The sequence below is a fragment of the Oncorhynchus nerka genome, linkage group LG17, assembly GCF_034236695.1.
Source record: "Oncorhynchus nerka isolate Pitt River linkage group LG17, Oner_Uvic_2.0, whole genome shotgun sequence".
In the NCBI taxonomy this organism is placed as follows: domain Eukaryota; kingdom Metazoa; phylum Chordata; class Actinopteri; order Salmoniformes; family Salmonidae; genus Oncorhynchus; species Oncorhynchus nerka.
This window is the reverse complement of record NC_088412.1, coordinates 42,609,053-42,680,454: the sequence shown is the minus strand read 5'-3', so window position 1 is coordinate 42,680,454 and position 71,402 is coordinate 42,609,053. Positions and strand designations below refer to the sequence as shown.

General features: G+C 44.0%; 3 protein-coding genes and 1 long non-coding RNA gene across 6 annotated transcripts in view; 1 reads left to right on the top strand and 3 right to left on the bottom strand.

Moving 5' to 3' along the window:
- LOC115145285 (BLOC-2 complex member HPS3-like) overlaps positions 1-17,953 on the top strand; it is a 20,738-nt gene extending 2,785 nt beyond the window's left edge. The window contains exons 4-18 of the mRNA XM_029686734.2: positions 2,673-2,850; positions 3,328-3,410; positions 3,578-3,767; positions 3,884-3,965; positions 4,903-5,057; positions 10,692-10,800; positions 10,962-11,239; positions 13,010-13,187; positions 13,315-13,548; positions 15,227-15,412; positions 15,546-15,740; positions 16,042-16,149; positions 16,282-16,488; positions 16,675-16,765; positions 17,199-17,953. Coding sequence (XP_029542594.2) covers positions 2,673-2,850; positions 3,328-3,410; positions 3,578-3,767; positions 3,884-3,965; positions 4,903-5,057; positions 10,692-10,800; positions 10,962-11,239; positions 13,010-13,187; positions 13,315-13,548; positions 15,227-15,412; positions 15,546-15,740; positions 16,042-16,149; positions 16,282-16,488; positions 16,675-16,765; positions 17,199-17,326 — 2,402 coding nt within the window. The 3' untranslated portion in view covers positions 17,327-17,953. The remainder of the gene's footprint in view (positions 1-2,672; positions 2,851-3,327; positions 3,411-3,577; positions 3,768-3,883; positions 3,966-4,902; positions 5,058-10,691; positions 10,801-10,961; positions 11,240-13,009; positions 13,188-13,314; positions 13,549-15,226; positions 15,413-15,545; positions 15,741-16,041; positions 16,150-16,281; positions 16,489-16,674; positions 16,766-17,198) is intronic.
- A 5,144-nt stretch (positions 17,954-23,097) lies between these two features.
- Positions 23,098-32,078, bottom strand: LOC115145522 (uncharacterized). Its single transcript, XR_003865978.2, has 4 exons — positions 31,940-32,078; positions 30,566-30,673; positions 30,381-30,466; positions 23,098-24,076 (listed from the first exon to the last, which is right to left on the bottom strand). It is a non-coding gene; the product is annotated as an uncharacterized LOC115145522 (long non-coding RNA).
- A 1,662-nt stretch (positions 32,079-33,740) lies between these two features.
- LOC115145284 (transmembrane 4 L6 family member 1-like) lies at positions 33,741-38,590 on the bottom strand. Of its 2 annotated transcripts, none has more exons than XM_029686732.2 (5): positions 38,405-38,590; positions 38,043-38,224; positions 35,600-35,671; positions 34,905-35,047; positions 33,741-34,596 (listed from the first exon to the last, which is right to left on the bottom strand). In XM_029686732.2, exons 2-5 carry the CDS (start codon positions 38,217-38,219, stop codon positions 34,398-34,400), a joined length of 591 nt encoding a protein of 196 aa, XP_029542592.1. In that variant the 5' UTR covers positions 38,220-38,224; positions 38,405-38,590; the 3' UTR covers positions 33,741-34,397. The 2 variants fall into 2 exon arrangements, with proteins under 2 accessions (XP_029542592.1, XP_029542593.1); XM_029686733.2 differs by having other exon boundaries at positions 38,043-38,219; positions 38,405-38,589.
- Positions 38,591-45,306: 6,716 nt separating this feature from the next.
- LOC115145283 (glutathione hydrolase-like YwrD proenzyme) lies at positions 45,307-70,163 on the bottom strand. 2 transcript variants are annotated; one of them, XM_029686731.2, is made up of 12 exons: positions 69,975-70,163; positions 69,423-69,539; positions 69,067-69,220; positions 68,212-68,365; positions 56,647-56,853; positions 55,396-55,548; positions 55,096-55,183; positions 54,007-54,178; positions 49,381-49,537; positions 48,479-48,649; positions 48,234-48,318; positions 45,307-47,852 (listed from the first exon to the last, which is right to left on the bottom strand). In XM_029686731.2, the coding sequence occupies exons 2-12, from the start codon at positions 69,520-69,522 to the stop codon at positions 47,611-47,613; spliced, it is 1,683 nt and encodes a 560-aa protein (XP_029542591.2). In that variant the 5' UTR covers positions 69,523-69,539; positions 69,975-70,163; the 3' UTR covers positions 45,307-47,610. The 2 variants fall into 2 exon arrangements, with proteins under 2 accessions (XP_029542591.2, XP_064859256.1); XM_065003184.1 differs by lacking the exon at positions 69,975-70,163 and having other exon boundaries at positions 69,423-69,783.
- Between the last annotated feature and the right edge of the window lie 1,239 nt (positions 70,164-71,402).

The following is a 71,402-nucleotide window of genomic DNA, read 5'->3' as shown; positions in this document are numbered from 1 at the left end:
ATGCCTCCATCCTGTCCTCCCTTCTGAAAGGCAGAAACTCAAACAGGAAGTACACGTGGTAAGGGCCGTTCAACACTGATCTGACCAATCGGAATCCATGCTTCAAGATTGTTTTGATCACGCTGACTGGGATATGATGGGTTGCCTCTGAGAATAACATTGACGTACGTATACACTAGAGGTTGACCGATTTATGATTTTTCATAATCATCATACCAATTATTGGAGGACTAAAAAAGTCGATACCGATTAATCGTCAGATTAATTTATTATATATATTTGTAATACAGACAATTACAACAAAACAGAATGAACAATGAACACGTATTTTAACTTAATATAATACATAAATAAAATCTATTTAGTCTCAAATAAGTAATGAAACATGCTCAATTTGGTTAAAATGCAAAAACACAGTGTTGGAGAAGAAAGTAAAAGTGCAATATGTGCCATCTAAAAAAGCTAACTTTTAAGTTCCTTTCTCAGAACATATGAAAGCTGGTGGTTCAATATTCCAAGTTCTTCAATATTCACAGTTAAGAACTTTTAGGTTGTAGTTATTATAGGAAATATGACGCGTCAACTATTTCTCTCTATACCATTTGTATTTCATATACCTTTGACTATTGGATGTTCTAATAGGCACTTTAGTATTGCCAGCCTAATCTCAGGAGTTGATACCCTGATGAAGACAGCTTGGCTGTCGAAACGTTGGTAATTACATTTTTGCATCTGAGCTCCTAGAGTGTGTGGCTCTCTTTTATTTTCAAGGCTTCAAGTCATAAACAGTGCTGTGGTTTAAGCATTGCTAAGAGCTGCTGGCAAACGCAGTAAAGTTTGAATGAATGCTTACGAGCCTGCTGCTGCCTACCATCGCTCAGTCAGACTGCTCTATCAAATCATAAACTTAATTATAATATAATAAACACAGAAATACGAGCCTTTGGTCATTAATATGGTCAAATCCGGAAACTATCATTTTGAAAACAAAACGTTTATTCTTTCAGTGAAATACGGAACCGTTCTGTATTTTATCGAACGGGTGGCAGCCCTAAGTCTAAATATTGCAGCTACATTGCACAACCTTCAATGTTATGTCATAATTATGTAAAATTCTGGCAAATTAGTTCGCAACGAGCCAGGCGGCCCAAACTGTTGCATATACCCTGACTCTGCGTGCAATGAAAGCAAGAGAGGTGACACAATTTCCTGAGTTAATGTTGCCTGCTAACATGAATTTCTTTCTTTTAACTAAATATGAAGTTTAAAAAATATATACTTCTTTGTATTGATTTTAAGAAAGGCATTGACGTTTATGGTTTGTACTGTAACGGCTTTCTAGGTGTGGTGAAGGAGAGTCGGACCAAAACGCAGCGTGTAGATTGCGATCCATGTTTATTCAAACAAACGTAACACGAAATAACACAAACACTACAAAAACAATAAACGTAACGAAAACCGAAACAGCCCTATCTGGTGCAAACACTAAGACAGGAACAATCACCCACAAAATACACAGTGAAACCCAGGCTACCTAAATATGGTTCCCAATCAGAGACAACGAGAATCACCTGACTGATTGAGAACCGCCTCAGGCAGCCAAGCCTACTCTAGACACCCCTACTCAGCCGCAATCCCAATACCTACTAAACCCCAATACAAAAACACACCACAACACAATAAACCCATGTCACACCCTGGCCTGAACAAATAATTAAAGAAAACACAAAATACTAAGACCAAGGCGTGACAGGTACATTCGTGCAACGATTGTGCTTTTTTCGCGAATACCTTATTTACATAAGTATTCAGACCCTTTGCTATGAGATTCAAAATTGAGCTCAGGTGCATCCTGTTTCCATTGATCATCCTTGGAATGTTTCTACAACTTGATTGGAGTCGATTTGTGGTAAATTCTATTGATTGGACATGATTTGGAAAGGCACACAGCTGTCTATATAAGGTCCCACAGTTGACAGTGAATGTCAGAGCAAAAACCAAGCCATGAAGTCGAAGGAATTGTCCGGAGAGGTCAGAGACAGGATTGTGTCGAGGCACAGATCTGTGAAGGGTACCAAAACATTTCTGCATTATTGAAGGTCCACAAGAACACATTGGCCTCCATTATTCTTAAATTTAAGATGTTTGGAACCACCAAGACTCTTCCTAGAGCTGACCACCCTGCCAAACTAAGCAATCAGGGGAGAAGGGCCTTGGTCAGGGAGGTGACCAAGAACCTGATGGTCACTCTGACAGAGCTCTAGAGTTCCTCTGTGGAGAGGTTGTCTTTCTGGAAGGTTCTCCCATCTCTGCATCACTCCACCAATCAGGCCTTTATGGTACAGTGGCCAGACGGAAGCCACTCCTCAGTAAAAGGCACATGATAGACTGCTTGGAGTTTGCCAAAAGGCACCTAAAGACTCTCAGACCATGAGAAACAAGATTTTCTGGTCTAATGAAACCAAGATTGAACTCTTTGGCCTGAATGCCAAGCATCACATCTGGAGGAAACCTGGCACCATCCCTACAGTGGTAGAATAAGGCTGTAACGTATCAAAATGTGGGAAAAGTAAAGGGGTCTGAATACACTGTACTACAAACTGCACCGTAAATGGTGTGGTTGTGTATTCTGTCTGATTGGATTGTGTTTATCTTGTCTTTGTATTCCCCAGAGGTGAGGAAAGAGGGTCTTGCTGGTCACCTTGATCAGGATGACTTCTTCATATTCCCTAAGCACCAGGAGCTGCTGGGGGACAGGGCTAAGGACTGTGGGGTCAAGGTCTCTCTGGAGTGGACAGGCATGGAGAGTGAGGCCAGGGGTATCCTCGCTATCACCTATATCTTATACAGGTGTGTACGTGTGGGAGCTGTTGTCGTATTTTTTATTTTTCATTTAACTAGGCAAGTCCGTTAAGAACAAATTCTTATTTACAATGACTGCCTACCCCGACCAAACCCTGACGATGCTGGACCAATTGAGCACCGCCCTATGGGACTTTTAATCACAGCCGGATGTGATTCAGCCTGGATTCAAACCAGGGACTGAAATGACGCCTCTTGCACTGAGATGCAGTGCCTTAGACCGTTGCGCCACTGGGAGCCCTTGTCTGTCTCTGTCTGTCTCTGTCTGTGTACGTACGTACTAGGGGTTATCCTATTCAGTCTCCCCTCCTTGCACTGAGATGCAGTGCCTTAGACCGTTGCGCCACTGGGAGCCCTTGTCTGTCTGTCTGTCTGTCTGTCTGTCTGTCTGTCTGTCTGTCTGTCTGTCTGTCTGTCTGCGTACGTACTAGGGGTTGGTCTCATTCTATTGGGTCTCCCCTCCAGACGTTTTGCTCCAGACTTCTTCCAAGGCTGCAGTGTGGAGGATACCCGCCTGCACTCCCTGCAGTTCCACCCTGTATTCACCAGTGAGTCATACCTTCCTTACGCTGTCCCTGCCTATGGAACTAACATGTACTGTAAATCCATAGGTAGGTAGGAGGCACACACATTTTAAAGTAGGACCTATTTCTACATTCCCTCCTTCACTCCTCATCCCTTTATTTTCTATTGGTCTTCTCTCCCTGACAACCAGGTAACCAGGAAGTGTGTGCTGAGGGGGGGAGAGGGGTGGAGCCGACGTGTGTGTTCTGTTTCTTCTCGCTGCCCAACACGGGCTACGTGTACAGTGTGAGGGGTGGAGTGGAGATGGTCTCAGTCTATCAGTATCCAGAGAAAGCCCAGCAGGCTGTCCTCACTGACCTCTTCCTCCACATCATCACCAAGTAAGGACAGGAGAAAGAATACGAAGTTCAGGAGACTGATATTACTGATTGATTGATTATTTGAGACTGGTCTCATCTACCTCTTCTAAACGTAATAGTACCTGTGTCTTTGGCAGGAATGCTCTCCAGTGTTTCTCAGTGAGGTGTTCTGCAGTGGCAGCCAGAGCTGAGGACCCTTACATCGATACCACCATGAAGGTGAGTATCACTCCACTGCCCTTCGCTAATGGAAGAGAGATCAATCCCACTTACGCCTACTGCTTACACCTATCTCTATGCATTAGACCTCCTCATTATTGATCTGAAGGACGCTTTGACTGTCTTCCCTTCTTGTGTGTGATTGGCTGTGCCTCGGTTGGCTGTGCTCTGATTGGTCCTGCTACACAATGAGACAGGAAGCCATTTAAGTGGATAAGAACTTCTGCAGAACTACAGATGGATGGCTGCTTGGCTCAAGATCAGTGTGTTAGATTCACAAAGATGGAGGAGCTGGAAAGGGATCAAAATGACAACCACACAGTTGCAGTTTGTGTTTATACATGTGTGCGTGCCAAACAGTTACACAGTGGATTCAGAGCAGCACACTCGCATATGCGCCTAAGAAATTGATGTGTGCGAACTGAAAAAGTGTATGTGCATGTGCGAGTGTGAGCACATGTGCAAAGAATTGCTGCTGCAGCTATTTTCAAAGTATATCTGACGTTTTGTATCATAGCTGGTAGCGAATCACACAAAGAACTACGAAGAGTCTCATATATCCTACAGTTTCGCGCAGCAACTGTGCCTGGGGTGCTGTGCCCGCCGTGAGTGAAGTGCTGAAAGATTCATTGTTGGAAGCGCACAGGTATAGAAGTTGATCGAATTTACCCGAAAGGCTACTAAAGTGTGACTTTGTGTTTCTTGACTATTTACCCTGCCCTGTGACCCATATTCAAACAAAACCATTTAAGCCACCTTCGGTTTCCAGTGTAAGACCATAACATCTGCAAGAAACGGTTGGCATGTAGCAACATTAATGTGATTATTTTAATGAATCCCAAAGATGCAAAAGTGGTAATTGCAATTTCACCGACTAAATGTAAGCAACCACCAGGTAATGAGTCGCTTAAGTGTAACTGGCTGTTGTGTTGTGCAGGCCTGTCCTCCCATCACCATGGAGGTGTGTGCTTTGCGGATCCAGCTGTTCATTGGTCTAAAGGCTCTGTGTCACGATCGCCACCACATCGTCCTGCTAACCGCTGCAGACGTGGAGACCAGGGAGGACACAGAGAGGGCAGCTCGCAGGAACCTGTAGGTCACACACACACAGTCATAGCTAGAGCTGCACTTGATTAGAAAGGAAATATACCTGTGCAATTGACTCAAACCAAACTAAATACTGCTTCAAAATCTGACCAATTCAAATTCTGAGAATGCTATAGATCTACGGTAAGACATCTGATCTAGGGCTGGCCGATATCATATTTTAAGGTAAACCGGTATACATTTTTTCAAGACCATCTAAACTCCGCAAAAAAAGTAACGTCCTCTAACTGTCAACTGCGTTTATTTTCAGCAAGCTTAATATGTGTAAATATTTGTATTAACATAACAAGATTCTACAACTGAGACATAAACTGAACAAGTTCCACAGATATGCGACTAACAGAAATGGAATAATGTGTCCCTGAATAAAAGGGGGGGTCAAAAGTAACAGTCAGTATCTGGTGTGGCCACCAGCTGCTTTAAGTACTGCAGTGCCATCTCCTCCTCATGGCCTACACCAGATTTGTCAGTTCTTGCTGTGAGATGTTTCCCCAGTCTTCCACCAAGGCACCTGCAAGTTCCCGGACATTTCTAGGGAAATGGAACTAGCCCTCACCCGCCGATCCAACAGGTCCCAGATGTGCTCAATGGGATTGAGATGCGGGCTCTTCGCTGGCTATGGCAGAACACTGACATTCCTGTCTTGCAGGAAATCACACACAGAACGAGCAGTATGGCTGGTGGCATTGTCATGCTGGAGGGTCATGTCAGGATGAGACTGCAGGAAGGGTACCACATGAGAGAGGAGGATGTCTTCCCTGTAATGCACAGCGTTGAGATTGCCTGCAATCACAAAAAGCTCAGTCCGATGATGCTGTGACACATCGCCCCAGACCATGACGATCGATCCCGCTCCAGAGTACAGGCCTCAGTGTAACGCTCATTCCCTCGACAATAAACATGAATCCGACCATCACCACTGGTGAGACAAAAACGCGACTCGTCAGTGAAGAGCACTTTTTGCCAGTCCTGTCTGGTTCAGCGACGGTGGGTTAGTGCCCATAGGCAACGTTGTTGCCAGTGATGTCTGGTGAGAACCTGCCTTACAACAGTCCTACAAGCCCTCAGTCCAGCCTCTCTCAGCCTATTGCGGTCAGTCTGAGCACTGATGGAGGGATTGTGCGTTCCTGGTGTAACTCAGGTAGTTGTTGTTGCCATCTTGTACCTGTCACGCAGGTGTGATGTTCAGATGTACCGATCCTGTGCAGATGTTTTACACGTGGTCTGCCACTGCGAGGTCAATCAGCTGTCCATCTTGTCTCCCTGTAGCTGTCTTAGGGGTCTCACAGTACGGACATTGCAATGTATTGCCCTGGCCACATCTGTAGTCCTCATGCCTCCTTGCAGCATGCCTAAGGCACATTCACGCAGATGAGCAGGGACCTTGGGCATCTTTCTTTTGGTGTTTTTCAGATTCAGTAGAAAGGACTCTTTAATGTCTCTTTAAACTCTTTACAAAAGATCTGTGAAGTTATTTAGATTTTTACGAATGACATTTGAAAGACAGGGTCCTGAAAAGGGGACATTTTCTTTTTTTGCTGAGTTTATAATGGTATTTTGATACAGATAAATTAATTTAAAGTTACTTCACTGTCAGTTTTGACCTAGTTTGGTTGAGTATAAAACAATCCGTATGTAGAAAGCCTGTTAAAACCACTTAGAATTCATTTGTTGCCTTCCTAGGTGTCGTGCACTTTTCATAAAACAAATTTAGAGCTTATATTATTCAGAAACATAAAATACTGTCAAAAATGTAGAAATATTGTGATATATTTTGGCCAAAATCTGATCATACCCATATAACAGCTTTCTGTGTAGCACAATTACAGAAACATTGTCACTACACACATTCATCATTTATGAAGCTTTGAAACTACACTCTATTTCTTCACATTGGTATTCAAAAGATTGCATTGTAAGGATATACCGAACCAGTCAAAAGTTTGGACACACCTACTCATCCCAGGGTTTTTCTTTATTTTAGCAATTTTCTACATTGTAGAATAATAGTGAAGACATCAAAAATGATGAAATAACACATATGGCATCATGTCATAACCAAAAAATATAGTAGCCACCCTTTGCCTTGATGACAGCTTTGCACACTCTTGGCATTCTCTCAACCAGCTTCATTAGGTAGTAACCTGGAATGCATTTCAGTTAACAGGTGTGCCTTGTTAAAAGTTAATTTGTGGAATTTCTTTCCTTAATGCATTTAAGCCAGTCAGTTGTGTTGTTACATGGCAGGGGTGGTATACAGAAGATAGCCCTGTTTGGTAAAAGGCCACGTACATATTATGGCAAGAACAGCTCAAATAAGCAAAGAGAAATGACAGTCCATCATTACTTTAAGACAAAAAGGTCAGTCAATGCCTAGCGGGACACCTGTCGACAACTTCCGGTGAAATTGGAGGTAGCAAAATTCAAATAAATAATCATAAAAATTACGGATATTAAACATTTAGGTACATACAAGTGTCTCATATCGGTTAAAAGCTTCAATTCTTGTTCATCTAACTACATTGTCAGATTTACAATATGCTTTACAGCGATAGCATGCCCTGCGATTGTTTGAGGACGGCGCCCCATATCAACATTTTTCCACCGGCACAGGCTTCATAAAATCACAAATAGTGAAATGCAGAAATGTTTTGGTACCCTTCCCCAAATCTGTGCCTCGACACAATTCTGTCTCAGAGCTTTACGGCCAATTCCTTCTACCTCATGGCTTGGTTTTTGCACATGCACTGTGGGACCTTCTACAGACAGGGGTGTCCCTTTTCATGTCCAATCAATAGAATTTACCACAGCTGGACTCCAATCAAGTTGTAGAAACATCTCAAGGATGATCAATGGAAACAGGATGCACCTGAGCTCAATTTTGAGTCTCATAGCAAAGGTTCTGAAAACCTATGTAAATAAGTTATTTCAATGTTTTATTTTTAATACATTTGCAAACATTTCTAAAAACCTGTTTCGCTTTGTCATTATGGGGTATTGTGTGTAGATTGGTGAGTATTTAAAAAAATCAATTTTAGAGTAAGACTAACAAGTCAAAATATTTTCTGAATGCACTGTATGCATAAGCTCTAATATGCATGTGGGTGTTTTGATTTAATAATCCCCTTAGAAGGTGCTGTACATTTTGTTGTTAGGCTTTGAAACAACATCAACAATGGCCGTGTTTTCCACTCAGTTTCAACCTGTTGTTGAACTTCTTTCTACAGATTGATCATCACAGTAAGATGAGCACAATACTATTTTGATGGTAAATGTTTCATGTGATTGTCGATTGCATTGATGTCAGCATGGTTAGAGGGACAATAGAGCGCTGAGTACCAGGCCATTGGCGACCTGATGGTTGTTAGTGAGTTGGGTACTGTCAACGCATGTCCAGAGTGCGTAAGAGTAGATTACCGTGACTCAACGGTCACATGGAATTTTACTGCAGTCCTGACTCATGACCTCCGAAGTGGCGGTAATAGGGTCTCCTCAACAGCCCTAATCATACCCATAACATGATGCAGCAAATTAATAACTTCACAATGCTCAAAGGGATATTCAATGTCTGATTTATTTTTACCCATTTACCAATTGGTGACCTTCTTTTCGAGGCATTAGAAAACCTCTCTGGTCTTTGTGGTTGAATCTGTTTTGAAATTCACTGCTCGACTGAGGAACCTTACAGATAATTGTGTGCAGGGGTGCAACTTTGGTTTTAGAAGTGGGGGGATATAATATAATTGGTTATTTATATATATTAGTACAAGTCAAAAGTTTGGACACGCCTACTCATTCAAAGTTTTTTCTTTATTTTTACTATTTGTACATTGTAGAATAATAGTGAAGACATCAAAACTATGAAATAACACATGGAATGATGTAGTAAACAAAAAATAGTTTTCAACAAACAAAAAATAAAGAGTAGGTCTAAAACTTTTGATCTGTATATTTTCAAATAACTGCCCTTTTTCTATCCACAAATTGGGCGAACAAAACGGTCTAAAAGAAATCTGTGCGGCCCTCTGTTGAATTTTGAAATCTTTTGATGTGGCCCTCAAGCCCAAAACTTTGCCCACCCCTACTCTAGAGTCAGGCGCAGTAGGATTATTAAACGTTAATGTTCACTGTACATGATGTACATGATGTTCCATGTACAGTGCCTTCAGAAAGTATTTCCAACCCTTTACTTTTTCACATTTTGTTGTGTTACAGCCTGAATTAAAAATGGATAAAATGTTGATTTTGTGTCACTGGCCTACAAACAATAACCCATAATGTCAAAGTAGAATTATGTTTTTAGACATTTTTACTAATTCATAAAAAAATGAAAAGCTGAAATGTCTTGAGTCAATAAGTATTCAACCCATTTGTTATGGCAACCCTAAATAAGTTCAGGAGGAAAAATGTGCTTAACAAGTCACATAATAAATGTCAAGGTCTCACTCACTGTGTGCAGTAATAGTGTTTAACATAATTTCTGAATGACTACCTCATATCTGTACCCCACACATACAATCGGGCGCAAATTTAATTTTTGTCCCGTACCAGTCAAAAGTTTGGATACACCTACTCATTCAAGGTTTTTTCTTTATTTTTACTATTTTCTACATTGTAGAATAATGATGAAGACATCAAAACTATGTTCTAAAACTTTTGACCTGTAGTGTAGGTCCATTATAATTTCGACATACTTTCGATTTAGTTCTAAAAGTTCCAGTTTGCCCTGGAATGTCCCGCACGCTGTGGTTTGTCCACCCCTGCTCTAGAGAGCATGAAGGATCCAGAGGTCGGAAGAAACAACTATATCTGATATTTTCATGAGAACTTATTTCTCAACTTTATTTATGTGATCAAGTCATGTGCAACAGGCACCACATGACCACTAGAATTAAGGAGTGAGGCCAGGCATTCACAGAAGCGAAGTAAGGCAACAGTAAGGAAATTCCTATCCTCCACCAAGCTGACCCTGACTCCAAATCACACACAAATCACACTCAGGGGGCCTTCATATCATATGAGAGTGCTTGGCACTGTAGCCGTAAGCTACTTAGGAAGGAGAAGTAGAGGGAGTGTTTAACTGGCTAATAGTGTCCGGTCCGTCATTAGCTCTAACTGCTAGAGGCTATACAGGACATATAGCAGATAGAACACACACGCACAATGGGTTCAGCACATGGTCTGTAGGCCTTGTGCGTTAACTTGTGGAGTCATGAAGAAAAACATGCAACATGTTTGATTCACATCAACTCCAGAAACACTGCCCTCAATAACTTCCACTGGTGATTGTTTTGGATTGGTAGGTAGTCATGCTCGCTAGTTCCTTAAACAAACCTCTCAGTCAAACTGGAACTGAAACTAAATGTTTGGTGGTCTTTTACCGAATAGGTTTGTGCCATTCATGTGAACTCAAATTGAGCTAGAGTTAGTGTTCTGCATGGTCCACACCAGGAGTTTACTGTAACCTCTTTGTGTTTAATGTTATTGGAGCTGAGCTGTAGTTTCTGACCTAGAAGCTGTAATATCAGCCATCTGTGGCCCAGAATGACCGGTATTACAGAAGTGACTGGCGTTATGGAGATGAGCTGACTGTACTTCTTCCCTGACCTCTGATCCCAGGAACAGGAAGTCATCCTCCACCAAGCACCGGGATCCCATTGAGATGAGTCGCGGCTGGAATCTATACGTGGTCAACACCGTCCCCCCACTCCAACTCTACAATGAGATGGTACAGCACCTCAACACCAGAACAACATGTCAACCAAAGCCTTAATGTTTACGAGACATTACTCATTTTTACCATTCATTTTTCTTTGGCTCTGTTGTGCTGAATGATGCGTTTATGCTGTTTAACCTTGTATTCAACAATGAACCTTTTCTCTGGGCTAGGTGGAGTATAGTAAGAAGTATGAGGAGACCAACCCTCTGTCTCAGAGCTGTCTGCACCTGCTCAGTGAGGCCCACCTCCTCCTGAGAGCCACGCTCCTGGACCCCCGGGTGGGAAATCCAGTGGAGCAGCCTCAGAGCAGTGACCAGAACCTAGCCCGGTCCCTGGGATATACAGCAACAGACAAAATAGGCAGCACCACTGACAGAACCACAGACAGACAGGAGCTACAGCAGGCCTTCCAGGAGAGCTGTGCCCATTTAGGAGACTGCTTCAGTAGGTCAGTTGGTTCGGGGTTACATTAAAATCAAGGTTGATTGATATGTTATTTATTTATACATTATGTTAGTTGATTAATATGCTAGTTTACTGATTTATATGTTAGCTAATTGATTGATTGATTTTGTTGATTTGTTTTTGGACTGGTTTGCCCATTTGTCAACAACTATTTTTCAAATGTGTTACTGGACACTTAATGTGAAGTGTGACTGTCTCTTCCACATACATTGGGGCAAAAAAGTATTTAGTCAGCCATCAATTGTGCAAGTTATCCCACTTAAAAAGATGAGAGTGGCCTGTAATTTTCATCATAGGTACATTATGACAGACAAAATTAGAAAAAAAATCCAGAAAATCACATTGTAGGATTTTTAATGAATGTATTTGCAAATTATGGTGGAAAATAAGTATTTGGTCAATAACAAAAGTTTATCTCAATACTTTGTTATATACCCTTTGTTGGTAATGACAGAGGTCAAACGTTTTCTGTAAGTCTTCACAAGGTTTTCACACACTTGCTGGTATTTTGGCCCATTCCATCATGCAGATCTCCTCTAGAGCAGTGATGTTTTGGGGCTGTTGCTGGGCAACACGGACTTTCAACTCCCTCCAAAGATTTTTAATGGGGTTGAGATCTGGAGACTGGCTAGGCCACTCCAGGACCTTGAAATGCTTCTTACGAAGCCACTCCTTCGTTGCCCGGGCGGTGTGTTTGGGATCATTGTCATGCTGAAAGACCCAGCCACGTTTCATCTTCAATGCCCTTGCTGATGGAAGGAGGTTTTCACTCAAAATCTCACGATACATGGCCCCATTCATTCTTTCCTTTACACGGATCAGTCGTCCTGGTCCCTTTGCAGAAAAACAGCCCCAAAGCATGATGTTTCCATTCCCATGCTTCACAGTAGGTTTTTACCAAAAAGTTCTATTTTGGTTTCATCTGACCATATGACATTCTCCCAATCTTCTTCTGGATCATCCAAATGCTCTCTAGCAAACTTCAGACGGGCCTGGACATGTACTGGCTTAAGCAGGGGGACACGTCTGGCACTGCAGGATTTGAGTCCCTGGCGGCGTAGTGTGTTACTGATGGTAGGCTTTGTTACTTTGGTCCCAGCTCTCTGCAGGTCATTCACTAGGTCCCCCCGGTGGTTCTGGGATTTTTGCTCACCGTTCTTGTGATCATTTTGACCCCACGGGGTGAGATCTTGCGTGGAGCCCCAGATCGAGGGAGATGATCAGTGGTCTTGTATGTCTTCCATTTCCTAATAATTGCTCCCACAGTTGATTTCTTCACGCCAAGCTGCTTACCTATTGCAGATTCAGTCTTCCCAGCCTGGTGCAGGTCTACAATTTTGTTTCTGGTGTCCTTTGACAGCTCTTTGGTCTTGGCCATAGTGGAGTTTGGAGTGTGACTGTTTGAGGTTGTGGACAGGTGTCTTTTATACTGATAACAAGTTCAAACAGGTGCCATTAATACAGGTAACGAGTGGAGGACAGAGGAGCCTCTTAAAGAAGAAGTTACAGGTCTGTGAGCGCCAGAAATCTTGCTTGTTTGTAGGTGACCAAATACTTATTTTCCACCATAATTTGCAAATAAATTCATTAAAAATCCTACAATGTGATTTTCTGGATTTTTTTTTCTCTCATTTTGTCTGTCGTAGTTGAAATGATACCTATGATGAAAATTACAGGCCTCATCTTTTTTAAGTGGGAGAACTTACACAATTGGTGGCTGACTAAATACTTTTTTGCCCCACTGTATGTGTAGGTTTGATAAGCGTGACTGCCACCTGGCCCTGCCCTACTATAAGATGTCAGGCCTGTCTGTGACAGAGGTGATCTCCAGGAACAGGTGTCTGTCCAGCAGCCCCTGTGGCTATGGGAAGGGGTTCCTCTTCTTCCTCAAACACTCACTCTATGAGGAGACCATGGAGGAGCTCACTGAGGTAGCTACACCAGTCCTTGGAGACCTCCAGCTATTCCACATTTTTGTTAAATTCCAACACAAGCACATCTGATTCAATAGTGTTGAATGTTGATAGCCAAGGGTTCTTGCCTGTGTGTGTAATGTAGGAGACAGCCAACGAGGTGCTGGATATCTTCGGTGTGGCCGAGCCGTCCCAGCTCCCCCATGTTATATCCAGCCCCTCCATGGTCAGAGCCAGCCCTGACAGTGGCCTGGCCCACCTAGAGCGCCTGGAGTCCATCGGAGCCCCCTCTGTACCCCTCACTCTCTCCAAGGCTGCCCTGGCCCTCCGCATGGGAGACCTGCAGCTCTACAGACAACACATGGACAGACACACAGAGGTTTGTGTATATTGACTGCGTGTGTGTATTGAAATGTAGATTATATTGTACTGTGATGTTTCACTGTGGATCCAAATAAAGTGGTTTAGTATGTAGATGTGGTATACGTACTACTGCGTATTTCCATGGTGTGTGTAATTTAAAGGCGCAATAGGCAGAAATCGCTCCGCCATTTCCTGGTTGCTGAAATTCTAATAGTTGAAATCAAATTTTATTTGTCACATGCGCCGAATACAACAGGTATAGAACATATAGTAGACCTTACAGTGAAATGCTTACTTACACGCCATTAACCAACAATGCAGTTTAAAGAAAACAGGAGAGAAAAAAAGATAAGATAAGAATAACAAATAAAGAAAGAGCAGCAGTACATAAGAATAGTGGGGCTATATACAGGGGGTACCAGTACAGAGTCAATGTCAATGTGTGGTGGCACCAGTATTGAGGTGATATGTACATGTAGGTAGAGTTATTAAAGTGTCTATGCATAGATAATAACAGAGTAGCAACAGTGGAGAAGAGGGGGGGGAGCAATGCAAATAGTGTGGGTAGCCATTTGATTAGCTGTTCAGGAGTCTTATGGCTTGGGGGTAGAAGCTAGTTAGGAGCCTCTTGCCGTGCGGTAGCAGAGGGAACAGTCTATGACTAGGTTGGCTGGAGTCTTTGACTATTTTTAGGGCCTTCCTCTCACACTGGTATAGATGTCCTGGATGGCAGGAAGCTTGGCCCTGGTGATGTACTGGGACGTATGCACTACCCTCTGTAGTGCCTTGTGGTCGGAGGCAGAGCAGTTTCCTTAGATATCGTGCACCAGCTGCTGTTCACATATATGCAGAGGCCCCTGCCCCTTGTCTTACCAGAGGCTGCTGTTCTGTCCTGCCAATGGAGTGGATAACCCTGTATGTTCTTAATGTCGTCCTTCAGCCACAACTCAGTGAAACATAAGAAATAACCATTTTTAATGTCCCATTGGTAGGATATACATGCTTTCCGATCGTCCCATTTATTTTCCAGCAATTGAACATTAGCTAGCAGGAAGGAAGGCAAGGGCAGATTAGCCACTCGTCGCCTGATTCTCAGGCACCCTGATCTTTTTCCACAAAATATAAGTTTCCTTCTCCAGTGAATCACTGGGATCTGGGCATGGTCGGGTGTCTGTAGTAGTATATCCCTCCCAGTCTGACTCATTGAAGGGCTCTTCATCCAGTTTGAGGTGAGCAATCGCAGTTCTGATGTCCAGAAGCTCTTTTCGGTCAAAAGACACAGTAGCAGCAACATTATGTACAAAACAAGTTACGAACAATGTGAAAAAAAGCAAAAAAATAGCATGGTTGGTTAAGAGCCGATAAGACAGCAGCCCTCCCCTCCGGCGACATCGTAAGTTTGCCTAATTCCATTTATGTGACAAAACAAGCAGTCACTATGTAGAGAATCATTGTACCATCTAAACCACTGTGAAATATCTTTTCCATAATCAAAAAAAGTAAAAGATGCAAAAAAATAACTTAAGAACGGGAAGCATAGAAATAGCACACACAAAACAGATCTACCACTTCTTAAACTTGCTTTCAATGAGAAGTACAGATCTATAACTCACATTTCTATGTAAATTTGGCCGGGTTGCCTAAAATGTTACATATTGTAGCTTTAACTGTCTATGTACTATATACCTACCCAGATGCTGCAGGTATATGGGTTCATCGAGGAGCACAAACTGCTGCTGCATGGCAGAGGGCACACGGTGGTGCCCACCCCCCTGGCACGCCACCTCAGGGACAGCCAGGAAGGTCTGCTGGTAGCAGCCATGGTTGCGCTACACGAGAATAACAAGGTCAAACTGGACGAGGCTGACCTCTTCTTCCAGGTTAGGGTTACAGTGTTTGTGTGTAAGTCATTCCTATAGGATTTCTGTAGGATTTCCTGATCCCAAGTATGATCTTTAAAATGTTCATGTGTCATTGTGAATGTATTGAAATGTGTATGTGTGTGTCCTGTAGAAGCTTTGTGGGAACCTGTCAGGGCCCCAGGGAGGCCCTCAGCTGCTGGTGGACTTCTGGGAGGCCCTGCTGATGGCCTCATCACAGGAAGCTGTCATCCAGGAGCTGCTGTTCCGCCTCACCTCTGTCTACATTGACCGCGTCACGCGCCGAGACAGCCAAGGCATGAAACCACTCAAGACCGCAGACGACCTGGTTTGTTTCTGTCTCTGTAGTTTGTTGTGTTCTTGTCACTATGGCATGATGTTCCCCAGGGTTATAGCCTAGCTAGGAGGTAGTAGAGAGGTAGTCCTACAGTAAGACTGTCTATATATCGGTTGTGTATCTGTTGTGTAGATCAGGGGTTTTCAAACCTCTCCTCAGGAGACCCCCAGATGTTTTAACTATTTCGCAGCCAGCATACCTGATTCAAGTTGTCCACTAACCATCAAGCCATTTTATAGGTGCATCAGGTGGGCTAGTTCAGGACCACAACAACATTGTTTCTGTGTTGTAGATCAACTCATGTTCTCACTATGGTGTGCCGTATCCCTGGGTCAGCATCCTGACTCCAGCTCACTTCAGTATCATTCAAGATCACCAGGAGGACCTCCAGAAACTACAGGTCAATCTCTCTACATTGTCTTACCAATTAACCAACCAATCAACATGTAAAATAAAGCTTTGTTAAGCCTCAGTTGTAAATTCACCAATATGGTGAACAAACTATAAACCCTCAATGTTCACTCCTTCCCAGTCCCTGCTGTGCGGACCCACCCTGGATGTGTCGTCCATCCTGCCCCTGTTGGAGCAGCTGCCAGACGGGGACAACGCAGGGCTCAGTGTGCACTTGCTCTGTGCCACCAAGCTGGACCGCCACGAGAGCTCCATCGAGAGGCTTCTAGACCGATGTCCTCAGGCAATCATCCCCTACGCTAACCACGAGCTGCAGAATAACAAAATGGTGGGTACTGCTATGCACTGTAACTCTCACCCTACTGTGAAACGCACTGCCCCAACTCCTCTGACCCTACTGCGGAACTCATAGTATTTGCCCAACCTTAAATCCTCATAACCCCTTACCTTAATCCTAAAGTCTGAACTCTAACATTTGTATAACATTTCTATATATTCATGTGATTTTGTTCAGACTCTGTGGTGGCAGAAACTGTTTCCTGAGCTGTGTGAGAGAACCAGAGCAGCAGGGGGAGAGAACACCATCTTACTGTCTGCACTCAAAGGTACACTTAGACTAGCCTGTGATTCAAGCATAGGGTTTAACTCCATAATGTCACCTCTTTTGCTGTAGTTAAAATGGGAAATCTGCAGTTTTGGTAAACAGCTGAGGGATGGGGCTGGAGAAATGTAACCAGTCCTAAATTAATAGACAGTGTTATGGATGCAAGGATTGACCACCCATGATATCAAAATTATAGTTTTAACTATGTTTTGAGGCTATAGAGTTTTTTTGTTTACACGCATTGTTTACACGCAGTGGACTAAAACAAGCGTATATATATAGTTGAACTAAGATCATGAGGCATGTATAAGTTCTATTCCTCAAGAATCAAATCTGTATATCATTAATAAAAAATATGTATGCAGAACTCGCTGATTGCCCCTTTAATATTCAGAGAGTTTGGGCTGCAACATCTGTATTTTCCCCGACAACAGAAACGCTGGTGGTGGTTGCCATGGAGCTGAATCCACTGGAGTTTCTGGACCTGTTGCCTGATGACGGGACGGCACACTTCTTCCTGCCTCACCTGCTGGAGTGCAGCCAGAGAAATCTCATGACGTAAGGACCGTGTGGAACAGATATACAGTAGCTCAAAAAAACAAAAAAAAACATTCCATGGTCCACCCAATTTCTAGGACAGCTTTTGAATAAGTAGAACACAAGTGTCCATTAAGCAAACATTCCAAATGGTATGCTGGTTTGAATGGGAATTTCCCTAACGATTCTAATGCAATAGAGGGTCCTAAACCTGGACCGTACTGGACAATCAACCACTTAGTGTGGAGTGAGCCTCTCAAACACTACCTACTACTGTAGAGCCTAATGAAAATGGCCCACATACTAAAAACAACCATGTTTGTAGTCATTAGTTAAATGAGGTGCAGAGACACTGATTTTACGACCTCACTTTGTCTTTCTGTTCCCAAGTATTGATGCCGTGTTCCTAGTCATACCCTGCAGTGGTACTAGTCCTCTATGTAGACTCCCCTGATACACTGCGAGACCTTTTCTTTACGACAGAGTATTATGAACTTGATGTTAAGTTACACACTGGACTGTTCTGGCATTTCTTCTGTTTATTGGGTGAAGAGAAAAAGGTGGTTCAATAACATGGAATGAAGGAAGCTATGACCTCACTGTATAATCGTGATGTTTTGCTTGCGGCATTAATAAATGCTCTAAAAAAATATTTAATTTGCATTCTTCTCCTTTCACCATGTGTATATATGCCAATGTTGGACAAACAAAAGGATGTTATATTTTCAAAACTCATTTCAGAGCATTGACATTAGACAAGCATCAACATTTTAGTAATTTAGCAGACGTTCTTATCCAGAGCGACTTAATGCATTCATCTTCTAGGTGGGACAAATACACTTTTCCTCAAAGTATCTATCAGCAAAGTCAGAGCTAGGGGTATGTTTTAAAGACACTCTTTAAAGAGGATACGGTTTCAGGTGTTTTTAGGGGGGGAGTGCTTGGGTTGGGGTGTAGTGGACGCAAGCTTTGACGGTCATCTAGGGTCACGTCAAGATTCTTTGCACTCCAGGAGGGCGATATTGGAGTTGTCAACAGTGATGGAGAGACACACCAAAAGTGAGTGTATGTGGTGCACACGTCACCTGTTAGGAGTGGCCTGCCAGGTAGGACACAATCCAAGAGTTTGCAGAGCCTGAGACACCCAGCCCTGAGAGGGTGGAGAGGATCTGATAGTTCACTGTGTTGAAGGGAGCGGCTATATCTAGAAGGATGAGAACAGAGGAGAGAGAGTGTGCTTTGGCAGTGCGAAGAGTCTCTGTGACAAGAGTAGTAGTCTCAGTTGAGTGACTCGTCTTGAAGCCTGACTGGTTAAGGTCAAGAGATGGTTCTGAGAGAGATGACGAGAGAGTTGAGCAGAGACCGCACGCTCAAGTGTTTTGGAAATAAAAGGGATACAGGTCTATAGGTGACATCAGATGAGTGTTGGTTTCTTGAGTTGAGTGATTCGGGCCGTTTTGAAGTCAGAGGCGACACAGCCAGTGGTCAGGGATGAGGGAAGTGAGGAATGGGAGAAGCTCTCCAGAGATGATCTGGAGGGGATGGGGTCGAGCGGGAAGGTTGTCGGCGGCCAGACCTCCCTAGTCACAGGATTTCATCTGGAGAGCGAGGGGAGAAAGAGGTCAGGGCGTAAGGTAATTCTGCGTGAGTGGGACTAGTGACTCAGTAGGCTGAGTGATTGAGGAGCGGATGTCGTCAACCTTTTCAAAATGCTTGACAATGTCGTCCGCAGATGGGGGGGGGGGATTAAGGGGGGAGGAGAAGGTGGAAAAAGAGTTCCCTCGGGTTAGAAGCAGAAGCTTGAAGTGTAGATTGATAGAAAGTGGCTTTAGCAGCGTATACAGAGGAAGAAGGTGGAGGGCGTGAAAGGATGACAGGTCCTCCGGCAGTTTAGTTTTTCTCCATTTGGCTCAGCTGCCTGCAGCCCGGTTCTGCAAGCTCGCAATGAGTCACTCAGCCACGGAGCAGGAGGTTAAGTCCAAGCCGGGCCAGGATGAAAGGGGACAGTGTGAATCATAGGATGCAGAAAGGGAGGAGTGTAGGGTCGAATCAGGAAACAAAGTAGCGATCAGAGACCCGGAGGGGGTTTGCAGTGAGATTAGTAGGCAAACAGCCTCTAGTAAAGAGGAGTTCAAGCGTATTCCCTGCTTTGTGAGTTGGAGGGGATTGGAAAAGGTTGTGGTCAAAAAGAGGGGAGGGGAAAGAAATTATTTGAAGGCAGACATTGGGAGGTAGAAGTAACCAAGTACAGAGAACGGTGAGCCATCGTCAGGAAATGAGCCTATCAAGGTGTCCAAGCTCATGGAAGAAAACTCCAAAGTCACCAGGTGGGCGATAGATGACAATGTTAAGCTTGAGTGGACAAGTGACAGCATGGAATTCAAATTAGGAGATGGACAGGTGAGGGAGAAAATCTCCAGTCCGGTCTTCTGGTCATGCTCCGTAGACGGGCACATCGCTCACCGCTCCCGAATATGCTACTCGCCAATGTCCAGTCTCTTGACAACAAGGTAGACGAAATTCGAGCAAGGGTTGCCTTCCAGAGAGACATCAGAGACTGTAACATCCTCTGTTTCACGGAGAAATGGCTCCCTCGGGATAAATGATCAGAGTTGGTATAGCCACCGGGTTTCTTCACGCATCGCGCCAACGGGAAACAAACATCTCTCTGGTAAGAAGAAGGGCGGGGGTGTATGCCTTATGATTAACTAATTGGGGTGTGATCATAACAACATACAGGAACTCAAGTCATTTTGTTCACCTGACCTAGAATTCCTTTACAATCAAATGCCGACCACATTATCTACCAAGAGTATTCTCTTCGATTATAATCACAGCCGTGCATATCCCCCCTCCCCCCGCAAGCAGACACCTCGACGGCCCTGAAATAACTTTTTGGGACTCTATGGAAACTGGAAACCACATACGTGAGGCTGCATTTATTGTAGCTGGGGATTTTAACAAGGCTAATCTGAAAACAAGGCTCCCTAAATTTTATCAGCATATCGAATGTGTGACCCGGGCAGGCAAAATTCTGGATCATTGCTACTCTAACTTCCGCGACGCATACAAAAGCCCTCCCTCGCCCTCCTTTCGGCAAATCTGACCACGACTCCATTTGGTTGCTCCCAGCCTATAGACAGAAACTAAAACAGGAAACGCCCGTGCTCATGTCTGTTCAACACTGGTCCGACCAATCTGATTCCACGCTTCAAGATTGCTTCGATCACGTGGACTGGGATATGTTCCGTAAAGCCTCAGACAACAACATTGATGTATATGCTGATTCGGTGGGCGAGTTTATTAGCAAGTGCATCAGTGATGTTGTACCCACGGTGACTTTTAAAACCCTCTCCAACCAGAAACCGTGGATTGATGGTAGCATTTGCGCACACCACTGCTTTTAATCATGGCAAGGCGACCGGAAACATGACCGAATACAAACAGTGTAGCTATTCCCACCGCAAGGCAATCAAACAAGCTAAGCGTCAGTATAGAGAGAGTCACAATTCAACGGCTCAGACACGAGACGTATGTGTCAGGGTCTACAGTCAATCACGGATTACAAAAAGAAAACCAGCCTAGTCGCTGACACTGATGTCTTGCTCCAAGACAAACTAAACAACTTCTCTACTCGCTTTGAGAACAATACAGTGCCACTGACACGGCCCTCGACCAAAACCTGAAGGCACCGCAGCCAACGTGAGTAAAACATTTAAACATGTTAACCCTCGCAAGGCTGCCGGCCCAGACAGCATCCCTAGCCGCGTCCTCAGAGCATGCGCAGACCAGCTGGCTGGTGTTTACGGACATATTCAATCAATCCCTATCCCAGTCTGCTGTTCCCACATGCTTCAAGAGGGCCACCATTGTTCCTGTTCCCAAGAAAGCTAAGGTAACTGAGCTAAATGACTATCGCCCCGTAGCACTCACTTCCGTCATCATGAAGTGCTTTGAGAGACTAGTCAAGGATCATATCACCTCCACCCTACCTGACACCCTAGACCCACTCCAATTTGCTTACCGCCCCAATAGGTCCACAGACGACGCAATCGCAATCACACTGCACACTGCCCTAACCCATCTGGACAAGAGGAATACCTATGTAAGAATGCTGTTCATCAATTACAGCTCAGCATTTAACACCATAGTACCCTCCAAACTCGTCATCGACCCCTCCAAACTCAGGGTCTCGACCCCGCCCTGTGCAACTGGGTCCTGGACTTTCTGATGGGCCGCCCCCTGTTGGTGAGGGTAGGAAACAACATCTCCACCCCGCTGATCCTCAACACTGGGACCCCACAAGGGTGCGTTCTCAGCCCTTTCCTGTACTCCATGTTCACCCATGACTGCGTGGCCATGCATTTCTCCAACTCAATCATCAAGTTTGCAGACGACACTACAGTGGTAGGCTTGATTATCAACAACGACGAGACGGCCTACAAGGAGGAGGTGAGGGCCCTCGGGAGTTTGTTATCAGGAAAATAACCTCACACTCAGCGTCAACAAAACAAAGGAGATAATCGTGGACTTCAGGAAACAGCAGAGGGAGCATTCCCCCATCCACATCATTGGGACATTAGTGGAGAAGGTGGAAAGTTCTAAGTTTCTCAATGTACACATCACGGACAAACTGAAATGGTCCACCCACACAGACAGCGTGGTGAAGATGGCACAATAGCACCTCAGGAGGCTGAAGAAATTTGGCTTGTCACCGAAAACACTCACAAACTTTTACAGATGCACAATCGAGAGCATCCTGTCGGGCTGTATCACCGCCTGGTACGGAAACTGCTCCGCCCACAATCGTAAGGCTCTCCAGAGGGTTGTGAGGTCTGCACAACGCATCACCAGGGGCAAACTACCAGGACACCTACACCACCCGATGTCACAGGAAGGACAAAAAGATCATCAAAGACAACAACCACCCTAGCCACTGCCTGTTCACCCCGCTATCATCCAGAAGGCGAGGTCAGTACAGGTGCATCAAAGCTGGGCCCGTGAGACTGAAAAACAGCTTCTATCTCAAGGCCATCAGACTGTTAAAAAGCCATCACTAATATTGAGTGGCTGCTGCGAACATACTGACTCAAATCTCTAGCCACTTTAATAATTAAAAATTGGATGTAATAAATGTATCACTAGTCACTTTAAACTATGCCACTTTATATAATGTTTACATACCCTACATTACTCATCTAATATGTATATACTGTACTCTATACCATCTACTGCATCTTGCCTATGCCGTTCGGCCATCGCTCATCCATATATTTCTATGTACATATTCTTATTCAATCCTTTACACTTGTGTGTGTATATAAGTTAGTTGTTTAATTGTTAGATTACTTGTTAGATATTACTGCACGGTCGGAACTAGAAGCACAAGCATCTCGCTACACTCGCATAAACATCTGCTAACCATGTGTGTGTGACCAATAAAATTTGATTTGAATTTGAGGTTGCAGTGTTGTGATATAAATTGATATGATATAAAGCCGACCACCAGAGGGAGGCAAATACAAGCTTATTCTACAGAGATCCTTTACATGGTCCTAAAACAGTTTGGATGGCTGTCTTCTTGAAATAAATAAAATAAGTAAAGTAAACATACACTTAAAAAAAAGAAGTTATTCTACTGCTTGATTTATCGGGGACTTTCAGCTTAAGAGGTTTAAAAGTAGATGGTCCTAGCTATTAAAAAGACTACTAGACAACAGATAATGACAAAAGATTATACTTATCACTCCTGTATTAAATCCGTTTAGTGCATTAATGTGTTCAGTTTGTGGTCAGTAGTCACTGTGCTCCTTGTGTGGAATACGAGGTCATTATATAATTACTGAAGAGATGTAAATAGCTTTATTAACTGTTTCTGTGTTTTAATGAAGTTTTGCACCGCGTTCATCCAAAAAATTAACTTTATACTGAAGACACAAAAACACACAGAGAGGTTAGTTGTATGAGCATTCACAAGTAGGAGTAACAGCAAAATGATTAAATAAACAGACACACACACGCTAAGGTAACACCGCTCTTCACATAGTGAACTCACACACACTCCTCACCTTTCTCAATGGTGGTGTAGATGGTCTCCATACCAGCCATGATGTGGAAGTGCAGGAACCAGAAGCCAGGGTACTGAGGCTTCATCTTCACCGTCTGGAAGGTGGCTGAGGATAGGTGAAACATGACTGTCCGGTAGGACCTTCCACTAAGCTGGGGAACACCGGATGAGAGAAAGTCAGATTCAGATGTGTTATTCCTGGGCTAGAATAAAAGTCTGCACACCCTGTGGGTCCCAATGACTAAAAGGTCTCAATGAACAAAAGGTAAGGTCCTATATGTGACCCTAAGTTTTATTTTATTTTATATATTTTAAAAAACAGGTAAGTAACCAGCTTGAAGAAAACGTATATAAGGCATATCATGCATATTTCAGGAAAGGTTTACCTCACCTAATTATTTTTTTTAAACTTGTCACATATAGGACCTTACCTTTTATTCATTGAGACCGTATAGAAATCAGAAGAGTATACAGGCAGGTGGGAGAAACTGTGACTGCAGAGATTGAACCCTGGTCTCCAGTGGGGAGATTTGTATTCGATAAGTGCCGGGAGTGTTACCACTTAATTACTGCCCTGGTCAATGCGTCCATGGAAGTAGGCAGTGTGGATGTCCACCTCATTGCCCATCCCCTTCAGGTACCAGTACACCCTGTCCCCCACCACCATGTTCAGAACCTGCAGGTTCCCAAACAGCTGTCCGCTGATGCCTGCAGCAGAGACAGAGACTTTATCTGATCCCACAGCTCCCGAGATCAGGATCGTCATACAAGGCTATAATGAAGCCTTCATAAACACTTTATAAGGCCTCAGTGGTGTAAAGTTCTTAAGAAGTACTTTAAAGTATTTTTACTTAAGTCGTTTTTTTGGATATCTGTACATTACTATTTATATTTTTGACAACTTACTTTTGCTATACTACATTCCTAAAGAAAATAATGTACTTTTTACTCCATGAATTTTACCCAACAACAAAAAGTACTCGTTATATTTTAAATGCTTAGCAGGACAGGAAAATGGTTGAATTTGTGCACTTATCAAGAGAACATCCCTGGTCATCCCTACTGCCTCTGATCTGGTGGGCTCGCTAGTGTCCCTCGCTACCCGTAAATAAAATAAAACCAAGAAAATGGCCCAATATAAGGAATTTTAAATGTATACTTTTACTTTTGATACTTAAGTATATTTGAACAATTACATTTACTTTTGATACTTAAGTACATTTAAAAGCAATCACTTTTAGACTTTTACTCAATTACTATTTTACTGGGTGACTCACTTTTACTTGAATAATTTTCTATTGAGGTATCTTTACTTTTACGCAAGTATGACAATTGGATACTTTTTCAACCACTTTAAGGCCTATATAAACTCAGAAAAAAAAGAAACGTCCCTTTTTCAGGACCCTGTCTTTCAAAGATAATTCACAGATCTTCATGCTAAAGGGTTTAAACACTGTTTCCCATGCTTGTTCAAATGAACCATTAACAATTCATGAACATGCACCTGTGGAACGGTCGTTAAGATACTAACAGCTCTCAGACGGTAGGCAATTAAGGTCACAGTTATGGAAACATAGGACACTAAAGAGGCCTTTCTACTGACTCTGAAAAACACAAGAAAAGATGCCCAATATCCCTGCTCATCTTCATGAACGTGCCTTAGGCATACTGCAAGGAGGCATGAGGACTGCAGATGTGCCCAGGGCAATGAATTACAATGTCCGTTACTGTGAGACGCCTAAGACAGCGCTACAGGGAGACAGGCCAGACAGCTGATCGTCCTCGCAGTGGCAGACCACGTGTAACAACACCTGCACAGGATCGGTACATCTGAACATCACACCTGCGGGACAGGTACAGGATGGCAACAACAACTGCCCGAGTTACACCAGGAACGCACAATCCCTCCATCAGTGCTCAGACTGTCCGCAATAGGCTGAGAGAGGCTGGACTGAGGGCTTGTAGGCCTGTTGGAAGGCAGGTCCTCACCAGACATCACTGGCAACAACGTTGCCTATGGGCACAAACCCACCGTTGCTGGACCAGACAGGACTGGCACAAAGTGCTCTTCACTGACGAGTTGCGTTTTTGTCTCACCAGGGGTGATGGTTGGATTTGCATTTATCGTCGAAGGAATGAGCGTTACACTGAGGCCTTTACTCTGGAGCGGATCGATTTGGAGGTGAAGGTTCCGTCATGGTCTGGGGCGGTGTGTCACAGCATCATCGGACTGAGCTTGTTGTCATTGCAGGCAATCTCAATTATTTAAATCAAATCAAATTGATTTATTTATATAGACCTTCGTACATCAGCTGATATCTCAAAGTGCTGTACAGAAACCCAGCCTAAAACCTCAAACAGCAAGCAATGCAGGTGTAGAAGCACGGTGGCTAGGAAAAACTCCCTAGAAAGGCCAAAACCTAGGAAGAAACCTAGAGGGGAACCAGGCTATGTGGGGTGGCCAGTCCTCTTCTGGCTGTGCCGGGTGGAGATTATAACAGAACATGGCCAAGATGTTCAAATGTTCATAAATGACCAGCATGGTCGAATAATAATAAGGCAGAACAGTTGAAACTGGAGCAGCAGCACGGTCAGGTGGACTGGGGACAGCAAGGAGTCATCATGTCAGGTAGTCCTGGGGCATGGTCCTAGGGCTCAGCTCTTCCGAGAGAGAGAAAGAAAGAGAGAATTAGAGAGAGCATATGTGGGGTGGCCAGTCCTCTTCTGGCTGTGCCGGGTGGAGATTATAACAGAACATGGCCAAGATGTTCATAAATGACCAGCATGGTCGAATAATAATAAGGCAGAACAGTTGAAACTGGAGCAGCAGCACGGTCAGGTGGACTGGGGACAGCAAGAAGTCATCATGTCAGGTAGTCCTGGGGCATGGTCCTAGGGCTCAGGTCCTCCGAGAGAGAGAAAGAAAGAGAGAAGGAGAGAATTAGAGAATGCACACTTAGATTCACACAGGACACCGAATAGGACAGGAGAAGTACTCCAGATATAACAAACTGACCCTAGCCCCCCGACACATAAACTACTGCAGCATAAATACTGGAGGCTGAGACAGGAGGGGTCAGGAGACACTGTGGCCCCATCCGAGGACACCTCCGGATAGGGCCAAACAGGAAGGATATAACCCCACCCACTTTGCCAAAGCACAGCCCCCACACCACAATGCTATGCGTTACAGGGAAGACATCCTCCTCCCTCATGCGGTACCCTTCCTGTAGGCTCATCCTGACATGACCCTCCAGCATGACAATGCCACCAGCCATACTGCTCGTTCTGTGCATGATTCCCTGCAAGACAGGAATGTCAGTGTTCTGCCATGGCCAGCGAAGAGCCCGGATCTCAATCCCATTGAGCACGTCTGGGACCTGTTGGATCGGAGGGTGAGGGCTAGGGACATTCCCCCCCAGAAATGTCTGGTGCAGTCCATGAGGAGGAGATGCACTGCAGTACTTAATGCAGCTGGTGGCCTCCCCAGAAACTGACTGTTACTTTTGATTTTGCCCCCCCTTTCCTTGTTCAGGGACACATTATTCCATTTCTGTTAGTCACATGTGTGGAACTTGTTCAGTTTATGTCTCAGTTGTAGAATCTTGTTATGTTCATACAAATATTTACACATGTTAAATAAATGCAGTTGACAGTGAGAGAACATTTATTTTTTTGCTGAGTTTAGATGCTTAAACATGTAGAGTACCAGTCAAAAGTTTGGATGCACCACTCATTCAATGTTTTTTTCTTTATTTTTACTAACTGCTACATTGTAGAATAATAGTGAAGACATCAGCACTATGAAATAACACATATGGAGTCATGTAGTAACCAAAAAAGTGTTAAACAAATCAAAATATATTTTAAATTTGAGATTCCACACTTTGCAGCCACACATTGCCTTGATGACAGATTTGCACACTCTTGACATTCTCTCAACCAGCTTAATGAGAGTACCATGCAATAATCTGAGACGGCGCTCAGAAGTACACAACATTTCTCCGCCATGTTGGAGTCAATAGAAATATGAAATTACATCATAAATATTCCCCTATCTTTGATGATCTTTCATCAGAATGCAGTGCCAGGAATCCTAGTTCCGCAATAAATCGTTGTTTTGTTCGATAATGTCCATTACTAGTGTCCAATTAGCTACTTTTGCTAGCACGTTTAGTTCACATTTCCAAAACGCTGGCGCCAGTCCAGGCGAACTCGGACAAAAACTTTAAAAAGGTATATTCCAGGTCGAATAAACTGGTCAAATTAAGTAGAGAATCAATCTTCAGGATGTTGTTATCATATATATCCAATAACGTTCCAACCGGAGCATTCGTTTTTGTCTACAGAGTAATGGAATGCATGGCGATATCATGAGGAATGCGCCTGACCATGAACTGGCATTCTGCAAGACCACTGACCCAAATAGCTGCCATCCGGCCCCACATCACACTAGAGGCTTCATTCCACGTTCTACTGACTGTTGACATCTAGTGGAAGGTGTAGGAAGTGCGAACAGATCCATATCTTTCTGGGAAGTGAATAGGCGATGAGTTGAAAATCAACCAGCCCCAGAATTTCCACTTCCTGTTTGGAGGTTTGCCTGCCATATGAGTTCTGTTATACTCACAGACATAATTCAAACAGTTTTAGAAACTTCAGAGTGTTTTATATCCAATAGTAATAATAATATATTAGCATCTGGGACAGAGTAGGAGGCAGTTCACTATGGGCACGCAATTCATCCAAAGTGAAAATGCTGCCCCCTATCCCAAAAAGTTTTAAGGAACCGGGGCAGGTTCAGTGGAATGGCATGTTTCCTTGAACCTGAGCCAGAACAGCTACTACCCTCCCTGTCATCCCGGGCTGCCACGGACACTGTTAAAAAACAAGGGCACCTGAGACATGCAGACATCCTCACTGGCATGGCGCTGTTGGTGGATCAGCAGGAGGCTATACTGCAGGCAACAGTTGGACAGCGCACCAACCCTAACTGGCACACCATGTCGCCGAGACGTGGCCATGAGCAAAGAATAAAATTCTCACCTAGAAGCCGCGTTCCTAGTGTCCGGGGACTTTAATGCAGGCAAACTTAAATCAGTTTTACCAGCATGTCACATGTGTAACCAGGGAAACAAAATCCTAGACCACCTTTACTCCACACACAGAGATGCATACAAAGCTCTCCACCGCCCTTTATTTCGCAAATATGACCATATTTCTATCCTCCTGATTCCTGCTTACAAGCAAAGATTAAAGCAGGAAGTACCAGTGACTCGCTCAATATTGAAGTGGTCAGATGACATGGATGCTACACTACAGAACTGTTTTGCTAGCACAGACTGGAATGTGTTCCAGGATTCATGCAATGGCATTGAGGAAGCCCCCTCCTGTATTTTCTGTTCACCCACGACTGCGTGGCCAAACACGACTCGAACACCATCATTAAGTTTGCTGACGACACAAGGGCCTATAGGGAGAAGGTCAGAGAACTGGCAGCGTGGTGCCAGGACAACAACCTCTCCCTCAATGTGAGCAAAACAAAGGAGCTGATTGTGGACTACAGGAAAAGGCGGGCCGAACAGGCCCCCATTAACATTGACGGGGCTGTAGTGGAGCTGGTCGACAGTTTCAACATCACCAACAAACTATCATGGTCCAAACATGCCAAGACAGTCGTGAAGAGGGCACGACAAAACCTTTTCCCCCTCAGGAGACTGAAAAGATTTGGCATGGGTCCCCAGAACCTCAAAAGGTTCTACAGCTGCACCATCGAGAGCATCCTGACCGGCTGCATCACCGCCTGGTATGACAACTGCTCGACATCTGACCATAAGGCGCTACAGAGGGTAGTGCGAACGGCCCAATACATCACTGGGGCCAAGCTTCCTGCCATCCAGGACCTATATAATAGGCGGTGTCAGAGGAAAGCCCATAAAATTGTCAGAGACTCCAGTCCAGTCACCCAAGACTGTTTTCTCTGCTACCGCACGGCAAGCGGTACCGGAGCGCCAAGTCTAGGACCAAAAGGCTCCTCAACAGCTTCTACCCACAAGCCAATTCATAAAAATCGCCACCGGACAATTTACATTGACACCCCCCCACTCTTTTGTACACTGCTGCTACTCACTGTTTTGTTTTTTACCTATGCATAGTCACTTCGCCCCCACCTACATGTACAGATTACCTCAACTAGCCTGTATCCTCGCACACTGACTCGGTACCGGTGCCCCCTGTATATAGCCTCGTTATTGTTATTCTTATTGTGTTACTTTTTATAATTGCTTTTTATTTGAGCCTACTTGGTAAGTATTTTCTTCTTCTTGAACTGCACTGTTGGTTAAGGGCTTGTAATTAAGCATTTCACGGTGAAGTCTACACTTGTTGTATTCGGCACATGTGTCAAATAAAGTTTGATTTGATTTTGATTTGATGAGGAGAGGGAGGTTGATGGCCAGCAATTGTGGAGCAGTGGTTACTCCGTCGTTGCTAAAAATGGTCCTCAAATCACAGTCGTTGGATCGGGTGTTGTCTGTAAAGTGGGGCACATAACTAAGCAGAGGGCATCAAAGCATTCAAATGGCTACAGGGATAGATGTGCAGGAGTCAGGGCTTTGGGTCAGGGATCCTGGGTGACATACTGGATGGTCTGGTGGGCACTAACAGCAGTGGTGGAGGTCTAGTGTCCCTATGGTGCAAGGGATCTTACCATTGAAGAGGCAGTGAAGTCGAAGGATTTCTATATCAAGGAGGGAGGGTCTTACAGCCTCCGTGAAGACCCTCCTCACACACAAACAATAGGCTCCTAGAATAGATTATATTCCATTCAAGTTTTGCTCAAAGCAGCCAACTAAAGTAATGTAGTTAAACGTAAGTTCAATCACAAAAGCTGGTCTGAGTGCATCTCCTCGGTTTCATTAACACTCCTCAGTTTCAATTAACACAATTCACATGGCATTTTATCACGGGCACAGTGGGAATTTATATCTGTGATGTTTAAATGATGTCTTACCCCCAGAGTGAGAGGGTGAGAGAGCAGATCTCCTTGCTGAGGGTGGTGTTGATCATGCACTGCTTCTCGTGGGGTGCGCCTGATGTCTAAAACATGGGTAAAAGGGGACATAAAGTCTCAATTTCGAAGTATCTACAAATCCTATGTTTTACACCATATTGTATCATATTTGATGAGTTACTGACCTGTCCACCCACAAGCTGTAGCCTCCACAACTGAACACTCGCGCTCTGTTCACACTGGCACAGGATGTCAATGCCCCAAAATGGTCTGAGGGATGCACTTCTGTTGGACTGGAAAACAAAGAGGCATTTAGTCAGTGGTAGTTCTTTTTCAACACTGTAATACCATCTTTACCTGAACAGAAAACGTATTGTTTATCAGAACACAAACACACCTTGGACAATGTAACAAGTGGTCCCTCAACACCCAATCTTAAGTCATGAGAACCATACGCAAACACGACGAACATAATGCGCAGATAAATCTACAAATTCGTTGTTGTATCACATTTCAAAAGTTACTGACTTGTCCATCCACAGGGTCCCGTCCCCCACCAACCCCTCTTTTACACTACCGCTACTCTCTGTTCATCATATTTGCACCGTCACTTTAACCATATCTACATGTACATACTACTTCAATCAGCCCGACTAACCGGTGTCTGCATGTAGCCTCCTACTTTTATTTTTCACTGTCTTTTTACTGTTGTTTTTATTTCTCTACTTATTGTTCACCTAATACCTTTTTTGCACTATTGGTTAGAGCCTGTAAGTAAGCATTTCACTGTAAGGTCTACTACACCTGTTGTATTCAGTGCACGTGACAAATAAACTTTGATTTGATTTGGTGGGCTAACGCTAACTAGCATGTCACCACGTGAAAAAGTAGCTGACTAGCTCACTGAACTTGTCAATAAAAAGGTCACAACAGTCATTATGCTAGCCTATGCTGGTTTTCTTTTTACTTGTAAGGAAGGTAACGTGTGTTGTATACTTAACTACAGTTGGTGGTTATCTAACACATTTTCATAAGCACCTAGCTAACCACAGACCTTTGACCTAATCAAAAATGGCCTCTGTAAGCCTCTCGGAAAACAATAAAATGCATAGCACAGAACCTTCCTTGCTTCTGATCGACGGAGAGACCTGAGGTTCGCTACAATGGTCAAGGGGTAATAAAAAAAATGCTAGGTCATTTGAAAAATGCTAAACAAGAATGCACACGAGAAATACACAATATCAATTATTTACACAAACTAAAAAGGCTATAACATCTACTTGCTATGTTACTTGCTACTTGTCGATGAGTTTGCATGTAGAAATGTGCCTTGAGGGATGACGTCAAAGCTTGTGACAAGATGTGTAGTTCTGTATAATAGCCACATTAGCGACTAATTAAAATGTAATTTTTCATTAAAAAAAAATCATAAAATGCACAATTATTTATCTATCTGCTGGACTACACGGGCAATACTGTGTTCAGCTAATTCCTTACACATTCATGTTATAAATTCCCAAAACATGACAGGTAAATTAGAGCTGTACTTAATTACTCACTCATCTTCCTTCAGCGTTTTGATGAGGATTGTTTTCCCCAGCTGGACCATAATCCCACTGGATCTCCTTAATTCCAATGAAATATTCCTGTGTGATACAGGACACAGTAGTGGCACACCCCAGTAGAAGGAACAGGATCGCTGGAGAGCTCCCATTTTGGCACAGTCAGTCAGGAAACTTTTGGACAGACACGCAGCCTATAGATACTGGGCTGATGGGTTCACACAGCCAATCACAGACGGGAAGTGTGACCTCATTGCCTTTCATGCAAACACAAAGTGAGACCCCCACACACAGACCTCTGACATGGGGATAAAGTCACGCACGCACATACACATACACACACACACGCCACAGTGTACATCATTCTACCCTTTGTTATCCACAAAGGAAGCTTTATTTCTGACACCAATGGCCAATGTTATCCCACTCCTCTTCAATGGCTGTGCGAAGTTGCTGGATATTGGCAGGAACTGGAACATGTGTCGTACACATTGATCCAGAGCATGCTAAACATACTCAATGGGTAACATGTCTGGTGAGTATGCAGGCCATGGAAGAACTGGGACATTTTCATCTTCCAGGAATTGTGTACAGATCCTTGCGACATACGGTTATCATGCTGAAACATGAGGCGATGGCAGTGGATGAATGGCATGATAATGGGCCTCAGGATCTCGTCACGGTATCTCGGTGCATTCAAATTTCCATTGATAAAATACAATTGTGTTCATTGTCAATGTTATGACTGCCCATACCATAACCAAACCGTCACCATGAGGCACACTGTTCAAAACATTATTAGCAAACCACTCAACACCAAACACGCAGTTTGCCAACTGCCCGGTACAGTTGGAACCAGGATTCATCTGTGAAGAGCAATTCTCAAACGTGCCAGGGGCCATCGAAGGTGAGCATTTGCCCACTGAAGTTGGTTACAACACCGAACTGCAGTCAGGTCAAGACCCTGGAGAGGACGACGAGCAAGCAGAAGAGCTTCCCTGAGACGTTTCTGACAGTTTGTGCAGAATTCTTTTGGTTGTGCAAACCCAGTTTCATCAGCTGTCTGGGTGGCTGGTCTTAGCCAATCCCGCAGGTGAAGAAGCCGGATGTGGAGGTCCTGGGCTGGCCTCGTTACACCTGGACTGCGATTGTGAGGCCAATTGGACTTACTGTCAAATTCTCTAAAACGATGTTGAATTAACATTCAGTTCTCTGGCAACAGCTCTGGTGGACATTTCTGCAGTCAGCATGCCAATTGCACTCTCCCTAAAACATTGAGACATCTCTGGCATTGTGTTGTGTAACAAAACTGCACAATTTAGAGTGGCATTTTATTGTCCCAAGCACAAGGTGCACCTGTGTAATGATCGGGCTGTTTAATTATCTTCTTGATGTGCCACACGTGTCCGGTGGATGGATTGTCTTGGGAAAGGAGAAATGCTGATTAACATGGATGAAAACAAATTTGTGCACAAAATCTGAGAGAAATAAGCTTTTTGTGCATATGGAACATTTCTGGGATCTTTTATTTCAGCTCATGAAACATGGGACCAACACTTTACATGTTGCGTTTTTATTTTTGTTCAGTATATTTAGATTTTCAATAAACATTAGAGACATAATATAATTGACATGTTTTCAACAATCTAAGCCAACCCTGTTTGTTTTGCCCCGTAGTTGCGCACGTGTCAGTTTTGTTGCTCACCAACCAACCCGTCTAATCCTTACTCAAATAAGTATCAAAGTATACAGCGTTGACAAATGTATCATGTTTACAAAAAAATTCTAATCAGAACAATTCAAATGGAAAATACGTATTTATTTAAGGCAGCACAAACACTAAAATATATGACAAATGCACTAAATATATAAAACGGCCTTAACAATTTAGCATCTGCGAGACAACAATTTTCAGACAATGAAAACAGTAATACAAAAGACAAAACTTTCATACAAAAATATATACTTTTGTATTTTTTAGTAAAATGTAGACTTAAGACATCAAACATAAAAAAAATACTACAGTTCTGGTCTGTATTATACACACATTCATTCAGTGTATTTCTAATACAGTGCTTTGAAATTAATACTATAAATTAACTGAACATTCAGACAGGTATCTCTCCCTCATACAGGGATAAGACAGCATTCGCTTATTAATCACACTTTCTGATTAGAAACTGGCCCAGGGACTATGTAGGATACAAGGAGAGGAAGTTGGACTATTAAGATGCACCCCCAGGAGTGTTTGGAAAGCAATGTTAAACGGATGGCATTGTACACGCTCCTGGCGTGTATCGTATGTGTGTGCATGTGTCATATCATGTGTATGCACATCAATCTTATGTTATATGCATGCGTGTGTATGTATACTTTACATTTGTGTGTGTCAAATTTTGTTTGTGTGTGCAGGTGTCTGTGTGTGTGTGTGTGTGTCTCTCATCTATGTGTGTGTTTAGGCATTGAGGGTGTAGTCCTGCTTGTAGCAGCAGGGTCTGCAGACAGCTGTCACCAGCCCATTGATGACCTGCAGGACACATATGATGAACTCCAGCCCACTGAGGCCCAGCAGGATGGACATCAGGGTCACGTTCCACTCTACAATGCTGACAGGCTGCAGGCACTTAGACCACGTGTCCTTCTCCATTAGGTACCTGTGGACAGACACAGAAATTAAAGTTGTGTATATTACAGTCTGTATTGCAGTTTGATATTAATTAGAGTTAAGAAGCTGTGACTCACTCGACAGGATGTCATTTCATAACACACACACACACACACACACACAATAGGAAGTGGACACACAACAGAAAATTAACTCCAAATCAAAAACAGAACAACACAGACACACACACTCACAGAGGATTTGTTTCCAATGCATTTTGGCACCTAAAAGAAACCTACATAGCTAGAATATTTCCAGAATAATTCACATTTCCTGTGTGAAGAGGGTAAACCTAACCTTCCTCCCTCATTGGCGAAGGGATAAGACCATCCCAGAGCAGTGAAGCACTGAGGTCCCTCCAACATGGCCATGGCTGAGATGATGAAACAGTATCCCGAGCCGGCCAGACCCACTAGAGCTGCCATTACTGACCCACACATCTATATAATACACAAACTGTACATTAGTATATAAATATATACACACACACACACGGTTCAACTGCATAACAATCCCCTTGGGAGTAGTGTGTGGTTGTATGAGGAGAAATGTTGGCTTATCACTGTTACAAACCAGTTTATACACAGATAAGGTTCAGCTCCTCTCCCTGACCCAGACGCTTTGTACTCCCTGATGGTGAAGCCTCCTTCACATATCCTTCACATAGTGTACCCCCTAATAGTGTTACAATGGCCCCTTTGTATGATTAGCTAGGCATAGCTTACCTTTCATGAGCCTAATAGCATTAGCTTAGCATAGTCCCTCACAGTGTTAGAATAGTCCTTTGTACCATCTGTACTTTTATTAATAGGATCAAAGCCTTGTGTAACAAACCAAATAACATCCACTAACCTACTTTGACGGTTTACAACAAAACAAAAAAAAACCTGAGCTGAAGAACACATCAAGGCTGACCTGTCACCTTTGCTTTTTGCACAGTAATAGACTCACTGGCTGAAATCACAATAAGTAACCAAAGCATCAGTCCTCACCATGAAGCTTTCATTCCAACAGCAGCCTGTACACTTCCCCAGGCTGATGAACACTCCAGCAGGCAAAAACATCTACAGAGACACACAATTCGGGAGACCTCAGGGTCTGTCACAGTATGATATTTCAGTGTATACCCTCTATATAAAACAATATCCTCAAGACGGCTATGTGTTGATTTGAATTACATTGAGTGCATCTCAATAAGCCTACAGGCTCTATCGTGTTTTTATCTTCAATAATTGTTTTGTGTATGCGATGTTGTCTCCGGCTGGAGCAGCCTGCAACATCTAATTATCTAATAAATTCAATCAATCAAGAGCTCTGTGGTTGTAGCACTGTACTATACAGCCATCCCTAATCACAAACATATGGTCTATAGAGCAGTTTTATAAAATGGTGGCTAATTCCTAGACTGGGTTTCTGGACAAATCCTCCAAATAAGAAAATACAACTCCTGGGGTAGCTTGTCGGAGGAAGAGCTGACAACCGTTTTCCTTTGTCTCCTGTAGTATCTCCACAGTAAGGAAAACAGCCATGAGGCAAGTCCCCATTGTCAGAAAGGTAAACACACACATACAGGATACAGATTAGCCACACACTCAAACTGCCCTCTTACAACAGCACAAGATAAATGCATTGTGTCAGATTACCACCTGATATTATCAGAAAGGAAATACAAGACCAAAATAATATACAGTGGGGCAAAAAAGTATTTAGTCAGCCACCAATTGTGCAGGTTCTCCCACTTAAAAAGATGAGAGAGGCCTGTAATTTTCATCATAGGTACACTTCAACTATGACAGACAAAATTAGAAAAAAAATCCAGAAAATCACATTGTAGGATTTTTAATGAATTTATTTGCAGATTATGGTGGAAAATAAGTATTTGGTCACCTACAAACAAGCAAGATTTCTAGCTCTCACAGACCTGTAACTTCTTCTTTAGGAGGCTCCTCTGTCCTCCACTCGTTACCTGTATTAATGGCACCTGTTTGAACTTGTTATCAGTATAAAAGACACCTGTCCACAACCTCAAACAGTCACACTCCAAACTCCACTATGGCCAAGACCAAAGAGCTGTCAAAGGACACCAGAAACAAAATTGTAGACCTGCACCAGGCTGGGAAGACAGAATCTGCAATAGGTAAGCAGCTTGGTTTGAAGAAATCAACTGTGGGAGCAATTATTAGGAAATGGAAGACATACAAGACCACTGATAATCTCCCTCGATCTGGGGCACCACGCAAGATCTCACCCCGTGGGGTCAAAATAATCACAAGAACGGTGAGCAAAAATCCCAGAACCACACGGGGGGACCTAGTCAATGACCTGCAGAGAGCTGGGACCAAAGTAACAAAGCCTACCATCAGTAACACACTACGCCGCCAGGGACTCAAATCCTGCAGTGCCAGACGTGTCCCCCTGCTTAAGCCAGTACATGTCCAGGCCCGTCTGAAGTTTGCTAGAGAGCATTTAGATGATCCAGAAGAAGATTGGGAGAATGTCATATGGTCAGATGAAACCAAAATAGAACTTCTTGGTAAAAACTCAACTCGTTGTGTTTGGAGGACAAAGAATGCTGAGTTGCATCCAAAGAACACCATACCTACTGTGAAGCATGGGGGTGGAAACATCATGCTTTGGGGCTGTTTTTCTGCAAAGGGACCAGGACGACTGATCCGTGTAAAGGAAAGAATGAATGGGGCCATGTATCGTGAGATTTTGAGTGAAAACCTCCTTCCATCAGCAAGGGCATTGAAGATGAAACGTGGCTGGGTCTTTCAGCATGACAATGATCCCAAACACACCGCCCGGGCAACGAAGGAGTGGCTTCGTAAGAAGCATTTCAAGGTCCTGGAGTGGCCTAGCCATTCTCCAGATCTCAACCCCATAGAAAATCTTTGGAGGGAGTTGAAAGTCCGTGTTGCCCAGCAACAGCCCCAAAACATCACTGCTCTAGAGGAGATCTGCATGGAGGAATGGGCCAAAATACCAGCAACAGTGTGTGAAAACCTTGTGAAGACTTACAGAAAACGTTTGACCTCTGTCATTACCAACAAAGGGTATATAACAAAGTATTGAGATAAACTTTTGTTATTGACCAAATACTTATTTTCCACCATAATTTGCAAATAAATTCATAAAAAATCCTCATTTTGTCTGTCATAGCTGAAGTGTGCCTATGATTAAAATTACAGGCCTCTCTCATCTTTTTAAGTGGGAGAACTTGCACAATTGGTGGCTGACTAAATACTTTTTTGCCCCACTGTATATACACAAGACTAACTGTTACAAGACCAACTGTTTTGACCGTGAAAGTTATTTTTATATTTATATTTGAATCTACCATTCATTCCCTGAACAGCCTGTAAATCTGACCCATAAACAGTCAACTCAATAATACTCCTGTAGCCTGTGTAGTAACAATGGAGTAACACTCACCAACACACCTCCCCCTCCGATTCCCATCATGAACCAGATCAGCCTGGACAGTCGCTCCTGTTGGACATATTGGATCTCTCCTCCGGGGAAGAACAGCAGGATGTTGGCCATGATACAGCACACAGCCAGGGGCAGAAGGGCAAAGCCCAGGGATCGCGCAAAACCCATGGAGCACATCTGCCCTACCACCCAGGATGAGGAGGAATGGAGAGAGAGAAGTAGAGGTGTGGAGCACCAGAGAGGAGTGGAGCGGTATCACCAGAGAGAGAGGAATGGAGAGAGAGAGAGAGAGAGAGATATGAAGGTCTGGGGTCTGGGGTCTGTTCACAGCTGTAATCAAGGAAGGAAACTGAATGGTTTACCTAGTGTGTAGGGTTTTAGCTGAACTCTCCACCTCCTGCCAGTCACACTGAGGCTGATCACGCAACCAGTTCCGTTTTACGGCGAGGGGCTGAGTGGAGGGGTTACCACAGGAAGAGTGAGAGGTGAGTGTCTTGAGCCCTAACCAATCCCTCAGGGCATGCAAGTGATTCAGCCAGAAAAACGGTGACAAATCCCTCAGGAACTGGGAGGGGAGGGGTGATGAGAGAGAGAGAGAGAGAGAGAGAGAGAGGGAGGAGGGGGGGGGAAGAGAGGGGGGAGAGACAGAAAGAGAGGGGGCGAGTAAGAAAGACAGACACATACACATAGTGATAGAGAGTATGTGTGTCTATTTTCCACACCCACCCCAATCTGAGAGGCAGAGGTAGTTGTACTGGGTAGCTGGGCCCCGGACTGCATTCAAAACCTGCTACTTCAGAGACAAAAGAGTCTCTCCATGTTTTGTGAAAAATCCGCACAAAAATTTTCTGGATTACGCTGCACTCAACATCCACCCTTCCTTATGAGCCTACTCTCCTATGGTAGGGGCAGCAAACAACCTGGCACCGTTAACCAACAAGTCAACTGACCATCACAAAGAATGTACAATGCATTTGGAAAGTATTCAGACCCCTTTACCACATTTTGTTACGTTACAGCCTTATTCTAAAATGGCTCAAATAAAAATTGTGTTACAGTGAATTGTGATACAGTGAATTATAAGTGAAATAATCAGTCTGTAAACAATTGTTGGAAAAATGACTTGTGTCATGCACAAAGTAGATGTCCTAAATGACTTAGCCAAAACTATAGTTTGTTTAACAAGAAATGTATGGAGTGGTTGAAAAACAAGTTTTAATGACTCCAACCTAAGTGTATGTAAACTTCCGACTTCAACTGTACGTGAGGATGCTACTAATTGACTACAGCTCAGCGTTCAACACCATAGTGCCCTCAAAGCTCACCACTAAGCTAAGGACCCTGGAACTAAACACCTCCCTCCGCAACTGGACCCTGGACTTCCTGACGGGCCGTCCCCAGGTGGTAAGGGTAGGTAACAACATATTGGCCACGCTGATCCTCAACACAGTGGCCCCTCAGGGGTGCGTGCTCAGTCCCCTCCTGTACTCCCTGTTCACCAATGACTGCATGGCCAGGCACGACTCCAACACCATCATTAAGTTTGCAGACAACACAACAGTGGGAGGCCTGATCACAGACAACGACGAAACAGCCTATAGGGAGAAAGTCAGAGACCTAGCCGGGTGGTGCCAGAACAACAACCTATCCCTCAACGTGATCAAGACAAAGGGGATGATTGTGGACTACAGGAAAAGGAGGAACGAGCACGCCCCCATTCTCATCGACAGGGCTGTAGTGGAGCAGGTTGAGAACTTCAAGTTCCTTTGAGTCCACATCACCAACAAACTATCATGGTCCAAACACACCAAGAGAGTCGTGAAGAGGGCTCGACAAAGCCTTTTCCCCCTCAAAAGATTTGGCATGGGTCCCCAGATCCGTAGCAGTTCTACAGCTGCACCCTCGAGAGCATCCAGAAGGTTGCATCATTGCCTGGTATGGCAACTGCTTGACCTCCGACCGCAAGGCAGTACAGAGATTAGTGCGTACGGCCCAGTACACCACTGGGTCCAAGCTTCCTGCCATCCAGGACCCCTATACCAGGCGGTGTCAGAGGAAAGCCCTAAAAATTGTCAAAGACTCCAGCCACCCTATTCATAGACTGTTCTCTCTGCTACCACACATCAAGCGGTACCGGAGCACTAAGTCCAGGTCCAAAAGGCTTCTTAACAGCTTCTAACCCCAAGCCATAAGACTCCTGAACAGCTAATTAAAAGGCTGCCCAGACTACTCCCCCCCACCCCCTCTTTTACACTGCTGCTACGCTCTGTTTATTATCTATGCATGGTCAATTTAACTCTACCTACACATATATATACACATATTACATAGTACCCCCTGTATATAGCCTCGCTACTGTTATGTTACTGCTGCTCTTTAATTATGTTTTATTTTTAGGTCTACACCTTGTGTAAAATTTGATTTGATAATAACCCAAACCCAATTTAAAGTTCACTGGGTCTTAAGAGTAACCATGTTATGTGTTTACTAGCTAGGGACTGTACAATAGGCCTTCTACACGCATGTTGTAATGAGCGAGGCAGAAATGCGTTAGAATGGAAAGAACATGAAAAAGTGTTATGTAGTCTAGTGATCCTGGATTAACCCCAACCAGCCCTAATCTGACATAACAAATATTAGCTGGACTCGCTAACGAGCCACAAATGTAATTAGTGAAAACAGTGTTTGGTTTGCATGCTTTTCTCCCACAGGAATACAGTGTTTCATTCTTTAATTAGCTGACTAACATATTATAGGGGATTTGTACCAGGGGAGACTGTTGTAAGACGATAAAACAGAGGACAAAATCCAATCCACTGACTGAGGGCCACAGGCTTGAGATTTTGGGCTGTTGTTGATGTGGTGAAAACCAAATGATAATCAATTAAACTAGTCTTGTACTGTCTCTACACAATAATGACATAGTGTGTGTGTGTGTGTTTGCGTGTGTGTTTAATAAACCACAGAGAGTTAAACAGAGGTAGCATTTCACATATAAACTTGGCATTTGTTCCTATTTTCTGTGGTTCGGGTAATATTGAGGCGTGTACCCATCTCTAAAAATAGACAGAGATAAAACACACAGGGTTGTTCCGCGCCCACCCTACTGTACTTCTGTATAGTCTGCCTGCTGAATGAGTTTGTTACTCTATCTTGTTATGATACTTTCCTCACAGAATTATTGGGCCACTGACATTTCTATTAAATCAATTCAGGAAAGGAAAAGACATTCTAACTCAAGTATGAGAAACAAATCCTCATTTTGATTTGAAATGGAATTGGCCCCCAACCCTGGGCTATAATAACAGCCCAAGCCTGAGCCTTCAGTAGCGAGTGCAAGGAATATGGAGCCCCTTGTGGTTTTGACTGTGGGGAATCGTACAATAATCCCAATCATACAATAATAGAAATACCTGTGGTGTTGTCCTTGTTAATGCAGACAGAGAAAAGCTCCAACTTCTTAATCATAGCCTCAACTTTGTCCCGCACATTGAATATAGTTGCAGAGAGTCCCTGTAATCCTAGATTCAGATCATTCAGGCAAGAAAAAACATCCCCAAGATAGACCAGTCTCCCTGTCATGGCTTTTGCGCCATCAGTAAAGATACCAACATGAGCAGCAGCTACGTTTGGCTACACATGGACCGCTAGTGGAATTCCTGCGAGAGAGTAACGGTTCATGTGAATGGATGTTAATTATTTGACAAGGCTACCTGTATTTGACATTGTGTTGTTATTTTGCTGAACACTAGATGGTTAAATATAATTTTTGGCAGCGAAAAAAACCTCACCCAAATGTAGTTTTGGAAAAATGTAAAATATAAGTGGACTATTTGAAAATGTGAAGAATTATTTTTTGTCTAGTGTCTAGTTTGAGTGGCAGCTCCATTAAATAGTACCCGCAAAACACCAGTCTCAATGTCAACAGTGAAGAGTTGACTCCGGGATGCTGGTCTTCTAGGCAGAGTTGCAAAGATAAAGCAATATCTCAGACTGGCCAATAAAAATAAAAGATTAAGATGGGCAAAAGAACACGGAAACTGGACAGAGGAACTGTTTTGCGGGTACTATTTAATGAAGCTGCCAGTTGAGGACTTGAAGGCATCTGTTTCTCAGGCTAGACACTCTAATGTACTTGTGATCTTGCTCAGTTGTGCACCGGGGCCTCCAACTCCTCTTTTTATTCTGGTTAGCGCCAGTTTGCTCTGTTCTGTGAAGGGAGTAGTGTACAGCGTTGTAAGAGATCTTCAGTTTCTTTTGAATATCTCGCATGGAATAGCCATCATTTCCCAGAACAAGAAGAGACTGACGGGTTTCAGAAGAAAGGACTTTGTTTCTGGACATTTTGGGCCTGTAATCGAACCCACAAATGCTGATGCACCAGATACTCAACTAGTATAAAGAAGGCCAGTTTTATTGCTTCTTTAATCAGAACAACAGTTTTCAGCTGTGCTAACATAAATGCAAAAGGGTTTTCTAATGATCAATTAGCCTTGTAATATACTAAACTTGGATTAGCTAACACAACATGCCATTGGAACACAGGAGTGATGGTTTATGATAATGGGCCTATGTAAGCCTATGTAGACATTCCATAAAAAATCTGCTGTTTCCAGCTACAATAGTAATTTCAAATCCAATCTAATTTTATTTGTCACATACACATGGTTAGCAGATGTTAATGCGAGTGTAGAGAAATGCTTGTGCTTCTAGTTCTGACCGTGCAGTAATATCTAACAAGTAATCTAACAATTTCACAACAACTACCTTATACACACAAGTGTAAAGGACTGAATAAGAATATGTACATAAAAATATATATGGATGAGCAATGGCGGAATGGCATAGGCAAGATGGTATAGAGTACAGTAGATACATATGAGATGAGTAGTGTAGGGTATGTAAACATTATATAAAGTGGCATAGTTTAAAGTGACTAGTGATACATTTATTACATCCAATTTTTACTTATTAAAGTGGCTAGAGTGACATTGGGTGGTGTAGTTGTCCTGGAGAGCAGGTAGTTTGCCCCCGGTGATGCGTTGTGCAGACCTCACTACCCTCTGGAGAGCCTTACGGTTGTGGGCGGAGCAGTTACCGTACCAGACGGTGATACAGCCCGACAGGATGCTTTCGATTGTGCATCTGTAAAAGTTTGTTAGTGTTTTTGGTGACAAGCCAAATTTCTTCAGCCTCCTGAGGTTGAAGAGGCGCTATTGTGCTTTCTTCACCACGCTGTCTGTGTGGGTGGACCATTTCAGTTTGTCCGTGATGTGTACGCCGAGAAACTTAAAACTTTCCACCTTCTCCACAACTATCCCATCGATGTGGATAGGGGGGTGCTCCCTCTGCTGTTTCCTGAAGTCCACGATCATTTCCTTTGTTTTGTTGACATTGAGTGTCAGGTTATTTTCCTGACACGACACTCCGAGGGCCCTCACCTCCTTCCTGTAGGCCGTCTCGTCGTTGTTGGTAATCAAGCCTACTACTGTAGTGTCGTCTGCAAACTTGATGATTGAGTTGGAGGCGTGCATGGCCATGCTGTCATGGGTGAACAGGGAGTACAGGATAGTGCTGAGAACACACCCTTGTGGAGTCCCAGTGTTGAGGAGCACCCATTAACAATGTCTGCACTGTATTTCTGATCAATTTGATGATATTTTAATGGACAAAAAAATTGCTTTTCTTTCAAAAACAAGGAAACTTCACTCAGAAGTTAGTCAGAATGGTAGTGTATATGAACTCAGCAAAAAAACAGAAATGTCAACGGCGTTTATTTTCAGCAAACTTAACATGTGTAAATATTTGTATAAACATAAGATTCAACAACTGAGACATAAACTGAACAAGTTCCACAGACATGTGTCTAACATAAATGGAATAATGTGTCCCTGAGGGGGGGGGGGGGTCAAAATCAAAAGTAACAGTCAGTATCTAGTGTGGCCACCAGCTGCATTAAGTACTGCAGTGCATCTCCTCCTCATGGACTGCAACAGATTTGCCCGTTCTTGCTGTGAGATGTTACCCCACTCATCCACCAAGGCACCTGCAAGTTCCCAGATGTGCTCAATGGGATTGAGATCCGGGCTCTTTGCTGGCCATGGCAGAACACTGACATTCCTGTCTTGCAGGAAATCACATACAGAACGAGCAGTATGGCTGGTGGCATTGTCATGCTGAATGTCAGGATGAGCCTGCAGGGAAGGGTATCACATAAGGGAGGAGGATGTCTTCCCTGTAATGCACATCATTGAGATTGCCTGCAATGACAACAAGCTCAGTCCGATGATGCTGTGACACACCGCCCCAGACCATGACGGACCCTCCACCGCCAAATCGATCCCGCTCCAGAGTATAGGCCTCAGTGTAACGCTCATTCCTTCGACGATAAACGTGAATCCTACCATCACCCCTGGTGAGACAAAACCGCAACTCTTCAGTGAAGAGCACTTTTTGCCAGTCCTGTCGGGTCCAGCGACGGTGGGTTTGTGCCCAGTGATGTCTGGTGAGGACCTGCCTTACAACAGGGCTACAAGCCCTCAGTTCAGCCTCTCTCGGTCTATTGCGGACAGTCTGAGCACTGATGGAGGGATTGTGCGTTCCTGGCGTAACTCAGACAGTTTTTGCTGCCATCCTGTATCTACCGGTGTGATGTTCGGATGTACCGATCCTGTGCAGGTGTTGTTACATGGTCTGCCAATACGAGGACGATCAGCTGTCCGTCCTGTCTCCCTGTAGCGCTGTCTTAGGCGTCTCACAGTATGTACATTGCAATTTATTGCCCTGGCCACATCCTCATGCCTCCTTGCAGCATGCCTAAGGCACATTCACGCAGATGAGCAAGGACCGTGGGCATCTTTCTTTTGGTGTTTTTCAGAGTCAGTAGAAAGGCCTCTTTAGTGTCCTAAATTTTCATAAGTTTGACCTTAATTGCCTACCGTCTGTAAGCTGTTAGTGTCTTAACAACCGTTCCACACGTGCATGTTCATTAATTGTTTAATGTTTCATTGAACAAGCATGGGAAACAGTGTTTAAACTCTATACAATGAAGATCTGTTTTTACGAATTATCTTTGAAAGACAGGGTCCTGAAAAAGGGACGTTTCTTTTTTCTTTTTTCTATATATATATTTTTAAATGTGAATCACATTTTTGGGGGCGTACACCCGACGGCATTGCACTTACCCAGTTTGGGAATACCTGGTCTAAGCTGTTTATCCCGCTGAAAACACAGTTGCCAAATAAAACAATACTATAAGCACACATTTACCGGTAGAAATAACATTTGTTTTATTTGTCTTTTCATTTACATAAGCAAATTTATACTTTCTCATATTTTGGTTGCTAAAGATGCAACCCAGTCATTCGTTCAATTAGTTCGATATTTATGGACACCACCTTGTCGTTCGTTCTTTATGTTCTGTTGGTATGCTCGCTGGCTAAATTAATTTCCCTTGCTTTCTAACTAGCCAGCAAGCTACGGCTAAAACAGTCACGACATCTGGGCCAGAATAACAGCAACGTAGCTGTTTTCTATTGACATTAATTCAGATACATCCATAACAATGAGCTGATGATGCCTGAATTTGCCTGGCATAGCTAGAAAAGTTTGCCATCTCATCAGGTCACTCGACACTGTTCATTACGAGGAGACCGCACTGCATATCAAAAACTAGGCTAGAAGCTATCTAAATGTTTTGTCTCCCAGCAAACCTGCCAATATGACAACCAAATAAAAAAATATTAGTTGCTGAAAATAGCTAGTCAAACTAGAAACATGGGAGGATTTTGACAGCATAGCGTCACTTGTGTCATGACTGCAACTGTAGGGACCAGAGAAATTCATGTTCACCATTCACCACGTTAGGTCATCAGACGCTCCAAAAAAAGAAGTCTGCAAAAACAAATCAATGCTAGCTTGCTAGCTAAGTTTTTCCTCGTTGGACCTGTGTTTACAATGTATCCAATTTCGTTTTGTGTGGTTGTTGGTTTAGCTTTCTGTAACTTTGTAGCAAGTACGGTCTGCATATATAAATTAGAAATGAGGTCTGCAGTTGAAAATGAGAACTTGTTCTCAACTGGCCTATCTGGTTAAATAAAGGTGAAATAAAAAAATGTAGGCGCTTAATTGCGTCATGATTGCAAGGTGTCCCAATATCTTTTCCAACTGTCTCGATATCTTTTTCAACTGTGCCTTTATCTGGTTTTAATGTCCATCCTAGAATGCCCTTATAGCCAATCAGAAATGAGTATTCAACAACGCTGTGGTATAATATAACATTAACTCCTGCAGAATTATGCATTTCTTGAAGTGAAATTACACAACAAATGTTAATTTTGTCTCAGGAACAGGAGTTGAGAAACATGATTTCTTTCTTTCAGCATCTCTTTAGAAATGTGAATGGCGTGTAATGTGTTATCTTTGACACTGTTATGCAAGCAGACAGTATTTCAATCACACCTAAGATGAACTGAAGTCTTATCAGAAACATATTTTGTCATTTTCTCAGCTTTTCATTTTCTTAAAACCGGTCAAACTGATGACATTTGGACATTTTGCACAGACCACTGTTTCGGAGTTATTGTGTTTTCTCCACGGTCCCTACGCGAAGCAGACAACTTTACTGGTGCTAACTAGACTACTAATGCATTCTATCGATTTAAAACATTATTCTGGTGAGCACTACTGTATTTAGTCCTCTGGGGCAACAAATAATGACAGAAGAGAAGCTGCATGTATCAAACTATAGGTGATAAACAAATAGCCTACCAAATGTTGGAAATGATAATAAGGCCTACCAAATGTCAGAAATGATAAGCAAAAACAGGCATCTTATCCGGGTTTCTCATAATGTTTCTATGATGTTTACATGCATCAACTCAAAAACAGAATACTTGAGTATCCTGAATAATAATGGGATATTGCTGTGCATGTAAACATGGTCAGTGAGTGGACAAGTGTAGTGCACTGTCATACTGTAAAGATTCTGTAAGCTCTCTAGCTCCCCCTAGGGAGGGGAGAGGGTCACTAGTACTCTCAGAAAAAAAGGTTCTATCTAGAACCTAAAAGGGTCTCCTGCTGTCCCCATAGGAGAACACGTTGAATGATGGTTCAAAGTAGAACCCTTTTGGATACAGAGTAGAACCCTTTCCACAGAGGGTTCTACATGGAACACAAAATGGTTCTACCTGGAACCAAAAATGGTTTTACCTGGAACCAAAAAGGGTTCTCCTATAGGGACAGTCGAAGAACCCTTTTGGAATCGGTTTTTCGAAGAATGTAGAGCTGTACGATTATTCAAATTCATATCAAAATCGCAATATCGACATGTACAATATCCATATTGCAAGAGATTCATATTGGGTGCAATATTTTGAACCGCCACTAAGCTGCGCTGTTTTTATTATTATTATTATCTGTTTCTTAATATAAATCATTCTATTTTACTGATTCCAAAAGTTCACCCAAATGTTTTGATCTATATCGCAAGCCAAAATCGCAATTGTAATATTTGGTTAAAAAAAATTAGCAATTATATTTTTTTGCCGATATTGTGCAGCCCTAGTCACTAGTACCCCTGGGCACAACCATCAGCTCTGGGGTCTGATCCTGCCCACAACACCCTAACATTGGGCTCTGCATCCTGGGTAGACAGGTTCCACCAATCCCCTACTGAGATGACCTGGCCTCGCCCAAACTGACTCCGGTCATGGCCAGTGATAGGCCAGCAAACCACATGGCTACGCTTTTCCAGGTCTTCAGCAACACCCTCGTCGACACCCACCTCCAAATTGACACGCCACTGCTGGGCTGTGAGAGGAGAGGATACAGATAAAGCAGGATTTCCGGTAGGACATGTGGAGTTTTTATTATGACAAATAAATATAGCATTTTCACACACTTTCCTATCTCTATGCATTACTAACAACATGTGTGTGCACGTTTCTTAGACTAAATTATGATAGTATTTTTTCCCGATGCAGGCAAAATATTAGTGTAGTTTACTAAACATGTAAACATAGCCCGTCAGGCAGAAGGTCTGGGCATCGAGGAGGGGGGTTAGGGTTACTCTACCTGATCTACAGTACAGTAAGCAGATTTTACTGTGGGTAGGCTGATTAACATCAGAGAGAGAGAGAGAGGAGGAGGGTCATGTGGCCTGGCCTCTAGCCTGGTTCACAGAGAGCTTACCAGCCTTGTCATGCTGCACATACATGCGAGGGGCATCTAGCGCCTCTTGGGGGTTCATCCCAAACTCCAGCATGTTCAGCAACACCTGGATGGAGAAGAGAGAGAGAACACAGGCCACTAAACTAAAGCACCAGGAAAGAAAGAGTGAGTGAGTGAGTGAGTGAGTGAGTGAGTGAGTGAGTGAGTGAGTGAGTGAGTGAGTGGTGAGTGAGTGAGTGAGTGAGTGTGAGTGAGTGAGTGTGTACCTGTATGTGGCCCTGCGGCTGCATAAAGGCTCCCATGACCCCGAGGGAGCAGAGTAGGCGTCCAGAGGCGGGGTCGGTCAGCAGGGCCGGGATGATGGTGTGGTACGGTCTCTTCCCCGGCCCTACACAGTTACTATGGCTACGCTCCAGAGAGAAGTGAGCACCTCGGTTCTGATGGGCCACAGAGTTCAGATGGAACCAGGAGGAAACAATGAAAGCAATTCAACAGATATATTTCAGTTCCAAACTGTATTCCTACGATAAATATTTTGGGCGACCTGATCAAATTCACAGAAATGTGATTTATAGATCGATCTATCATTCTACTTGAAAGCAAGTCTAAGAAGCGGTGGATCTGTTCTATGTGCGCTATTTCTATGCTTCCCATTCTTAAGTTTTGTTTTTGCGTATTTTACTTTCAGCTTTGTACACCAGCTTCAAACAGCTAAAACAACAATATTTTTGGTTATGTAAAATATACTTCACAGCGGTTTAGATGGTACAATGATTCTCTACACTATACTAACGTATTTTATTAACTGAAATTAGGCTAACTTTTCAGTTTTAGAAAATAGGAAATGGCGGAGCGATTTCTGCATAGTGCAAATTTAACTGTTTGTGGCAGGACTAGAATAAACTTGAAGCCTAAATATTGACAATAAAAAGTTTATTTTCTATTCCCATAGTTTTAAAACTTGGGCCAAGACTCAATCTGTATCGCAGAAGATCCGCCCTATAGCGTGATAGAAATTCAAAGGCAATGTTCCTGAGTAAGCGGAGACTGCATTCACGGGAAAAGCTGCATATTTCGGTTCAATTGGAAATAACCTTTACATTTCAATCGAGGTACGGATTGAATTTAGCCCTTGGTTCCTCAACGACCGAGACAGGCTGCCACTCACTTGCAGGGAGAAGCCACAGCTCTGAGGCACCAGACCAGTTCCGAAGCCCATGTAGTTACTGTTGATGAATGAGCAGGCGTTGCCCTGGCCGTCCACCACCGTGAAATACACTGTGTCACTTCCTGTGGGCACATCGCGCTCCGCCATGACACTGGCCCTGAGGAATGGGAGAGAGAGAAAGTGAGGGGGGAGGGACAGAGAGAGGGACAGAGAGGAGAGAGAGAGAGAGAGAGAGAGAGAAAGATAGAGCACTCCGGGGGATTAATTTAATTCCTGTAAATAAACAGGAATTAGACTTTCTCATACACATGCAGACACACATAATACAAATCGAGGTGAGGGGGATGGAAATGCTTTTGGCGGTTGATCTGCTTCTGTTCTGTGGGTGGCACCGTGTGCTCTTTTTAAAGGATGGGTCCCGGTCTCTCCTAGGCTATGGGAACCGGGGAGTCGGGTGCGGTCTGCTGGTCATTGGGATGACAACCCAACTCAGGATGAGGAGGGGTTTTAGAGGGTGGAATAGTGGGGACAAATTGGAGATGTACGTAGTAGCAATGCAAATATCATGGTAAAGCTATATAGACACTCAATAATCATGTTACTTTTTAATGGTACGTTTACAAACATATATTATGATTAATAGAATTTAAACTTGTCTCATTATGGTAATTGGTGAAATAAGTATAGCCAGTTATAATTGTAATGGAGATAATAAGAAAGACGATCAGTATTTACCTGGCTAAAAGAGAACAAATATAATACCTATTGTTCACAGGAAACTCATTTCAACAATTTTAGATGAAGTTTTGTGGAAAATGGACTGGGGGGAGAAATATATTTCTACCACGGGCAAAGAAATTCAAAAAGGGGTGGTGATATTAATTAACAGTCATTTTTATTTTTATTATTAACCTATACGGTCCAAATAATTATGATCCATGCTTCTTTGAAAATATAAAAATGCATCAAGCAACACAAAACTCTATTATTATGGTGGGAGATTATAATACGGTTTTAAATACCTCTATGGACCGTAAAGGAAATCACCCATTTTATGCTGGCCTTCTAAACCTCCAGAAAACCGTGGATGAACAAAAATACATAATTACGAGGCTTATTGAAACAAATCATCAAGGAACCCACCAGGTACAACCCTAAATCTGTAAACAAGGGCACCCTCATAGACGTCATCCTGACCAACTGGCCCTCCAAATACACCTCCGCTGTCTTCAACCAGGATCTCAGTGATCACTGCCTCATTGCCTGTATCCGCTACGGATCCGCAGTCATCACTGTCAAACGCTCCCTAAAACACTTCTGCGAGCAGGCCTTTCTAATCGACCTGGCCCGGGTATCCTGGAAGGATATTGACCTCATCCCATCAGTTAAGGATGCCTGGTCATTCTTTAAAAGTAACTTCCTCACCATTTTAGATAAGCATGCTCCGTTCAAAAAATGCAGAACTAAGAACAGATATAGCCCTTGGTTCACTCCAGACCTGACTGCCCTCGACCAGCACAAAAATATCCTGTGGCGGACTGCAATAGCATCGAATAGTCCCCGCGATATGAAACTGTTCAGGGAAGTCAGGAACCAATACATGCAGTCAGTCAGGAAAGCAAAGGCCAGCTTCTTCAGGCAGAAATTTGCATCCTGTACCTCTAACTCCAAAAAGTTCTGGGACACTGTAAAGTCCATGGAGAACAAGAGCACCTCCTCCCAGCTGCCCACTGCACTGAGGCTAGGTAACACTGTCACCACCGATAAATCCATGATTATTGAAAACTTCAACAAGCATTTCTCAACAGCTGGCCATGCCTTCCTCCTGGCTACTCCAACCTCGGCCAACAGCTCCGCCCCCCCGCAGCTACTCGCCCAAGCCTCTCCAGGTTCTCCTTTACCCAAATCCAGATAGCAGATGTTCTGAAAGAGCTGCAAAACCTGGACCCATACAAATCAGCTGGGCTTGACAATCTGGACCCTCTATTTATGAAACTATCCGCCGCCATTGTCGCAACCCCTATTACCAGCCTGTTCAACCTCTCTTTCATATCGTCTGAGATCCCCAAGGATTGGAAAGCTGAACACCCTGGACCCAAACTGTTACAGACCTATATCCATCCTGCCCTGCCTATCTAAGGTCTTCGAAAGCAAAGTCAACAAACAGGTCACTGACCATCTCGAATCCCACCATACCTTCTCCGCTGTGCAATCTGGTTTCCGAGCCGGTCACGGGTGCACCTCAGCCACGCTCAAGGTACTAAACGATATCATAACCGCCATCGATAAAAGACAGTACTGTGCAGCTGTCTTCATCGACCTAGCCAAGGCTTTCGACTCTGTCAATCACCAAAGTTCCTTAACTATAGGGACAAAGATAAAGTTCTTCGACTGGCCATCCATGCCAAAAAGTCGGGAGTCGGACCTTTGATGTATGAGGGCCATCAGATCTACATCAACTTCGACATGAGCAAAGACCTCTACATGAAACGCAGAGAATGGCAATGAATGTATTGTCCATTTGGAAGACCCATTTGCGATGATGTCTTGAGATGTTGCTTCAATATATCCACATAATTTTCCTTCCTCATGACACCATCTATTTAGTGAAGTGCCCTCCTGCAGCAAAACACACCCCACAACATGATGCTGCCACCCCCGTGCTTCACGGTTGGGATGATGTTCTTCGGCTTGCAAGCCTCCCCCTTTTTCCAAAGTACGTTCATCTCTAGGAGACAGAACGCGTCTCCTTCCTGAGCTGTATGCTGGCTGCGTGGTCCCATGGTGTTTATACTTGCGTACTATTGTGTGTACAGATGAACGTGGTACATTCAGCCATTTGGAATTGGCTCCCAAGGATGAGACTTGTGGAGGTCTACAATTTTTTTTCTGAGATCTTGACTGATTTCCCATGATGTCAAGCAAGGAGTCACTGAGTTTGAAGGTAGGCCTTGAAATACATCCACAGGTACACCTCCAATTGACTCAAATTATGTCAGGGTGGCAGGGTAGCCTAGTGGTTAGAGTGTTGGACTAGTAACCGAAAGGTTGCAAGTTCGAATCCCCGAGCTGACAAGGTACAGATCTGGTGTTCTACCCCTGAACAGGCAGTTAACCCACTCTCCTAGGCCGTCATTGAAAATAATTATTTGTTCTTAACTCTTTTTTTTTACCCACTTTTTCTCCCCAATTTCATGGTATCCAATTGTTGTAGTAGCTACTATCTTGTCTCATCGCTACAACCCCCGTACAGGCTCGGGAGAGACGAAGGTTGAAAGTCATGCGTCCTCTGATACACAACCCAACCAAGCCGCACTGCTTCTTAACACAGCGCGCATCCAACCTGGAAGTCAGCCGCACCAATGTGTCGGAGGAAACACCATGTACCTGGCAACCTTGGTTAGCGCGCACTGCGCCCGGCCCGCCACAGGAGTCGCTGGTGCGCGATGAGACAAGGACATCCCTACCGACCAAGCCCTCCCTAACCCGGACGACGCTAGGCCAATTGTGCGTCGCCCCACGGACCTCCCGGTCGCGGCTGGTTACGACAGAGCCTGGGCACGAACCCAGAGTCTCTGATGGCACAGCTGGCGCTGCAGTACAAGGCCCTTAACCACTGCGCCACCCGGGAGGCAACTGACTTGTTCTTAACTGACAAAAACAATAAACAAGCAACGAACCGTGACTACGTGGTGCAACAAGCACAAACAATATCCCACAAACGCAGGTAGGAAAAAGGACTAACTAAATATGATCCCCAATTAGAGGTAATGATTACCAGCTGCCTATAATTGGGAACCATACAAAACCACCAACATAGAAATACACATTCTAGAACACCCCCCTAGTCACACCCTGACCTAAACCACTATAGAGAATCCAAGGGCTCTCTATGGTCAGGGCGTGACATCTGTTGTACATCGTCTGTTGAGAGGCTGTCCTGTAGCCTATACATTTAAGTATAATGTATAATTAGTATAATGTCTGTCCCTCAGTTTTATGTCATTGTTGTTACATACAATTATTAGCTAATCACACCCTTTTAGTATGTCATAATTTTGAGGATTCCATTAATAATTTGGTGTCAGTCCAGTGTCACTTGGTGTTACTCAATTTAAATGAAGGGAAATAACAAGGGGAGCCAAATTAATAATCGTATCACTTGCAGTAAATTATTTTTAAAGGGTTAATGACCTTAGATTTGAGCATCTGTGGCCTCCATTTAAGAAAATCTTCAATAACTTAAAATGTCTTAGTGTTACCATCATTGGTGTTACTACTCCTACTGGTACACAATGTTATCCTAGTGGTAAAAAGTATTTAAAGTCATATAGTTGATTTAGAATGGGATGATGTACCCAAATATATTTAAATAAATAAAAATAGAGTACATTTTTTTCCTAAATGCCACCGCAATTCAAGAACGACCCAGCAAAGTGAGAACATTTCTCTCTGGTCCTTGAAAACAAAAAAGGTGGCATTCACTCAAAGCCCTGATCCTGTCATGGGTCGAGACATTCTCTCTCTGTCTCTCTTGCACTTACTAACTCCTCTCCCTCTAATTATTTTTCTCTCACTTGCTCACTCATAACAAACACACACACACACACACCTTTGTGGTCTTACCTGTCCATTTGTATGGTGTGTGAGAGCTGCAGGCTGTAGTCTTTAGACAGTAGACTCTCCAGAGGGACTTTAACGTGATCTGGGTCAGCACAGTAATGGACTGTATCAGCCAAGCTCAGCTTCAGGGCCTCGGCCAACACATGGAGGTAACTTGCACTGTTATGACCCATCTCTGCAGAGCACAGATACACACAAAGTGAATCAGTCAGTGGGTTGCATTGAACAGGCCAGTGTTTGTCAACTCTGATTCTGGAGCAGACCCAGGGTTGGAGGGTCTTTGTGGAAAGTCAAGACGGGTCAACAAAATATCCTCGCTGTGAATAACAGGTAGCTAAGCCTTATATGATCATTTCCTTTTGATTCATATCAAAGCAACAATTGAAAAATTTAGCTGTAAATTATAATTAAACACACAAAGTACAGTTACATGCGCAAATCAAATACACAGCTGGAACTCCGATTGAGTCAGAATAATAGTCAGATTAATAGAATAGTTTGATTAAAACGTTTGCATGCTTTGCAAGAATAACGATTTCCCCAATAATCCTGTTTACATGGACCCATCTGAAATCAGGTGACCTGATAGGACTCTGATAAATGCCGAAAATTGCCAATCAAAATAAACTTTCTACCATGTCATTTTTGGGAAGCCTATTTTATTCGGACATATAAAGTTTGTATGTGAACACTACTTCTAAGATGCATACTCTCAGTTGTTCTGAACTCACTTCACTCGCGCTAAAAACAGGGTTGCTCGCACGGCTGGTGCTAACACATGCGCAGATCAAATAGACTGCTGGAACAACGATTTAAGGTGTTTACATGTCCTAATAATTCGAAAGTTTGCTCAGAAAACAAGGGGTTTTAATTGGCGTATAGTTACTTCAACTAAGATAAGCAGAGTAAGGTGTTTATATGACTAATGCCATACTCTGCCTGCTACCATAATCTGTTTAACATCGAATTATTAGTGTTCATGTAAATGTACTCACTGTCTCAGTGGAGTTTATATGTCTATGCTCTTCCCCACAATTAATACATAGCTGGGGTTGTCCTTCGTTGGGGAGACTGAGGTTAAGATGTCGCTACCTTTGATGGGGAAGTTCTCCAGTATATTGAGGGCCATGAGTGCTGCCATGCCTTGACTGTTAGGAGGGACTTCCCATAGCCTCACACCCTGAGAGAGACAGAGGGAGAGAAAGAGAACGAGAAAAGAAAGAGAGACACAGAGAGAGAGAGAGAGAGAGAGAGAGAGAGAGAGAGAGAGAGAGAGAGAGAGACCACAGTAAGGGATTGATAGTAACATGAACTTTGTGTCACTGTGATCCACCCTACAGTAGCAAATCCCTGTTTAGTTGGTTGTGGTGTGTTGTGTGTCCTTGAACCTACCCTGTAGTCAGTGTGGATGGGTTTGATCTCCTCGCTGTCATGGCTACGTAGATCATCCAGACTCATCACTCCTCCATTCCGAATGATGACATCAACAATCGACTTCGCCACTCTGCCTTCATAGAACCCTACTTTACCATGCTGGCCCAGCTCCTGATCGGAGATGTCAGTCAGTCAGTCAGTCAGTCAATCAATCAATCAATTAATCAATCAATGACTGGGAAATATTTACATGGATATTTGGGAGTGACACTACAACAAAACTACTCATCTGATATTCCAGTGAGCGCAATATGAGTCAGAAAGGAGTATCTGTGTACATGTGACATGTCAGCCCACTTGGGCTAGGGGCTCCTTTGTGTACAGGATTGATAACAGACGCCATCCCTAATAGGTGGTGTGTTGCCACGCCAACAGGGAATGTGTCACCACAAACAGTTTGATATTGAACACACGCCATTCCTGTGGAAGGAGTTGTGGGTCAGATGATATGAACTGAAAAGAATCAATGAACTGAATGTGATTATGAATGGATGATGGCCTGATGGTATCCATGTTATCCATGGCATCACTCAGTAATAAATACTAATAATAATGTATTCAACTTCTATAGCGCTTTTCATAACAGAAATACATTTCAAGTGCTTCAAAAGCAAAAAATAAACAGGCAATACATCATCATGAGTAGACTAGCTATTGGTTTTATCAAAGATGTACTATATAGAAAAGATGGTTGACTGGTCGCTCTAACAATAGAAATGCATGTCCTCAAAGGCGATAGGCAGGCGGGAGAAGGCGAGATCTGTTGGGAACATTCTAGCCAATGATAGGGCAGATACGCCTGTGAACAACAGGCACAACTCCGATATAAAATTGTTTGTCTCAACGTTGCCGGAATGTCACGTGCATTACACTTATATCAGTACATTCGTAACAACTTAAGTCCTAAGCATTATGAAACTTCTATTAGATCAAATAAGCCTCGACACGCTTTCATTGTCCCCCATACAAAAACTCCTCACTTGGTTTGCTTAACGCTTATTTTCGCGTATACAGATTTTGGGGCAGAGTCTACCCTCTTACTCAAGTAAAACCAGACTAGTGACTCAGGGACTCACGGGTGAAAGGAACAAACCTCTCAGGCATGACATCAGAGATCGATACTATACACAGTAGAATTGAGCCTGCCCCGGTAGTGAGAAATGCACACACAGCATCACTGATTCTCCCCTCAGTCAAGGACAGGGTTACCTGGAAAGTTTGGGCCAGATGAGGGTTGGAGAACACCTGTCCATGTTTGGGCGCATCGTTCTTAATCAGGAAGTCTCTTCCCAGCTCCCTCCCAGCAGCCCTCATGGTACGGACCCACTTGGCCCAGTGGTGCGCGGTCACCTGGGCAACGGGGAATCCACACAGGGCGAGGTCAGAGGCGGGCCTCAGGACATCCTGGAGAGAGAGCTTGTAGACACATAGGAACAGGAAACACACAGTTAAGGAGTTAGGGTTTCCACTAGTTACCACAGCCACAAAGTATAAATGGTCTATCTATATTGTAGAAATTAATGATAATTGTTTTTGCTTTTTGGTCGTAATTTAAGGTTAGGGTTAGGCATAAGGTTAACACTGTGGTTAAGGCTAGGGTTAGGTTTTAAAAAACCTACGGTCGATGTTCACACCCCACGGGAATCTATTTAGCATCATAAAAACATCACCACAAAAATGTCAGTTTAAATAAAATCTACGTTTATTTGTTACATGCGCCGAATACAAACTTACAGTGTAATGCTTACCTACAGGCTATGACCAATGGTGCCGAAAAAGAAGAAAAAAAGTATGTGTGTGTGTGTTTTTTTTTTAAAAAGAGTAGCAAGGCTATATACAGACACCTGTTAGTCAGGCTTATTGAGGTAGTATGTACATGTAGGTATTGTTAAAGTGACTATGAATATATGATGAACAGAGAGTAGCAGAAGCGTAAAAAGAGGGGTTGGCGGGTGGTGGGACACAATGCAGATGTGGACCCAGACACAGGATCATACAGTCTATGGTATCTATGTGTGAGTGACTTTGAACAACAAATATTGAGTTGCCAATGTGCGGGAGCACTGGTTGGTCGGGCCATTTAGGTAGTATGTACATGCATGTATAGTTAAAGTGACTATGCATATAAAATAAACAGAGTAGCAGCAGCGTAAAAGAGGGGTTGTGGGGGGGGCACACAATGCAAATAGTCCGGGTAACCATTTGGCTACCTGTTCAGGAGTCTTATGGCTTGGGGGTAAAGACTGTTGAGAAGCCTTTTTGTTCTCGACCTGGCACTCCGGTACCGCTTGCCATGCGGTAGTAGAGAGAATAATCTATGACTGGGATGGCTGGGGTCTTTGACAACTTTTAGGGCCTTCCTCTGACACCACCTGGTGTAGAGGTCCTGGATGGCAGGCAGCTTTGCCCCAGTGATGTACTGGGCCGTACGCACTACCCTCTGAAGTGCCTTGCGGTCGGAGGCCGAGCAACTGCCATACCAGGCAGTGACGCAACCGGTCAGGATGCTCTCAATGTTGCAGCTGTAGAACCTTTTGAGGATCTCAGGACCCATGCCAAATCTTTTTAGTTTCCTGAGGGGGAATAGGCTTTGTCGTACCCTCTTCACGACTGTCTTGGTGTGTTTGGACCATTCTAGTTTGTTATTGATGTGGACACCAAGGAATTTGAAGCTCTCAACCTGCTCCACTACAGCCCCGTCGATGAAAATGGGGACGTGCTCTGTGCTCCTTTTCCTATAGTCCACAATCATCTCCTTAGTCTTGGTTACGTTGAGGGATAGGTTGTTATTCTGGCACCACCCGGCCAGGTCTCTGACCTCCTTCCCTATAGGTTGTCTCGTCGTTGTTGGTAATTAGGCCTACCACTGTTGTGTCGTCAGCAAACTTAATGATGGTGTTGGAGTCGTGCCTGGCCATGTAGTCGTGGGTGAACAGGGAGTACAGGAGAGAACGGAGCACGCACCCCTGGGGAGCTCCAGTGTTGAGGATCAGCGTGGCAGATGTGTTGCTACCTACCCTCACCACCTGGGGGCGGCCTGTCAGGAAGTCCAGGATCCAGTTGCAGAGTGAGGTGTTTAGTCCCAGGATCCTTAGCTTGGTGATGAGCTTTCAGGGTACTATGGTGTTGAACGCTGAGCTGTAGTCAATGAACAGCATTCTCACATAGGTGTTCCTTTTGTCCAGGTGGGAAAGGGCCGTGTGGAGTGCAATATAGATTGCATCATCTGTGGATCTGTTTGGGTGGTATGCAAATTGGAGTGGGTCTAGGGTTTCTGGGATAGTGGTGTTGATGTGAGCCATTACCAACCTTTCAAAGCACATCATGGCTACGGATGTGAGTGAAACAGGTCTGTAGTCATTTAGGCAGGTTGCCTTTGTTCTTGGGCACAGGGACTATGGTGGTCTGCTTGAAGTATGTTGGTATTAGACTCAATCAGGGACATGCCACACCAAACTGGAAGTCTTCCGACTAGCTTGGAAAGACGGTACCGTGCAGTACCGAAGAGCCCTTACTGCTGCTCGATCATACTATTTTTCTAACTTAATTGAGGAAAATAAGAACAATCCGAAATTCCTTTTTGATACTGTCGCGAAGCTAACTAAAAAGCAGCATTCCCCAAGAGAGGATGACTTTCACTTTAGCAGTGATAAATTCATGAACTTCTTTGAGGAAAAGATTATGATTATTAGAAAGCAAATTACGGACTCCTATTTAAACCTGCGTATTCCTCCAAACCTCAGTTGTCCTGAGTCTGCACAACTCTCCCAGGATCTAGGATCAAGAGAGACGCTCAAGTGTTTTAGTACTATATCTCTTGACACAATGATGAAAATAATCATGGCCTCTAAACCTTCAAGCTGCATACTGGACCCTATTCCAACTAAACTACTGAAAGAGCTGCTTCCTGTGCTTGGCCCTCCTATGTTGAACATAATAAACGGCTCTCTATCCACTGGATACTCACTAAAACTCACTAAAAGTGGCAGTAATAAAGCCTCTCTTGAAAAAGCCAAACCTTGACCCAGAAAATATAAAAAACTATCGGCCTATATCGAATCTTCCATTCCTCTCAAAAATTTTAGAGAAGGCTGTTGCGCAATGTATACGAAATGCTTCAGTCTGGTTTTAGACCCCATCATAGCACTGAGACGGCACTTGTGAAGGTGGTAAATGACATTTTAATGGCATCGGACCGAGGCTCTGCATCTGTCCTCGTGCTCCTAGACCTTAGTGCTGCTTTTGATACCAGCACAACTGTTCTCACCACATTCTTTTGGAGAGATTGGAAACCCAAATTGGTCTACACGGACATGTTCTGGCCTGGTTTAGATCTTATCTGTCAGAAAGATATCAGTTTGTCTCTGTGAATGGTTTGTCCTCTGACAAATCAATTGTAAATTTCGGTGTTCCTCAAGGTTCCGTTTTAGGACCACTATTGTTTTCACTATATATTTTACCTCTTGGGGATGTTATTGAAAACATAATGTAAACTTTCACTGCTATGCGGATGACACACAGCTGTACATTTCAATGAAACATGGTGAAGCCCCAAAATTGCCCTCGCTAGAAGCATGTGTTTCAGACATAAGGAAGTGGATGGCTGCAAACTTTCTACTATTAAACTCGTACAAAACAGAGATGCTTGTTCTAGGTCCCAAGAAACAAAGAGATCTTCTGTTGAATCTGACAATTAATCTTAATGGTTGTACAGTCGTCTCAAATAAAACTGTGAAGGACCTCGGCGTTACTCTGGACCCTGATCTCTCTTTTGAAGAACATATCAAGACCATTTCGAGGACAGCTTTTTTCCATCTACGTAACATTGCAAATATCAGAAACTTTCTGTCCAAAAATGATGCAGAAAAATGAATCCATGCTTTTGTCACCTCTAGGTTAGACTACTGCAATGCTCTATTTTCCGCTACCCGGATAAAGCACTAAATAAACTTCAGTTAGTGCTAAATACGGCTGCTAGAATCCTGACTAGAACCAAAATATTTGATCATATTACTCCAGTGCTAGCCTCTCTACACTGGCTTCCTGTCAAAGCAAGGGCTGATTTCAAGGTTTTACTGCTAACCTACAAAGCATTACATGGGCTTGCTCCTACCTATCTCTCTGATTTGGTCCTGCCGTACATACCTACACGTACGCTACGGTCACAAGACGCAGGCCTCCTAATTGTCCCTAGAATTTCTAAGCAAACAGCTGGAGGCAGGGTTTTCTCCTATAGAGCTCCATTTTTATGGAACGGTCTGCCTACCCATGTCAGAGACGCAAACTCGGTCTCAACCTTTAAGTCTTTACTGAAGACTCATCTCTTCAGTGGGTCATATGATTGAGTGTAGTCTGGCCCAGGAGTGGGAAGGTGAACGGAAAGGCTCTGGAGCAACGAACCGCCCTTGCTGTCTCTGCCTGGCCGGTTCCCCTCTTTCCACTGGGATTCTCTGCCTCTAACCCTATTACAGGGGCTGAGTCATTGGCTTACTGGGGCTCTCTCATGCCATCCCTGGAGGGGGTGCATCACCTGAGTGGGTTGATTCACTGTTGTGGTCATCCTGTCATCCCCCCCTTGGGTTGTGCCGTGGCGGAGGTCTTTCTGGGCTATACTCAGCCTTGTCTCAGGATGGTAAGTTGGTGGTTGAAGATATCCCTCTAGTGGTGTGGGGGCTGTGCTTTGGCAAAGTGGGTGGGGTTATATCCTTCCTGTTTGGCCCTGTCCGGGGGTGTCCTCGGATGGGGCCACAGTGTCTCAGCCTCCAGTATTTATGCTGCAGTAGTTTATGTGTCGGGGGGCTGGGGTCAGTTTGTTATATCTGGAGTACTTCTCCTGTCCTATTCGGTGTCCTGTGTGAATCTAAGTGTGCGTTCTCTAATTCTCTCCTTCTCTCTTTCTTTCTCTCTCTCAGAGGACCTGAGCCCTAGGACCATGCCCCAGGACTACCTGACATGATGACTCCTTGCTGTCCCCAGTCCACCTGGCCATGCTGCTGCTCCAGTTTCAACTGTTCTGCCTTACTATTATTCGACCATGCTGGTCATTTATGAACATTTGAACATCTTGGCCATGTTCTGTTATAATCTCCACCCGGCACAGCCAGAAGAGGACTGGCCACCCCACATATGCTCTCTCTAATTCTCTCTTTCTTTCTCTCTCTCGGAGGACCTGAGCCCTAGGACCGTGCCCCAGGACTACCTGACATGATGACTCCTTGCTGTCCCCAGTCCACCTGACTGTGCTGCTGCTCCAGTTTCAACTGTTCTGCCTTATTATTATTCGACCATGCTGGTCATTTATGAACATTTGAACATCTTGGCCATGTTCTGTTATAATCTCAGCCAGAAGAGGACTGGCCACCCCACATAGCCTGGTTCCTCTCTAGGTTTCTTCCTAGGTTTTGGCCTTTCTAGGGAGTTTTTCCTAGCCACCGTGCTTCTACACCTGCATTGCTTGCTGTTTGGGGTTTTAGGCTGGGTTTCTGTACAGCACTTTGAGATATCAGCTGATGTACGAAGGGCTATATAAATACATTTGATTTGATTTGATGTTGAAAACATCAGTGAAGACACCTGCCAGTTGGTTAGCACATGCCCGGAGCACACGTCTGGTAATCTGTCTGGCCCCGCAGCCTTGTGTATGTTGACCTGTTTAAAGGTCTTACTCACGTCAGCTACGGAGAGCGTGATCACACAGTCGCCCGGAACAGCTGATGCTCTCATGCATGCCTCAGTGTTGCTAAGATAGATATATTAGTTTTTTTGCAGTCTCAATCCAACACATCCGCCTATGTAACACTTCCACATCTGCTGTGAAAGGTTACAGAGCTAGAGGGGTGTTTGTCAGACCATGAGATATCCAAAAATCGTCTGTAGCGTCCGGTTTAGCCTACTACCCATCTATGGAAAGATGAGACTTTCACGAACACGGTGGTGTTCTCCGTTTTACTCTACGATCCCCACCAGCGTCTTGAGACTCATCTGAGTTCGGTACAGCCGATCTGCCAACTTCTTTCTGTAGCATCTGAACAGTTTTGGCTACACACTATGACCCCTCTGTGGAAAGGTGAGAATCTCAAGAACACGTACATGTAGGTTGTTTTTCCTCTAGGACGCCCACAGGCCTCACAAGACTCGTCTGAAGGTCCGCTGGTACCAGTTGAACAAATTAATGGAAGCGTACAGTTGAAGTCGGAAGTTAACATACACGTAGGTTGGAGTCATTAAAACTAGTTTTTCAACCACTCCACAAATTTCTTGTTAACAAACTATAGTTTTGGCAAATGGGTTAGGACATCTACTTTGTGCATGACACAAGTAATTTTTACAACAATTGTTTACAGATTATTTCACTTATAAATCACTGTATCACAATTCCAGTGGGTCAGAAGTTTACATACACTAAGTTGTAGGTTTGTAGTGCTCCTTGCTCGCACACGCTTTTTCAGTTCTGCCCACAAGTTTACGGAATCATAAAACACGGGACGAGATGTTAAAAACTATCCATTGTGCCAATAGATGGAATGCACTCACATGAGATTTGCCGTGATGTTGACAGAGTGGCATGGGAGGTTTATTTCTTAGACTGGGGTAAGATGTCAATTTTGGGACACATCCTCAGTAGTGTGCCTTCGAATCAGTGGGTGTTTCGGCCTTTAATCACTAAACACCCTCATCAAAGGTGGCCAGCTAAAGGGTAATCAAGCCTTAGCTTGTGTCCCATGCCCAATTAAGATGTCCCACGGGACTATGCAAGGCAGGGGCGTCCTCTTCCCTGAGCCAGCCATACAGCTGACCGCATACCTCATATGCCCTCCTCAAGTTGGAGGGATCTGAATTGGGTTCTCAGGTGGGGGTGGGGGTCATGAAGTTATAGCCCAGCAAGGGTCCTTCCGTTTGATCCAGATCCACTGGCTGCCTCTTTCAGCTGCTTGAGAAACTGCTCTGACGGTCTGCCGCAGAGCCTGTCCATGGATTCCAAGTTCTTTCAGCAACCTGATGATGGAAGAAGCCACGAATCCTCTGCATCCCACTTCAACTGGCCAGACCTTTGCATTCCAGCCACGCTGAGTTGCGTCTGCTGCCAACTCTGTGTAACGAAGTTTCTTACGCTCGTAGGCCTCTTCAACAGAGTTTTCCCACGGGACTGTGAGCTCTATGATGTACACAGCCTTTCGTGAAGGGGACCAGAGTACCATGTCTGGCCTAAGGTTGGTAGAAGCAATCTCTGGTGGAAAAATGAGTTGCTGGCCAATATCGACAAGCATCTTCCAGTCCCGGGCCATGGCTAGGTGTCCAGTTTCTGGCTTTGTAGGAGGATACTTGGGCCTTTTCTGTCCCTCCCGGATGAATGTTGTTGTTTTGACGGGATTGCTTGTTTTTGGAGGTAATGAATTGGTTGCACTCCTCTTGGTCTCAAGTGCTGCAGCCAGGCTCTTGAGGACCTGATTGTGCCTCCAGGTGTAGCGGCCTTGTGAGAGGCTGGTCTTGCAACCTGTCATTATATGCCTGAGAGTCGCTGGAGCTGGGCAGAGGGGGCAGGTCGAGTCCTCGCCATACCATTGATGTAGATTTTTTGGTGATGGAAGCACATCATAAACAGCTCTTATGATGAAGCTGATGTTGCTTGCCTCCATTTGCCAAAGCTCACTCCAGTTGATCTTTCTCCTCTCCAGGCCTTCCCACCGCGTCCATTGCCCTTGTTTAGCAAGAGAGACAGCCTTTGCACTTCTTGCAGTCTCCTCCTGTCTGCGCACCTCCTCGACCACCAGCTTCCTGCGTTCAGATGTTGTTGCCTTATGGAACGTTGGTTTGCTTGCTGCCAGGCCAAAACCTCCTCTTCCATGCTGGATATTCCCCACAATGTCTCGGGGGGCTGGGGTCAGTCCTCTTGGTCTCAAGTGCTGCAGCCAGGCTCTTGAGGACCTGATTGTGCCTCCAGGTGTAGCGGCCTTGTGAGAGGCTGGTCTTGCAACCTGTCATTATATGCCTGAGAGTCGCTGGAGCTGGGCAGAGGGGGCAGGTCGAGTCCTCGCCATACCATTGATGTAGATTTTTTGGTGATGGAAGCACATCATAAACAGCTCTTATGATGAAGCTGATGTTGCTTGCCTCCATTTGCCAAAGCTCACTCCAGTTGATCTTTCTCCTCTCCAGGCCTTCCCACCGCGTCCATTGCCCTTGTTTAGCAAGAGAGACAGCCTTTGCACTTCTTGCAGTCTCCTCCTGTCTGCGCACCTCCTCGACCACCAGCTTCCTGCGTTCAGATGTTGTTGCCTTATGGAACGTTGGTTTGCTTGCTGCCAGGCCAAAACCTCCTCTTCCATGCTGGATATTCCCCACAATGTCTTGGTGTCTCAGGGCTGATGTTGCTTGCTGCACAGCCTTGGATGATGTCCATTTCCGTCCAGTTTGTAGGAGAGGTGCAGCCTTGCTAATGGTCTGGTCTTTGGAGTCCTTCAATGTCATCTGAAGTCTTACTTTAGAGCACTTGTACTCCTCCGTTAGACTTGTAAGAGGTAGTTCAAGGACCCCTTTGCCATACAGGCCGATGTTACTCAGGCATCGTGGGACACCCAGCCATTTCTTCACGTATGAGGTAATGGTTCGCTCCATCTTCTCCACTGTTGTTATTGGGACCTCATAGACGGTGAGTGGCCACATTACCCGGGGGAGAAGTCCAAACTGTAGGCACCAAAGCTTGAGCCTCCCAGGCAGTAGGGTCTTGTTGATGTTCTCAAGACCGTCGGCGATGTCCTGCCTTACTTGCTGCACTTGATCTTTATCCCGGAGGCTTTCGTTGTACCATCTACCCAGGCTCTTGATGGGTTGCTCAGACACCGTTGGTATCGGGTCATCTCCAATGCAGAACCTCACATCTTTAAGCTGTCCTTTGACTATGGAGATGCTTCGAGATTTGCTTGGCTTGATTTTCATCCGGGCCCACTTGATGTTATCCTGCAGTTTTGCAAGTAGCCGCCTGGTGCATGCTGCAGTGGTGGTCAGTATAGTCATGTCATCCATGTATGCTCGGATAGGTGGGAGACGGAGCCCTTCCTTAGTTCTCTCACCGCCGACCACCCATCCTGATGCCCTGATGATGACTTCCATGGCCATAGTGAAGGCCAGAGGAGAAATTGTACAGCCTGCCATTATGCCTACTTCCAAGCGCTGCCATGTTGTTGTGAAGTCAGGTGTTGTGAAACACAATTGCAGGTCTTGGAAATAGGCCTTTACCAGTGTAGTGATGGGTTCTGGTACGTGGAAAATGTTGAAGGATTCCCAGAGGAGTTCATGGGGAACTGAGCCAAAGGCATTGGCCAGGTCGAGGAAGATGACATAGAGGTCTCTCTTGTCCTTCTTAGCGGTTTGGATCTGGTGCCAAATCATACTAGTATGTTCCAGGCAACCAGAGAAACCAGGAATGCCTGCTTTCTGTACAGATGTATCAATGTACTTGTTCCTTTCCAGATAAGTGGACAGCCTCTGTGCTATTATACTGAAAAAGATCTTCCCTTCGACGTTGAGAAGGGAGATTGGTCGGAATTGACTGATGTCTGTCGCATCCTTCTCTTTCGGGATTAGCACACCACCAGCCCTTCGCCATGCCTTTGGTATTATTTCCTTCTGCCACACTATCCTCATGAGCCTCCAAAGAAAGCGTAGAACATCCGGGGCGTTCTTGTAGAGCTTGTATGGTACTCCATTAGGACCAGGAGCAGAGGCCGCTCTTGCTCTTCGGACAACGTTCTCTACTTCCCTCCATTTTGGAGGGTCAGTGTCCAGATTGAATTCTGGTGGTTGAATAGGTGGGATGTCATGTGGGATGACTATCTGCTCATGCCTTTTCATGTCCTGGTGGACCTTTTCCAGATGTTCTTCCAGTTCAGGCTTTGGAGTTTTTAGGATTCCGCACTTTTCCTTTGCGAAGAGATCTTTGACAAACTTAAAGGGTTTTTTATAGAACCGTGTTCTTGAGTGTACCTTCTTTCTACGAAGTTTCCTTAAGTTTTCCGCTCTTCGCAAGGTTGCCAGCCGACATTTAATGTCTGCTTGGAGTAGCATGAGACCTTCTCTCTCTGCATCAGAGGCCTTCTTCCACTGCTTCCTCAGCTGCCTTCTCTCTCTAGGATTGAGGTCAGGGCTTTCTGATGTTCACTCCAATTCCTTGAATTTGTTGTCCTTAAGCCATTTTGCCACAACTTTGGAAGTATACTTGGAGTCATTGTCCATTTGGAAGACCCATTTGCGACCAAGCTTTGTCTGACTGATGTCTTGAGATGTTGCTTCAATATATCCACATAATTTTCCTTTCTCATGATGCCATCTATTTTGTGAAGTGCAGCAGTCCCTTCTGAGGCAAATGACCCCCACAACATGATGCTGCCACCCCCATGCTTCACGGGTTGGAATGGTGTTCTACAATGTTACTGTTATCAGGCCTGTTACAGCATTTTGCATAACATCATCATTCGTACCAAGGCTGGGCATATCATAAGCCCCAATTCAATTATTGTACAAAATGGGCACGTAACTAGCCTGCTAATGATGAGTTCATTATCATAAAATGCAACAGAATTCAGCCTGTCTAACTATTCTCTGAGGAACTCGTTTTGGTCTCCACAGTAGATATGATGCCATTTCCTCAGGTAAACCACCTCAAGTGGCAGTTTAGCATTAATCTCCAATCTAGACGTATATTTTTTTATTATTATTAATTGAGCAACAGGCTTGAAATTTATAGTGAAATCAAAACTTAGATTAGAAGAAGGATTTAATTTATCTAAGATTAATTTAAAACTAGGTTTTAGGTGAAGGTGAAAGCTATGATCCCTTATGGATGTCACTTATTAAATCCACTTCAATCAGTGTAGACGAAGGGGAGGAGGCGGGTTAAAGAAGGATTTTTAAGCTTTGACACAATTGAGACATGGGTTGTGTATGTGTGCCATTAAGAGGGTGAATGTGCAAGACAAAATATGAAAGTGCCTTTGAACGGATATGGTAGTAGGTGCCTGGCACACTGGTTTATGTCAAGAAGGGTCCACCACCCAAAGGACACCCAGCCAACTTGACACAACTGTGAAAAGCATCGGAGTCCACATGGGCCAGCATCCCAGTGGAAAGCTTTTGACACCTTGTAGAATCCATGCCCAGACTAATTGCGGCACATTTGTTTATCAATGTATACATATCATTCTGTTTGTAACTACAGCTATAAACACAGCTGCCCTAACAGCCAGCAGCAGGTTGCCATGGAGAGAAAGTATGAAGTATGAGTATGACGTCTCAATTTAACACAATGTACCATACAGATCAACAAAGCAACAGCTCCTTTGAGGAAGCCATGGAAACAGAGTAGAACTGCCTGCTAGGGATGAACAGCTGGACCCAGGCCAAATACAGGTCAAGAATGAACAAATTAGATCTAAAAATAACAAGAGGACAGACAGTGTGTGGGACGGGGGGGGGGGGCATGTTTTTAATGCTTATTGAAGGACGGACGCACTCAGAGTGCAGAGTCGTTCAGTTGTTGCCATGGATAAGCTACAAACAAAAAAACAAGTGGACAGAAAGGACCCGTTTGTTGATGTTTTAGATCTAATGTATTTTTTAAAGATGGATGTACACTATGGATGCACTGCTTCACAACATGAGCGGTCTCACTGCATTAGAAACAGAATAGAATAGAGTAGAAATTCTATAAAATACTAAAGAATAAAACATTATTGTCCATCTGGAGCTATAATAAAATAACCATACATCATACTTTACCTTCTGACTGCCAAACAGGCGGACGGTGTCACACCAGCAGGCCGCGGCCCCCGGCACGGTGGCGTTCAGGGCGTGGAAGGATGGGATCGGGTTAGACTCACTGTAGCCATACCTCTCCAGGAGATCCACTGTCTGTGCCCTGGGAGCCCGGCCGCTGGAACAAGACACACGCACATAGTCAAACGGGGATCAACAGAAGCTAAATGTGTTGGTCTAGTAAGTAACACACAAATAATTTAGTATGACTGAGACCGAAAATGTCTAAAGCAGGCAAGCCACACTGGCTACCAACACACCCAAATGGGCCAGTGATTAGCTCAAGGTCACTGATCCAGAACTGGATGGTCAAATAAGTTCAAGGCTGCCACCCAATCAGTAAGAAACCAGTCCAGTATATTCAGTCAGTGCAACACACTAGGGTTAAATAGAAAGTATAACACAATAGTGTCCTAGAAAAAACACAACGCCAAGATGAATAACACTGGTTATTCCAGAGTCAACTGGAACTGCCCACACACACACACAACAACCAAATAAACATTACTTGGTAATAACACACTCATAAAGAAACAAAGGGGGGTAAATCAGGGAAGGTTAGTCATAACACATAAAACATGCAAAGGAATTTATTTATGAAACTGCCATTGTGAACATGAGTCTCACTGTACGATACTGGCTCACTGGCTATTTTCAAACAAAAACATTGAGAATATATTAGATCATATTACCAGCCTAACCATTCATGATACAATAACCCTTTGCTGAAGATGCTGACTGTTAGTTTACCACATGTTTTTGTCTGGCTGTAAAGTGTGTGGTTAAAAACGACAATGAAATATGACAAAACTCCCTCACCTGCCGTTCAGGCCGCGCACCTGGCCTGTGCTTGCGTCATAGAACAGACAGAAGCTGTCCCCACCGATCCCACAGCTGCAGGGTTCTGTCACGGCCAGGGCGGCAGCCACAGCCACAGCAGCATCAGCAGCATTCCCTCCTCTCTTCAAGATGTCTGTGAGGGGAGCAAGTCAAGATGGTATCTGAATATATCAGGTCCAGCCAGGGTCTGGACTCGGATTGGAGAGTCATTTAAAGCATAAAGTGATGGAAAGTGATATCGCCTACAAACATGAAACAACGTGCAAATTAAGATACTATTTTTCACATAGGCCTTCATCAAAGGTGCACTAAAGCATTGGACCAGAGCCACTCACCCAGACCAATGTTTGATGCCAAGGGTTGACTTGATGCCACACAGCCATGTAAACACACAACAGCTGACCGCCGCGAGGTGGAGGGGAGGTCGGGCTGCATAGCCTAGGCTACTTCTCCTTTATCACACAAAAAAAAATATTTCCTTCAATACTTCCTCACGTGGAACGTACTGTGCACAGTTCAGTCATTTCTGTTAAGAGGCACTCTATTTGGACGGCGAAAATAACTTGATCAATAACGTTTCCCTGTGACATTCACTCGACAATTATTATAATCTAAATGTCATATGAATAATCTGATATCGTTCCACACTATTTTGCTACGTTGTATCACTTTGCTTCCTGGTCGATTAATCGGGGGTCGATTGATCCAGGAATGGTGGATGGATTACAGATCACATCCATGAGCAATGCATTGCATTAAAATTACATTTTTATTTTTATTGTGTGGTGTCAAGTGGCAGTACATTGTAGTAGATTAGGCCTACACAACACAATATTAATGTTAGTTTATCAACAAAACAAAGAAGACCCGCGTGAATGTCTACTCACCAACATACTGTAATGAAACAGGCAGGGAGCAGGTCTCGAACCCTCGACCTTCTAGTCCGAGGTCCGGCGCCCTACCCAGGGTCGTTACAATACTATTTACGACCAATGTTCCCTCTAAACTGCTTGCATGTGCGTCCGTAGCCTAGGCTACCGCTCTTTTATCACGCACCATTTCCCCCCCTACGTTTCCTCACATGAAACGCACTGTGCAAAGTTCATGCATTTCTGTTGAGAGGCACTGTATTTGGACGGCAAAAATAACGTGCTCAATAACGTTTCCCTGTGGCATACCGTCACTCGACAATTATTCAAATCTAAATGTCAAATGAATAATCTGATATTATTACACACAATTTTGTGTCACTTTGCTTTCTGCTCGATTAATCGGGGGTCGATTGAACCAGGAATGGTGGAGAGATTACATACCACATTCTTTTCATTATGTGATGTCAAGTGGCAGTACCTTGTAGTAAACTTAACCTACACAAGATTAATGTTAGTTTATCAACAAAACAAACCAGACCAAAGTGAATGTCTACTCACCAACATACTGTATATGACAAATGTTCCAAACTGTGTGCATGTGCTGGTGCACAGCTCCCCCAGGACTGCTGTGCAGAAAAATATCAGCCTGTGCAGAGAAGCACTAGATTGAACTTCACTCAACGTTCTACAGTTTTCCCCCTTATTAGTTAACATGATCAACCTTTCCGTTTACTGTAGGAATTTTGATCGAATCAACGCAATATTAGCCACTTTCAACATATGGAAACAAAAGGAGCTATGCAAGACTTAAAGACAATGTATGCTTGATCTGAATATGTGTTCGGAGGGGCCATATGGATGGTGTGAAGCAATTGCGGAGCCTCCAGAGGCATGCAGAGGCCAAATTGAGCTCTGTACAGCATCGCCTTGCCTACCCAAATGTTGTAACAATGAATAGGGCTCCGTATAGCTCCTCATTGACATGATGGGTTGACGGTAGGTGGTTGCGGGAGGTCCAGTATAAACACTAACTCACTTCTTTGACAACTTCCTGCAAAACAGCTCTGCTCTGCTCAGGCAAGCGCAATACCAGATTAACCATGCAGGGCCTTTTAGTACGCACAACTAATTATGCAAGACGTTTTGTTGCAGGCAGAATGCATCAGAGTAAGACTGGCCCATACTCTACACAGACGAGTGAGGCATAACCAATCAGAGCTGCAGTAGGCCTATATGCAAATAGACCATTGCCATACATGGATCTGTGCTATTCACTTTGAACTGGACTGTGTTTACAGCATTAGCGGTCATGAGTAGATGTGCTTGTTTTGAGATCTAAGGGAGAGCTGCATGTAGCCACGCATGCACATTTTGTTTATATCCTTTGCTAGTTAGTGAATTATTAGCCCAGTTATAGATCATTTCTTGTCAACAATGGGGGAG

What these genes read in the sequence shown, in the direction of transcription:
- LOC115145284 (XM_029686732.2), bottom strand. Translation starts at nt 38,219, where the DNA reads ATGTGCTCCATGGGTTTTGCGCGATCCCTGGGCTTTGCCCTTCTGCCC. An exon ending in GTTGGAATGAAAGCTTCATG is followed by an intron (nt 35,048 to 35,599) that starts GTGAGGACTGAT and finishes TGTATTATATAG; the next exon opens with ATGTGTGGGTCAGTAATGGC. An exon ending in TTCGCCAATGAGGGAGGAAG is followed by an intron (nt 34,597 to 34,904) that starts GTTAGGTTTACC and finishes GTCTGTCCACAG; the next exon opens with GTACCTAATGGAGAAGGACA.
- LOC115145283 (XM_029686731.2), bottom strand. Translation starts at nt 69,522, where the DNA reads ATGCAGCCCGACCTCCCCTCCACCTCGCGGCGGTCAGCTGTTGTGTGT. An exon ending in GGCATCAAACATTGGTCTGG is followed by an intron (nt 69,221 to 69,422) that starts GTGAGTGGCTCT and finishes CTCCCCTCACAG; the next exon opens with ACATCTTGAAGAGAGGAGGG. An exon ending in CACACCATACAAATGGACAG is followed by an intron (nt 49,538 to 54,006) that starts GTAAGACCACAA and finishes CCCATTCCTCAG; the next exon opens with GGCCAGTGTCATGGCGGAGC.